This window comes from Netta rufina (genome assembly GCF_964035555.1).
Source record: "Netta rufina genome assembly, chromosome: 12".
In the NCBI taxonomy this organism is placed as follows: Eukaryota; Metazoa; Chordata; class Aves; order Anseriformes; family Anatidae; genus Netta; species Netta rufina.
This window is the reverse complement of record NC_140135.1, coordinates 5,538,799-5,603,800: the sequence shown is the minus strand read 5'-3', so window position 1 is coordinate 5,603,800 and position 65,002 is coordinate 5,538,799. Positions and strand designations below refer to the sequence as shown.

At 44.5% G+C, this 65,002-nt stretch overlaps 3 protein-coding genes across 6 annotated transcripts in view; 2 read left to right on the top strand and 1 right to left on the bottom strand.

The window, feature by feature from the left end:
* CHIC1 (cysteine rich hydrophobic domain 1) overlaps window positions 1-3,148 on the top strand; it is a gene marked incomplete at its 5' end in the record, with an annotated part of 18,859 nt that extends 15,711 nt beyond the window's left edge. The window contains 3 exons of one of the 2 annotated variants that reach the window (XM_084294334.1): window positions 1,499-1,555; window positions 1,787-1,846; window positions 2,603-3,148. In XM_084294334.1, the coding sequence (XP_084150460.1) occupies window positions 1,499-1,555; window positions 1,787-1,846; window positions 2,603-2,653 (168 nt within the window). In that variant the 3' untranslated portion in view covers window positions 2,654-3,148. The remainder of the gene's footprint in view (window positions 1-1,498; window positions 1,556-1,786; window positions 1,847-2,602) is intronic. The other variant, XM_084294335.1, reaches the window with a different exon arrangement.
* Window positions 3,149-9,024: 5,876 nt separating this feature from the next.
* LOC311213902 (uncharacterized protein) lies at window positions 9,025-36,142 on the top strand. Of its 3 annotated transcripts, XM_084294238.1 has the most exons (17): window positions 9,571-9,924; window positions 10,241-10,280; window positions 13,243-13,327; window positions 14,617-14,723; window positions 16,042-16,100; window positions 17,172-17,282; window positions 19,816-19,946; window positions 20,604-20,728; window positions 21,707-21,812; window positions 23,232-23,430; window positions 25,133-25,159; window positions 27,729-27,786; window positions 28,387-28,442; window positions 29,813-30,011; window positions 31,950-32,108; window positions 34,573-34,750; window positions 35,590-36,142. In XM_084294238.1, exons 1-16 carry the CDS (start codon window positions 9,831-9,833, stop codon window positions 34,703-34,705), a joined length of 1,689 nt encoding a protein of 562 aa, XP_084150364.1. In that variant the 5' UTR covers window positions 9,571-9,830; the 3' UTR covers window positions 34,706-34,750; window positions 35,590-36,142. The 3 variants fall into 3 exon arrangements, with proteins under 3 accessions (XP_084150365.1, XP_084150364.1, XP_084150363.1); XM_084294239.1 differs by lacking the exon at window positions 9,571-9,924 and adding an exon at window positions 9,025-9,121 and having other exon boundaries at window positions 34,573-36,142; XM_084294237.1 differs by having other exon boundaries at window positions 34,573-36,142.
* A 3,790-nt stretch (window positions 36,143-39,932) lies between these two features.
* Window positions 39,933-57,227, bottom strand: LOC311214021 (ligand of Numb protein X 2-like; the record flags this gene model as incomplete). Its single annotated transcript, XM_084294396.1, has 9 exons — window positions 56,836-57,227; window positions 54,052-54,278; window positions 52,450-52,646; window positions 50,850-51,218; window positions 48,155-48,334; window positions 46,485-46,659; window positions 46,112-46,322; window positions 41,314-41,472; window positions 39,933-40,068 (listed from the first exon to the last, which is right to left on the bottom strand). Exons 1-9 carry the CDS (start codon window positions 57,222-57,224, stop codon window positions 39,933-39,935), a joined length of 2,043 nt encoding a protein of 680 aa, XP_084150522.1. The 5' UTR covers window positions 57,225-57,227.
* Between the last annotated feature and the right edge of the window lie 7,775 nt (window positions 57,228-65,002).

The window sequence follows — 65,002 nt, the reverse complement described above, 5'->3', positions numbered from 1 at the left end:
TAAGTGAGTAGAGAAACAAAGGGAAGAAAACCCAGAAGATACCAAGGCAAAATCTCTTTTCACCTCCCATTCAGTCAGTCTCTTGGCAATGATGATTCCAGTTTTATTGCTGAGTTACCTGTTACCTGGTGCGGAACAGGTCAGCTCAGGTCAGCTGTTCCAGCCTCTCGCCCACCCCTGCCCTACATGCTGGGCAGGGAGAGGGAGAAAGAGAAGTCCTCAATCTGCAAGCACTGTTCAGCAAGAGCAGAACATATACTGGTGTTATCAACATTGTTTTAGTCAGAGATCTAAAACTCAACACCATACAGGCTGCTGTGAAGAGAATTAACTCCATCGCAGCCAGTCCATGTATACCCATTCAGCAAAATGGAAAAAAAAAAAAGTGAAATTCAAAACAATTGGAACAAGACACAGCATGTACTTCTTAACTCTGAGGATAGCTTCATCACTGGAATAATTTGCAAAGAGGCGGTGGATTCTCCACCGTTATGTCCTTGACTTAGGATTGGATGGGTATCTCTGTATCTCTTTTAAGGAGGTGGTGTGGTTCGCATCCATTGTTAGGTTTATCAGTGAAATCAGTGAATGGAATACTATGCAGGAACTACAGTAGGTTGTCACAGTGATCTTTCTGTGACCTTAAAAATCACTGAAACTCCCCAAACATTCCCTTCTCCCCCAGTAAGTGAAATGCCTTGTTACATCTAGAAATTGGTTGCTCTGCTTGAATGAGGTTCTTAGTGTAGATACAGACTGAGGAAGCAGATATATCTTCTATCCAGGGTTTCCCCTTCATGTGTTGATGGTTGCCATGATCTTATGGACTATTGTAAGTATTGTGGAAGCTCTGAACAGAGGTATAGAAGAAGGCTTACAGTCTTCGTAGCTATAAGCCTCACTGTAAACTGGTTTTAATATTAGAGTCAAGCCTGTAATTGGACCATAGTGTAAGAAAGTTTAAAGAGCAGAACGTGAAGGTTGTATGCACTTCGGTGTCTAGGAATTGGAAAATACAGGCTCTATTATGAGCTGGAGTTCTGTGATGCTGAAATTTTTCAGTATTCAGATAACAATTTCATTAACAAAACCTAGAAACTACGTGTCTGTAAACTGTATTGTCGGTAATTGACCTGCACAGAGTGTGGTATTCGGCCAAGAGAAGATGGGAGATATTGTTTTGTTGGCTATGGTGGACAAAAATATTGCATTCAAAAGGCTCTCTTAATAACTAAAAGTGTTTTGGCAAAGTTGTAGTGCGAAGTTAACGTAAAAAAAAAAAAAATCTTTTTTTCTTTTTTCTGAAGATCATCTGATGTTCTGGAATGGGGACTTGAAGTGAAAGGGCTTCCATTTACAATTTTTCTTTTGCTTGGTTCTGCTTCTATGAAACTAACTTACTTTAAACGATTCTTAAGCCAGAAATACAATAGTAAGATTCTTCTGGATGAGGCTGGCTACTGAACCATTCATAATACAGTTCTGACTTACTTTTTAGACTAGAAGATCAATTCAGAAGTTATTAGAATGGGAAAATAACAGACTATATCATAAGGTAAGAAAAGTTAGAGTGCTTGTTTTCTTCATGTTAAAGTAGAGTATGTTTTTTTCTGCATGATTGACATGTAGGAATTTTACCATCTTATTATAATTCCATACTTCATACCGATCTTGTCAGTGTCTGAAATGTTTCAGATCCTAGTAATTTGATATCGCTAATTTGTGTTACATTATTATGAAAATAATGCTGTGGTATATGTTAATCCTCTAATAATTATTTTCTCAGCTTGGTTTGCACTGGAAGCTGAGTAAAAGGAAATGCGAAACTAGCAATATGATGGAGTATGTAAGTATTATTTCTGTTACTGATTTGGTATTCAATGTTACTTGGATTTTATAGAGAAACTGAAGTTACTAGGCTTTCACCTGAGTGATCTCAGAAAATCTGCAGCTGTTTGACATTTGTGAAGGCCACTTTTAAAGACTAGCCATAGCATAAATGAAGATTAGAAATTGTCACTGCTAACTTTTTCTCTTGATAACAATTCTACCTGCGTGCTGCAGGTACACTTACTTAGATCTGTGGTTTGTAACAAAGGAGACCCACCGGGACTACACACATTGGTATGATTCCCACACCGTTGCATAATTCAGCACCTTTTCTATCACCATTTATGATTACTTTGATTCAGCATTTGGGTGCAGACATGCAGCATTTTTACAGTAGTGTGACTTCTGTCTGGACCATTGTTTTCTTATTTATTTTTTTTCTGGATCTTAGTCTTATAACGGCTTAACCAAGATAGTCCATTTAAGAGAGGAGAATTTCAAATATTTAGTGATCGTTCTATTCCGTCAGCTGCTTTCTTGTGTAACCACGGAGATAGCCTAGCCTAAAGAAAAGGGATGGCTGTCCCCAAAAAGTCAAGCATCTGTAAGCTCTGTATGTCAAAGTGACTGAACCTACAGCTTTGTTACGCTGAGTAATATTCTCTTACAAGTTTAGTTTTATATACTAACTGATGTTGCATGGAAGGTTGTTCTGAAGGTCTGACCTTGTTGATTACTGTTTTGTTCTTGTCTTTTTTTCCTCCTTCAACAGGTAATATTAATAGAATTCTTACCAAAATATCCCATATTTCGACCTGACTGAAGAACGACATTTGGTCTTTCATGTTACCTGTCATTTTCTACCCTTAGTGCCTTGTAGATGGTTTTGGAAAGAAGATGGTCTACTTTGCTGTGATTTAAAAACTGTTCTTCAGTAGAGTATCTTCCTTGCTATGTTACTTTGTTTTGTTTGAGAAAAATTTGCACATTTTTTATGTTAAAAGAGGCTTCTATGTTGCACTCTGAATTTTTAACATTAACAATAACTGATATAGTTGCCACTAGGGATCTAACATCAGTGCTGCTTAAACTTGTTCTGAGCATGCTGCCTTATTAATTTCTATATTGCTGTCCTCAAAAATGCACCCTAATGCCGTGTCATACTATATTTCATTCTAAACATCACAATCCTATAAATCCTCAGTAGAAATGTCCAGGTAAGCGTCTAGTAGTAAAGACTTTAGTATAACTTGCTTGCATAGGACTTGCAATTAACAGCACTGGTTTTGTCCTGCACTTTGCAAAATCATCATTTACATTAGGGGGTTAATTATTTCACCCACTATGGATTTGTAAATATTGACTCTTTGCATAATGTAAAGTGTGGTATGCCAAGGTTTACAGAATGTAATATAGCTCTTACTATTCTATTGCCAACTGTTTGACAGAGTTTTATTCATTACATTTCTCATCCCTCTGATTGTACAGACCCATTTGCGTGCTGTTTTTATGGTAAAGCCATAATGAGTTTGTACATACTATCAGATGTGTAGGGCTCAGTTGCACTTTGTTTAGTAAACAGATGAAAAATGCATAGCATTTCTGTTCTGACTTTTTTTTTGGAAAGCATTTCAGGTGTTATTTGTAGCATCTGAAATTAGAACCTTAAATACTGTTTATCTTTAAAAAAAAGTTGCATTTGTGAGGTAGATGGCGGCTGCTAATAGCAAAATATCCTAAAGCCTGTTCTTAAATTCAGAATACCTGGAATCCATCAATTCTCGTGAGTTTTTTTATTTTTTTCAAAGCAGGGAAAAGAATGTTTCATAATTGGAGATGGTCGTTACTGTGGAGAAAAAATTTGGAACAGCCAAATTGAAGATGAAGTGACACTGGTTATTTTTGTAGTGTGATAGTCCTTTCAGTGTTTTAAGGTTTAAATGATATGGCATCCTTTCTAGTGGAAATAAATTTTATCTAAATCAGAGTAGTGCTTCAAAATGTGCTGATGAGAGGAAGTGGATCAGTTGAACGGGTTCACGCATATTGCATTCAAGCACGGTCTGAAGAGCCACAAATGACTTCACGAGGATTTTTGGACTCTTCCCTGTTTGTCTGATCTCAGGAAAGGACGTAATCATAGAAAAACTTCCTGTAATGCCTGGCCTAAGCATGACCATTTGTTAACAGCAAAGGAAAATGCAATATCACCCCTTTCCTAGATAGAAATGAGAAATAAGAGGAAAAGCAACTGTTTATCTGCAAGCTGCGACAAATATCATAAATGTCCACGCATTTCTTTGCAGCAACTTGATTCCTTGCAACATCATCCCAGGTTTCTTTTTAGTTTCAGGCTGACTTAGGATTTCCTCTGAATGTATTTGCATCTCTTTAGTATGCAATATTGTATTAAAATATAGTATTTGTAAAACCATCACATTCTAATACCTGTAGTAGGACAGAGTCCTAGTACACAGTGTTTACAAAAGGCCAGTTTTATACGAGTTGCTACTTCAAATCAAATTTCTTGCTATTCTTACTGTACAGCCAGGGAGTATCACACTCCAGTGCTTGCAGTAGTTTCCAGTTGCAGGCTGATGCTTCAGACTCTGTAATCTGTATACTTAGTGCAGAGGTTTCATTGGACTGGTAGATTGATGACAAACTGTTTAATTGCATTTGTAATATAATTTAATGAATAAACTACTGTGTTGTGTGAATTTAACTCAAGCTGCACCTTGCAACTCAGATTTCTATCACAAAACCATACGAAGTATTCTCTCTACTTTATTTTTTTAGAATGAGTGTTAACTGGAAGTATAGAAAATATTTAATGCCAGAAAACAGTATTGTAACACACCCGATTCTACATGCATTTCCCTTGCTAACGAGTTTTTGTTCAGTAAATGAAGGGAGCTTAGCTTGATGGAACAATGGAAGTTGCTTACTGTTATACCAGAACTTTATTAATTTCCTTTTTATGTAAGAAACTCAAGAAATCACAGCAGGTCCTTAATTTTTTCTTTTATGTGACTATATTTTTCAAAATGCTCTTTTCCAACTGAGAGAAGAGGCAAGCCAAATGAGAGTTCTAGTAATTGCCAGCGGTGAATGCTGAGCAGCCTTCAGAAATCCTCTTTAGAGTCTGTGCTGACTTCATCATATTCAGTTCAAAATTTCTCAAACTGATTTGTCTCATTTCAGTGAAATGCTGTGCCAAGTGGAGAGAATACTGTGAGTTTTCCCACTTAAGCGCGTAATACTAATTTTTAAAGTTTACATTTCAAGTACATTAATTCTGTACACGTTTCTTTGTCCTGAACTGTTAATTATATAATCTTCAAACCATGAAAGGGTCTTTTCCTTTTGTGTTTTAATAGACATTTAAATATGTGGCCATAGAGCAACTAGTAAAGGGGTGTGAGAGCCAAAACAGCAAATAACACAAGCTCCATGTTTTAATAAGATAAATTTGCATTAAAATGCAAAAACAGCACGCAGTATTATATTTGCATCTGAAAGACACAGGTTCAATAGCTCATTTAAAGATGAAGGCAGCTGTAAATACTGCTGTGAACTCTGTGCACTTCTGTTCTGCCTACAGGTTCTTTTTTCCTAGGCTGTCCTTTGCTTTAATATAAAAACATTCAGCAGGTAATTATATTTCATAAGACTGAAAAACTCATTTTTGACAATAAGAAGTCAGCATTTTTTGGTAGATGTATGTATGGAGGACCAATGTTAATTGGAGAAAGAACGCTTAGCAATATGAGATTGATGTTAGCAAAGTGTAATGGAAATGGTAAAGAAAGTGTCTTTACTTGTTTTTAAAAAAGGGAAAATATTGTGCAGTGAAAAAGGAGAAAGGGAACTGGTAACAGTATAGAGTGCGAGTTTGCAGCAAATTTTTAGAAGTCATTACAGAAATACTGTCTACCTAATCAGTGTTCAATTTTTCATATCAACATGTTGACACTTGCTTTTCTTTCTAGCTTGTATGTAGGAAGCACTTGGTTTTGTATCTAAGAAGTTTTTGTATGTAAGGAGTATTAAAGAATACTGATAAAGAATCAAAGTTCTTACCTATGATTCCCCACCTGCATCTGTGAAGTTGTTTTACCACAGGAGGAGGAAAGATGTGTTTTAAGACATGCACAGACATGTCTAGGAAGCGTGGACTCAGTTGTAGATGCATAACTTTAAAATAGAAAACATCTTCGCCAAAATCTTGTGTGTTCTTGATAAATTAGGAAAAAAAAAAAAAAAAGACCCTATGCTTTTCTTGATAGGTACAAAACTCTGTATGCAAAAACATAGATATATGCATATTAGTGTCCCACTATGACAATTTACTACATTTACTTGTCAACACACTACCCTCAGAGCAATAAAAATGTTAAGCTATTCTCACTGAAAATAAGTTATCATTTTAAGTAACGTTATGTGATTCCTCCGCCTTTTCTTGTTTTCTGCTCTTGCTGTTCTTACGATGTTGCAACATTACTTGTATTGCTTTAGGAAAGTGGTTTTGTTTAAGCTGTATGAAACTTTTTTAATTGTTCTTAACATTTTTATTCTGTTTACAAGTGAACAGCCACTTTTTTAATAGGACTTCACACCTTGAGACTTTCTTCTTTTTTTTTTTTTTTTTTTTTTTTTTAATAAAATTCTGAACTATATTTCTACATTTTACTGCATTGGCTTGTGCCATTAAAAGAAGCTGGAAGTCAGACATGCTTAATCACTTTGAAACATTTTTCTGTAATTAAATTTAAAGATGAAAACCTCTGAGTAGTGCAATGTGTTTATGGAAACAAAATCTTTCGCGTCTCTCCCTGTAGGAGTATGCTGATCGGGTGTGAGCGGAATGGCAGGTGGTGGGTTTTGTTTAAATGAGGTGTTTCTGACTTGGCCAGATTGAGTGCTTGCACTGGGGCTCCCGGTATGGTTTGGCTGGTTTAAATGACAAGACTCGGAAAACTTATGAAGGCTTTCCCAAAAATAAAACAGTAGAATGATCATGACATTTAGTCTTCCACGTGGTCTGTAAGCCAACTGAACAAACTCTCTGTTGTAAAGATTTCTTGCAGGAGTCTCTTACTGCCGCCTTCCTTTGATATCCAGAGCATCCGTGATATACTGCTGCAGTGTGGTGATGCTGAGCTCAGAGAACTGAGAAGAGCACAGGTTTTTGCTATTGCAGTAGCACTGCAAAGGGAGCCTAACCTGAGCATGGGTAGTGTGTTCAGGAAACAAATCACTGGTTTATGGAGAGGATCGTGAATGCAGGACAATGCAGCCTTTTGTGTGTGTTAACAGGCGAACTTTGTCGCTGTGAAAGCAGGACTTAAAATTAAAGCCCTAGGTTCATCCCTGAGGGGAAATGTTGCATTCCCAAAATAGGCACGTGCAACACTTGATGTTGAAAATTGGTGTCCTCAGCTGTTTTGGACAAATACAGGAGCACCTGGGTTTACATGCTGTTTAGGCATGTAACTGTTATTGAATATTATTTGAGAAATTTGGAGAACGTTCCTTTGTTGCTGTGCCAAATATAGGAACGTTTGGCTGAGCCATGGAGTTGATCCAATTAGGACTTAGGAGCTGTGCTTGCTTAGACTACTGCAAAGGTCCATCTTAAGAACATTTGGGATTTGGCTCCCACTTCTACTATTGGAAGGTAGTTTCAGTCCTTTTCAGTAATGAAGCTTATTATAATGTCCATGCCAATTCATTTAGAATGTTATGCGTCCTTCCTATCAGTATTGGTCATCACAAACTGTTGAAATGTTCCAGCTGAGTTCATTTTTCTAGTTAAGCTTTATAGAGACCCTTAAATCTTCTTAGTCCTCACTTGCTAGACAAAATGCTAATCTGCTTTCAAAAGCAAAATTCTGTTTCTGATCATCCTGCTTTCTTTCCATTTGCTTGCATTTATTCCAGTTCAAATTAATTTTCTTTCAATATGGGTGACTAAAAAGGATCTGGTGTTCCAGATAATGGCTAATGTCTATAGCATGGCTAATGGCACCAGGTATAGTAATGTAATAGTTTTCTCTTCTGTGAGAATAATGTGACTCATTAAACTTAAAGGATCACATTTGTTTCCTTAATGGCTCTATTGTATTTCTGATTTATAACCAGTCTGATAAATTTGGGAGTTTCTCTCTTCAGTCAATTCCAGTTAGGAGCTCCCAACAGACACTCTTGTCACTAGTCCCATCATTTCAGACTCATCGTGTGATATTTCTGTACTGTTGAATTTTGTGATGATGCTTGTTTTACACCAGCCCTCGCAGTCTGGTGGGAGCTTTTGTTGTGGCACTAGGATGCCCAGCGGTTGTGTTGAATGCCCAATTTGAGATGCTTTGAAGCCATTCCACTTGCAGAATATAGGCTATTAGGACTTTCTGCAAACAATAGCCTTTTTAACATTCCTAAAATTGAGTGCATAAAGTGGCTGAGAGAACTCAAATCACATATGGGCACAGCTCAGAGAGACTGCAGCGATGTGGGACACTTCAGCAGGGCAGCTCATGAGCTTAATTCCATGCTGGTCTACATAGCTGAACGCTTCATCCTTTGTCAAAGACAAATTTAGCTTGACCCTAAGATGACTGCCATTGGACCGTGAAATCAGTAGCCACAGAGTGTCATTCCAAATCTTAATCTGAGCAAGTTTATGAAGTGCAAAGGTGTAAATTGGAAACTGAGGAGTCAGCTGCTCTTTCCATCAAAGTATAAATTAGTTCTTTTCAAATCGAATTTAATTTCTATTGAGTTTTATTTTTTAGCTCAAGTGCTGTTTTGGGACTGTCTGGGGGGAAAAAAATACCCTAAACTCTGTTAATAGGCAACAAGAGTTGTTGCTCACACAGGCTCTTTGTGTGAGCAGCAATTTTCCGCCAGAACATTTTTCATTACCGCTGGCCGTGTATCACCAAGGGGCCTCGGGGCTGCTCTCAGGCTCCGTGTTTTCCTGTGGAACTGTTGCCTGATTTCCAGCCCCATTGCTGTGGTGAGCGTACAGCAGTGTTTCTTTCTGCCCGTAGCAGAAAATGGAGCAAGGAGGAAAGAAGGGCTGGTTAGCCTCGCTCAGACCGCTAGGAGAAGAGATGCTCCTCAGGTACTTTTTTGATGTAATATTTTGTTGTTTTTCAGTGCATGGAAAAGGCAACTTTATCAGTCTTGGATTATGATGAAAGGATAAAGGCAACTTTATCACTCTTGGAATATCATTCGAGTATGGTTGGTTTTGGTAGCATCGGTTAACGCTGGAAATCTCATCGCTGTAAGTTTCTGTGTAGCTGTGGTGGAATTAAGAGCTCTGAGGGCGGCTGATGTGCAGCCTACACCTGAACTGCGTGATTCTGTCAGAAGCTACCCCAGAGCTCAGGGCTGCAGAAGAGCAATTTTGGGGATCTGTGGCTTGAGCCCATAACGCACTGTCCTCGGCTGTGAGGTGTGAAGCCAAAAACCGGGGCACGTGAATCCCAGCACCACACAGGGAGATGCTCCACAGCCTCCGGTTGGCTTCATGGACACCCCACAACCCCACCACGACCCCCCCACAGCCCCCGTGCGCTGCCCCCTCAGCGCCATCCCCGGCCCGCCCGTGCCTGAGGCGCGGCGACGGGAGGAGGGGAGGGGGGGGGGGCGGGCTGGCGGCTGCCCGCCATCTTCTCTCAGCGCATGCGCCCCCCGCCCCGCGCATGCGTCCCCCCCGTTCCCCTTCCCCTCAGCGCCGGACCCCGCTTTTGTGGCGGCGGGCGGGCGGCGCCAGGGCCGGGGCCCGCCGGCCTCCTCCCGCGGCAGGAGCCATGGCGGCGCCGTAGCCCCGCCGCCCGCGGCCCTCCCCGCCCCGCAGCGGGCGCAGCGGATGCGCGGCCTCGCCTCGGGCCGCGGCGGGAGCGTAGCGGGGCCCGGGGGAGGCCGCTGCTCGCCCTCCTCCTCCTCCTCGTCGTCGTCGTCGTCCCGCTCCCCTCAGCCCCCCGGCGGCCATGGCCACCGAGCTGGAGCCGCCGGCGGCCGGCGCGGTGCAGGGCGCGGCGCCGCTGGAGGCGGAGGAGGACGAGGAGCACTGGCTGTACGGGGGTAGGTACCGCCGGGCTGCGGGCGGCTTCCCCGCTTCATCCCTTTATTTCGGCCCCCCCCGGCGCCTTACAGCTCCCTAAAGACCCGCCTGAAGCTCCTCGGGCGCTGCTTCCCCGTGTTGGTGCCCGGGCCTGGGGTGCGTGCTTCACACGGGAGCCTCCAGCCGGGCTTTGTTTGCTTCTGGCTGAAATTTATCCCGGGGAGAGCCTGGGGGTTACGCCGCCCTGTCACTCCGTGACGCGTTTCGTGCCTCAGCTCAGCCTCCTTCCCTCCGCGCCACTAACTTTGCTTCTCGTTATTGTTGTTGTTTCCGCAGACGACACCACTGGCAAGCAAGAAGATGGACCAATTTCGGGGTAAGTGCAGAGGCTGTTTGCTCATCGTAGCGCTGTGTGTTACACAGAAGGTCGCCTTGTGCTCAGCGTAGCGTGATGAGCGCCTCAGAGCAGAGCCGTTGCCAGAAGCAGCATCCCTTCCCCATCCCACGGGGTCATCCCCAGCTGCCAGCCTTGGCCCGGCGCAGCATTTACACGTCTGGAAGACAATCTGGGTTAGTCCACTGAATTAAGCTAAAACTAACTCTTTCTCCCCCTTTTTTCCCCAAAATTAGGTTTAAATCAGATCTGTTTTCCAGTTTAATTCTCAGGAAAAAGAGGGTGGCTTGGGGGTGGGACTTTGTGCTGGCCTGGTGGTGTTAAAACTGTGGCATGTGCTTTAGCCTGGAAAAGCTAAAAGCTTTGAGCCTTAGGTTAAAATCTTGATGCGATCAAATCAATAAATTATTTGAGGTCTCTGAAGTACGTGGTTTGGGACCAAACCATGAAAAAAAATGAAAGCTCTGGGGATAACTGAACAATTAGCATTGCTTTCTGTGTATGGAACTATTTATTGCCTGCTTTTCTCAACCATGACTCCCCTGTAGTTGTGGCAGTGTGTTCTGCACCAGCAGAGTTTTCTCTCATCAGAGATGCTCTGTTTGCTGTTTTTAAATACAAAGTGGTTTTCAGAGGAGATGTTCACTGAGCTTCTGTGTGCTCAGTACCTTCACAAGTTCAGTGTCACGTTTACTGTCCTTTAAGGTCATTGTAAATCCCATATCTGGAATTTCTGAGATTGTTACAGGTGCTATCCCACTTCTGGAGTAAGAATCCTGTGCCTACGGAATATGACAAATTGTCCAAAAATAAATTTTAGGCAGATACTGTAAATGTTTACCAAAAACATCGAAATGAGCTTCATGAGAAGGAACAACACTTAGTTTAGAAATTTGCTGCTAGCTTGCTTGAAACTATTGTTCCTTGTCCCTTTCTTCTGCATATCATTTTATCTTAAAAACAGGATTTACAATCTGTGTTTCCAGCACCCCCAAGCACTACATCTACAGTAACACCGCAAAACGTGCGAAAGCAAAGAACTGGTGGTCACACCAGCACGCTCTCCCTACCCTGTCGCACAATGCAAATCTTCCTAAACGAAGAGATGTGGGATGCTTTAAGAAAATAACTGTTTTCTGTGCTGCTAGCAGCTATCGTGCACGTCTCTACCCATGAGGCAGAAATTAGTGTAGGGCAGGACCCAGTACCCATGAACAGTCCTTAGTCTAAAAGATGCTCTGAATACCAACAGGCTGTGCAGGATGCTGTTATGTCAGCAGTGCACGGGGTTTGTGTTGGCATCCCAAGGAAATTAAACAGCTTTGGCATTTCATGCAGCTGATGGCTGTGGCCCTGTCAGGTTGTTCATTCCTAGGAAGCAAATAGGTTAGGGAACGACTGTTACTTAGCAAATGTTTATTTGAACTCCGATTCATAAATTTTAATGCACACCCACAGATACTTCATGTGACTTGAAGCTGAAGGTAATACTTGTCACTCTTCCTTAATTCAGTCGTCTTGGATTCTTAACAGAATTCTGGGGTTGAGGTCAATGTTACAAGTCGCTTGGATGTGGCAAACAAAATGCGAAAGTTTTTGGAACCCATCTGTGAAATTTCCTGCAGTGGTACATCTTCTGGTCCTTGTGCAATAGCCTGTATCTTTGAAATACTCTTAGAAGCTGATTTTTCTCTTAGACATCTTTGCTAATTTTTATAACCAAACGTGTCTTCGACTATCACCTCAGGAACATGGCAAAAATGGGACCTGTGTTTCCTTGGTCAGCTGCTGAACCTTCATCCATCGTCTTTGATCTTGGCTTGATTGTTGCAGTTCTCTGTGCATGGGGCTTTTGTGGTTTGGGAGCTTCAGTGACTGCTCACATTGTTCTTGTCTGTTGTCCTTTTTTATGGTCAATAACTGCTGAGTTGTGTTACTGTGATCTTTGGCTTACCTGTTTGGTGTCTCCTTTCCTGCAGCCTCTGAAATGGCTTTAATCTGATCAGTGTTTGGATTCTGTTAGGTGTGACGTGTTTCTTATTGAAGATAACCTTGTGTATCTTTATTATCCAACATGGGCTTTAAAATTAATAGCAAAGTGTTCTTTTCCCCACAAAGCACTGGTGGCAGAACTGAGTTTCCTGGGCTTGGGCTATTGGAATAGGCTCATGAAAAGCCAGAACTATTTTGAAGTTCTGCTGGGTTTTACTGATGACATGAGAGAACGACCACTCTTCATATTCTGGTTTTGTAGCATTTAGCATACTCTTTTCTAGCATGTGTATGCCAGTTTGACTTTCTTGCTTGGCAAATGTGGTAAACAATGTTAGCGTCAGTACCAGCTCTTTAATCGGAGGCAAATCTGAAGCTGGCTGTTGCATTAGGACAAACCTGTAAGGAATGAAGAGGTTGGGTGCAAACTTGTCCATCGTTCCTTCAGTAATGAGTGGTTACAATGCAATGCAAGCAATTTGTTGGAAGGCTAAAACCATTTTCTCTCTAATTTCTACTGGGTAAACGTCCTTATTGCTTACTAGACGCGTATAATTATTAGCAGCCTTAGGACAAGATGAGGTTTTGTTTATGCTGTGGACACTTAGTTATGGTCTCACTCCTCTCAGCTGTGATTGTGCTGAACCAAAACTGAAAGGTATTACAGCTGCCACGTGTATTAGCTGTTGAGTTGTGTTGGGTTAGGCAGGCTTGCTGCCTGTCTGGCGTTCTTTGGAAGCACTAAACTTACTCTTCCCAACAAAAGCAAAGCCAAGCAAGGATGATTAATTTTTTTGTCATGTTTTTTAGCTAACTGCCAGCAGAATAAACACACTACATGAATAAAGCCATTGTATGAAAGTCACTGGGACAAATGCATTAGAAATGTTTGTAGTTAAACCTCTAGATCAGGCTCATGCACTTACTTTTCTGTATCTGTTGCATTTACTAGACACGCAGAATCTTCTCATCCTTTGCAAGATGCTCCTCAGGAGAGCCGGCCTGTCAGCAATGAAGACCGAGAGATGTCACAACATGTAAGTGTTCCACTGCAAACTGGAGACATACTTGTTCTGCTTGTAAATACTCACGGGTGAAAAACTGTGTGTGTGAAGATGCTGCTGCTGCTGCCTGACGCGTGGCAGTTGGAGTGTCCTGGCAGTAGATTCTCACAGGTGACTACAGCAGCAGGCTTCTTGCATACAAGAAGCAATATTGCGCAGCAGTACTTGGCCTAAGTATTGCTTATGCCCCCTGAAGCTGCAAAGGAAGGCTTCTGATGCTGCAGTCTGAAAGGAAAAGCAGAGCATGGTGTTGCCTCCAGCCCAATATTTAATATGACTTTGGGGTGAGTAAAATAGAGAAAACACAGGCATAGAAGGCCCGAAGTCCTGGGATTGCTGGGGTTCTAGACTTTCTTACATTCTTCCTTAGACCTCGGCTCATTGCTGAACGTGTAGGAGGAGGCTTGTTCCTCCACTCCCTTCAGTCTTTTTGGTGGGTTCATTTTCTGCCACTGTGGTGTGTCGAGAGGGCTCGTGGAGAGTTCTGACAACCCTGTGTGCCACGGAAAAGGAGGGAGTGTTGAGAACACCTTTCTCATAACCATTTTGTAGTGGTAAAGTGTTAATTCAGCTCATGAAGCTTACAAAACTGCACTGCTGGGTATCTGGAAGACTTGTGTTGCTCTTGTGCCCCAGAAGTAAGGGTGTTTTCTTGATTGCAGTGGGAGCTGCACTTGAATCAAACCAGCAACTGCAGAGATCTTGTGTAAAGTTAAGGAACTCAACGTGCTGAATAAGCCAAGCAGAGCTCTTCACCGGCTTCCTACTGCAAAGGTTTTAGTGAGGGAATATTTGGTCCAAGGTGCTTAGGAGAAGGCTGGTGAATATATTTTGGTGACTTTGTTTGCAATTTTATGCTTTGACCGTGGACCAGTGAAGGAGGTGTGTCAGGACACTGCTAGCTGTTCTGAAGGAAGTAGGGGAAGGGAACTGTGGGATGTGTTGCAGTTCTTTGAACTGAGGTTAAACTGGTGCCACCTTGAGAAATCTTAATTTGGTTCTCATCGAGGGTCACTTCTTCAAAGGACAGCAGTTTTTTCATGGCCACCTGTCTATTTATATTGAAGGTTGGTTACTTCCATGCTTTTAGTGTCCATCAGCAACTTTAAAAAGCCTTGGAGTGCAATAGGAAACGATGTCTTTATATCAGAATCATTCTTTATAGCATCATCAGATGAGCATTGTAAGATTTGAATTAATGTCCAGGGAAGCTTCTCAGTTTCATATGTTAATAAGTTCCTGTGTGTTTTTATTATTGCAAGGCCCTTCCGAGTGGTGAAGATGATGAAGAAGACAGTGATAGCGACAGCGATGATGATGACGTGAAGGTTACTATTGGCAATATTAAAACGGGAGCACCATCGTACATGTATGTATTGCGATTATCCTGACAATTTTTGATCCAAAGTAGGTCTAGTGCATTGATTGGGATTGAAAGTAGGGATGAGAACTAACCTGTTTTATGGGAGACGTGGGAATAATGGCCAGAATGCAGAACTGGGGTTAGAAGCTGACGGGCAGTTCTGTCCTGGAATTGCTTGTTGGAAAATCAGCCCATAAAATCAGAATGATAACGGCAGAGTTGTTGTTGGAAAACAAGCTAAGTAATTATTATTGCTTGATCAAGCAAAGTCAAAGTTGGAAAGTTACATTTAACTTACCATCTGTGAAAACTTCAAGAAGGAAAGTCTGTGTTGTTAAGACTTTGCAAAAGCTGTGAACTGACTGATTTCAGCTCTCTGGTTTTTCATGATTCAGAAATGGTGAGGCTGAATTTGCAAACCAGGAAATGCTGTCACTGACTTAAAATTATACCTAATTTGCACTCAATAAAAATAATAATACAGCATTTTTGCTTGATGTTAGCAGCCTTATTCTTAAAGAAACAACTTGCACATGCTTTGCAGCACGTTCTATTTTTTTTATTTCATGGATAACTTCCTTCTCTTGTGGTTGAGGTGGTATGAGCCTGGTGGATTACCTGAATAGTAATGCTCCATCCATTCTGGCAGAAGTCCACTAGGTTTTTGCAGAAAGCCTTTCTGAAATCTGATTCGTCTACCTTTCTTTCCTCATTCTGTGATAAAAGGTGCAGCTTCAATTTCCGTGTTGTTCTGTTCCATTTGAATAATTCTAGGCAAGTTCCTGAGCAGAAGGTTAACAACCATTCTGTGAAATACCTTTTCATTCTTAATAAAGAAAACCTGCATGTATTATGATGTTAGTCACTAGGCATGTTGCCTGGGTTTCAAGCGTTAGCATTAGGGAGAACCATGGTAAATCATGGAATCATTTAGGTTGGAAAAGACCTCTAAGATCATCAGGTCCAACTATTAACCTAGCACTGCCAAGTCAACCACTAGACCGTGTCCCTAAGCACTACGTCTACAGTCTTTTGAATACCTCCAGGGGTGGTGACTCAACCGTTTCCCTGTGCAGCCTGTTCCAATGCCTCACAACCCTTTCAGTGAAGAAATGTTTCCTAATATCCAACCTAAACCTCCCCTCGTGCAACTTGGGGCCATTTCCGAAGGTGTTCCAACTTAGTATTAAAAATCTCAGAGAGGCATGAATAAACCCAAGTGAACAAAGTATCTTCTGAAGGACGTCAGGACTTGAATGTATTTTCTGTGAGAACCTCTAAATAATTTGTTTGAATACCAATCTAGTGATTCTTTTCCATATAGGGGAACTCCTATGAATCTAAACTTAAAAACGGGTAGAGGCTATGGAGCATCAGCTTCAGGTATTGCTCATTTTTATCCTACACGTTTTTTTCAGTATTTCACTTCTCTGGCAGTGACAGCTGGAACAGCTGCGAATCTTGTTCTCTGTTCAGAAGGATATGAAATTAGTGAATCTGATGTAAAGTAGGAATAATAAATAGCTTTCCCTAAAGCTAAGGATTCCTGGGGCAGCCTGGGTGTCCAAGGTGCAGTGGATTGATTTGATTAGCGATCGCTGAACCAGCTGACTACAATTCTGTTTAAACTGGAATAATCTACATTGATTACTACTTCTGTTGTCAAAAAACAGAATATTTCTAAGCTGTGTTGTTGCACTGAGGCCAAACGTGCTATGTTGCCTGAAGAAGAACTTTAACTTTATGGTCAACATACCGTGCTGCCCGCAGCATAAGATATTAAAATACAAAAACAGACTCTGGCCTTGAGTGTTACCTGGAACACTCCATGAATGGAGTTTTCCTTACCATTCAGTTTAATTTGTACAGTATATTGGGACCTGGATTCTGTCCTTCCTCGTGTGTAAGACTGTCCTTCTGTGGGCTTCATAAACTTCCTCCCATTAATTTCTTTGTGCAAATGACACATCTGACTGAGGAGACGAGCACAAATTCCCCTTGGAGATTCTGAACCCACTGGGTTATTGCTGACTCCAGTGAATACATTGTCGTCTTAAGACTGATCCTGAAAAAGTCTTTTGTTTTAAGAAAATGTGCATGACTTGGGAGGGAAAAATAAATATTTTGCCTGGGGAGAAGAATAAAGTTATTTCATTCATTCAGAGTAAATAGCATGCATGCTGTAATAATTTATTCCGTTTGTCTGTTGGACCAGTCTGTGTTGAATTTGCCTCTCTGCTGTGCAACTGCAAGTGCAGTCAGTATACCCTGACTGTTTATTTTTAGAGTCACTACAATATTTTTTATTAAAAACCTGATTGCAGTTACCTACGTGTTGTAAAGCCAGCACTGAATTCAGAGTAGTGCTTTTTCTTAACTGGAGTAATTTGTTCAGCAAATTAGTGGATTAAAGGCATTGCATTAAAGGTAGTAACAGTTTTTCTCTCTCCAAAGCCAAGTTGCAGCCCAAAGGTATTGATTTAGATGCCGCAGGGAATATAAATGGATTGCCTGTTATAGAAGTGGATTTAGATTCATTTGAAGACAAACCATGGAGAAAACCAGGTGGGGCGTCACAGTTCTTGTGGTAAATATTTTCCGCAGTTTTAGTTGTCTTTGTAATTGTACATGTAATTCCTGTTCATTTATTGCTGCTAAGGAAGGGGGAAGCCTGAAGAACTTTGCTCAGCCTCTGATGCCTGTCTAGACAACTGGTGTCATTTCCTGATAGATCAGGCCATGCTTTTACCTACAATTGGGTTACATTTACTCTATTAATTTCCGTTCCTAAAGGGAACAATTATTTTTTTTTATTGCTCAATTTCATTAATTCACTAGTTCCAGAAAACATTGTGCTGATACCAGTGCAATAGAATTTGTTGGCCTTAAAGTGGGGTGAAGATTTGACTGTTGGTTATATGTGGTCACCTCTTCGCATGCAGCAGCTTGCTTATTCTGTCATACCATGGCCAAGCTCACAGCCACCCCCATGCAACCTTCTCACTTGGGCCCTGGGGAAAGTACCCCAAGAAGAGGGCAGTGGTGGGAATCGCCACGCAGCCACAGATAATGGGAAGCAGGCTTTTGCTATTGAATTTTCCTGCTCCAGACCGTTAACTGAAGGAGAAGAAAACATTTTCTACTCTGACAAGGCTAGGATTTTTCTTTCAGAAAAGCAGCAGTGCCTAATTCTTTACCCCCAGGTGTATAACTGTTAGCAAGCAGTCACCATGTCTCCTGTCTACAGCATGATCTAGGCAGCATACAGGCCGGTCTCTCACATACACAGTCTCTTTTGTCTTCCTCATTTGTGTTAGGGAGATTTCTCCTCTTGTATGACAGCTGTAAGATACTACAAGTAATCTCTTATAGCAAATTCAGAAGAAAAAAAAATAAACTAAAGAGATCTGAATTTATGCTATGCTAATGTAATAAAATGTTTAACAAAATGTTAGCCAAAGCATAAAATCCACTCGCCTCTGCTCAGAAATAATCCTTCTCCCCACCAGCCCCTCTACATTATTTGTCTTTCAGAAATACAGCTATGGTTAGTAAGTAGTACTTTTATAAAGTTGTCTGTGGTATGTTTTTGATATTTCTTGCCGACCTGAATGAAGGGCATCAGAGCATAGCAGTGCAATTACCTACGTTGATGTGTCACGGTATCAAACCAGCAGTAAGCGCTCTGTGATGAATAGTAGCTAGTACAGACATAATAGAAAACGTAGCCTTTCTTCTGCAGGGGATATCCCATTGATTGTGATGTGAGAAAGAGGGGGCTAGGAAGAAAAGAAGTTAGAAGGAAAACAAGGAAGTGAAGTTCAGAGATAAAGCATGGAAATGGTTGTGATCATGCTGACATCCCTGGACCAAAACGGAGCCAGCTAGCCTTAAAACAGTATTGAAGTGTGAATAGAGGGACGATGTCTGCAGAGGTGTGGCCCGTAAGTTTATTTTAGATGGCAAGTAAGTAGCTTGTTACTCAACAGCCTTTCAGGTTTATATCCTTTACACTGAATTGTTCAGCAGGTTGGGATCTGTACGTGAGGGAGAAGAAGAAACACGGTGTGGAAAAACTGATAGAGGGCTGAAATAAAGGCTGATAAAATAGATATGTAAATGTCACACTGCTGAGTCTGTGGTGGTGAAATTTGCATGTTTGGGTGGCATACCAGGAAGAGTGGCCTACTGAGAAAGATAAACTTAAACCTCACTGGATAGATCCAACCTTTGCTTGCCCAGAGTGTTTTGCTTAGCCCTCTTGGATTGGCTGCTTGTTTTAACATCAGTCTGGCTAGGAGTTTTGCAAGGAGGATGTGTGAAGGACACTCCAACAGGGCTAGGAGGTGCTGCGTAACGCTTCCTGCTGTGAGGGCTGCCTTACAGTCGCAGCTGTGTTTGTCCCTCTACATCTACCTTTTCCTGGCACGCAGTTTGTGGCCACCTCTCTTGCTCAGAAGTGTTGATGCTGAAATGGTCTGTTTTACAGGAGACTGAGTATCAAAGTAAGATAACAATCTTGGAAGGCCATAGTTAGGATTGTGACTGAACTGTAGTTATATGTGTAGTATGAGCTCTATGGATAATAATAATAATAATAAAACTTTAGTCCCGTTTCATCAAATGGCTGAGCCCCGCAGTCTCTGCTCAGATCACCAAGGGCAGTGCTGGCAAAACGTGCTGGCTGAGCTTCACCAAGAAAAGGTTCTGTGGCACCATCCCATGTTCATGGGGGTAGCTGGAATTGTTGTTCCTGTGCTCTCCTAAGACTCAGCTCATTTAGAAATTGCAGGAAACTAGTCTGAAAAAATCCAGTTGATGAATAACTGGTCATAAGCATCTCTTTTAATAGCCCGCATACGTGCTGTATTCTATGTCCCAAATAGTCTCACTGCTGTTTTGGCTGTAGTCCCCCTCACGCCCCAAGATGCAGCAGTCTCAGCTGTGGCACAGCAGCTTTTTGACAGAATGAAATGAAGGGTAAGCTGTAGTCTGTAAATAAAGACGTGTTTTCTTAACTTCATTTGAGATGTTAAAGGACAATTTGGGAATGGGAGCCTGCCAGAATCCCAATATTAACCTGTGCTGCCTTTGTCAGGGGCTGATCTCTCTGATTACTTTAATTACGGATTCAATGAAGAAACATGGAAAGCTTATTGTGAGAAGCAGCGACGGCTTCAGCTTGGGCTGGATCCTGCTCCTCCCATCAGCACTGAAAATAAGATCACGGTAGGTGATGGATGTGTTATTCCTGTGCATGGCTACCATAAAACTGGGCCTGAGTTTTTGTAATCACAGAGGTGAGAGTATAACAACACAAGGCAGTTTAACACTGAACTGTTCACCATTTGTTTCAGCAATGAGAAATACAAAAATATATATTTAAAGATTAGATTTCTAATCTTTAAGGAGAGTAGAATTGATGGAACTATGATTTCAAGGTTGGTCTGAGCGAAGCTGGGTATCCATGGCTGTTTTGCTATTGACTGTTGCAGTTGTACAGATTGTTGCGGTTCTGCATTTCATGTTTGGTGGCTGCCTGGGACACCAGCCTTTGAGTCCACCAGCTGGCCAGAAGTTGTTAATCTGAACTTGAACCAGTGAGCTGAGCAAGTATTAGTATTTTCAGTTCTGACTTGAGGACTATGAGAAACAGAACATGAGATTATTAAACTTCTGGACTTCTAATGGGAAAAAGCGGACAAAAGGTTGTCACAGCCAACTAGCTTACAGAAATGTCTGCCTCTTTGACTGTAGAATAGGTTTCTTGTTTGCAAGAGCCCTGTAGTTGTTTCTCGGTGGAGATCTTCAGTGAGACCACCTCTGATGCTCTGTTGGGTTGAAAGTAAAGGTATTAACCTGTGTGTTATTTCTTTCCTTCCTTAGGTCCAGCAAGGAAGGACAGGAAATGCTGAAAAAGAAGTGGAAAACAATATCATCAAAACAGAATTCAAAACAGACTTCTTGGCTCTGGTGGGAGGACGCATGAAAGCTGGGCCTCCTCCTAATAGGTAAGAGATGATGCAGACATAAAGCCTGGGTGCACTGCGTTCTTCACAGAGTTGCTCCTCCCACCTACGAGTAAAGATACCCGTGTTATCCCCAGTTTGGCGTTATATGGGGAGGGACACCTGTATTCCAGCTGAAGAGGCACATCTCTGGGATAGAAAAAAAAAAAACAAGGCAAATCCATCAGCTTTGAGGGCATACCTTGCTTGCTGCTTGTGCTTAGTTGGCTTATTCTTACTCCCACGATGTTAATCTTTGCCTTTAAGTGGAAGTCAATTTACATGTTTGGCAGCTGATGAGAGGAGCTATTGGTTTCTGAACCTGTGCACTGCACTGCTAGATGCGTGCTAATTTGTCTCTTCCTATAATGAGAAGATTCACAAGGCTGGACAAAGCAAAATGATTGAGTCATTTTGATTGGCAGCCTCTGCAGGGAAAATCACTTCGACCTTGTGAGGTGGTGGTTTTTTGTTCTTCGTTTGTTTTTGTTTTGTTTTGTTTTTTAATCAAAAACTTCAGAAAAACAACCAGGAAGTTGTTTTTATGTGAAACCAGGAAGGCAATGGCTTTGAGGTCTCTGTTTCTGTTGTTTTATTCACGTTATGTCTTTTGCAAACTTACCTTGCAGAAATCAGTCTTGTATCCCAGCTTTTTCCAAATAAAGCTTTGCCTGAGAGACAACCAACTAAATGCTTTGAGTACAAGCTTCAAAGCTTTACTTATTCTGTTTGCATATAAGCACTTAGCTAGCATTTCTGTTGCTGTTCATAGTGTCATCAAATTGGCCAGGTTTTTTTCCAGTTGTTGTGCATCTCTCCTAGACTTTCAAAAATCCACACCGCTGTAAAGAAGCTGATGCTATTCGAACTATACAGCATTTTTGTCCATTTCAACTAGCAGAAAGTACTGACACAAGGTTAGTAGAGCCTTTGGTCTTGTAATGTCTTTGAGCCTAAAAAGATGCATCTGCTTTGTACCAGGAAGCTGGGTGGGACAATTGATGTGATCGGTGGCCAGGCAGGCACAATTAGGAGAGTAGAAGGAAGACGTCGTGATAAGCATGCCTCTGAGGAAAACCCAATTCAGGTAAATGTTTTGAGCTGTCTTGACAAATTTCTGATTTTTACCGCACTTTTGGTGAACCCTGAGCAAATGTCTGTGTATTCCTGGCCTCCCCTGTCACTGTTTCCACCTAGAAAGCAGTAGGTAGTGTATCCCTCTTACCTATAGTATACCCTTATTGCGTGTATTGCTTCGTTCTGCGGGTTGATTTAACTTCTTTGTTAAAAGCTTTACCTTGCTAAGGGCTAGGGTTTGTCCTTTCAAGCACTAGCCTTCCCCCTCGGTAAGGGCCGAGTTCCCTTTCTCATCCTCAAGGTGCGTAGCTGGGAGGCTCTTTTGTGGATTATCCCCTTCCGCTCTGCTGCCCCACCGCTGTTGGGTTGGAATTTCCAGTTCTGCAGTGGAGAACTACATGGGGCTTGCATTTCTTTGTACTTTGAAGTAACATTCAGAGTAAGCATCATGAGACACAGCCCACACTTCAGATGTGGGGTGGGCCAGTGTTACTGGATCTTAAAAGAAATAAAAGCCTGGGGCTTCAGACTGGATCCAATCTTGTATGTCCAGTGTGTGTCCGTCGTGTTCTGGTAGGCTTCTTCAGTAAGAACTTGCCTCTTAACCACCTTTCTCCTACTAACCATCCCTAATTCATTTTCTCTTTATCTCTCAGAACCTTTCCTCTGTCTAGACACAATTCCTGTTCCTGTTTTTACATGTGTTTTTACGGTCAGATTACTTTTAGTGGTCAGTGCTCCAACTTCTACCAACAGTGGCCCAATAAAGAGTTTGTTAAAAGAAAGTTTGCTAGGAAATGGTGGTTGTTGCTCTCACCTATAAGTATTGATACCTGCATGTCCAAGTCATTCTGGTATCTGCATATCGATCATTCCTTCAACCGTAGCTCATGTGTCCCCTACTTTTGTCAGAGATGTGAATCCATGTTTCCTCTCACCTACATGGACACAGTCTTGAGCAGAATGTGGCCTCTTGTTGCCCTTGTGAAAGACAAACTGGATTTACAAAAAGAACAAAAAGATGACCAATAGGGAGCACTACAATGTCACCGTGAAAGCTGCCTGCACTTAAGTTGAAGCCTGGGCAGGGCTGAAGTCCATTTGAGGACTAATTCAGCCACTCAACAGGGGAACAAAAGGTGTTCGTAACACTGAAATGTGCAACCATCTTGCAGTTATGTTATGCATGCAGCTTGAATCTAGTCTTGTTGCTGTTCTGCTTAAGATACTTTTTGAAGCATATTTCTTGCTTTGATCAACCTTCCTTCCTCCCCAGAGGGTGTTACCCCTGGGTCTAGCATAGCCTGACCTTGTTAGGTATCACGATGCCTGTTTTGGTGAAATGCTCCCTTTATGCCAGCACAGTGAGGCCCTAGCTGTGGGAGCAAAGAGATTAAAATGCTGTCTTCTCTTTCCTCTGCCTTCCAAGGTTCTAGGAGATCATGGAAGCAAGCCACAGCCCCCACAGCAGCCCCAGCAGCCATCGCAGCCCCAGCAGCCCCCGCAGCAGCAGCCATTTGCACCACCAGCAGGCCCACCGCCGCCCCCACTCGCCGGGCCACCTCCACCACACTTCCTCCACCCTCCTCCACCAGTTACTTCTGTTCCACCTCCACTGCATCCCCCAGGTACGTGTTCACACAGCAGTTTGCAGCAGTCTGAGGCCGCAGGTTAGGACATCCCAGGCGTGCAGCAAATAAGGGTTTAATCAGTAGATGCTGTGAGGCAGTCAGGTAACAGGTCCTTGGACTTGGCCATTGTTCAGCATCTCCATCTGCCTTTTCAGCTGAACATTTAAATATTTATTATTTTTCAGCCATTGAATATTTAAAAAAAAAAATGACAGCTGTACCTTTAAAAAACTCTAGGCTTAGTTTCTGTGAGGAGCTTTTGGATGCTGTGGATCCTTTAGCTTTATTGATAAAGAAACGGCTTCTTGTTTATCTGTGGAGGAGGCTAAGAAAGCAGGAATTGCTGCCCTGTGCCAGACCAGCAGGCTGTTTAGTACAGGACCCTGTCTGGCTCTGACTGATTCCAAATGCTTCAAGGAAGATGCTGGAGCTGACAGTTCTGCGACAGCATCTCTAACAAAGAATTTTCCTCCTAATCCAGGTCAATTCTTGGTTGGTTTGTGCCTTGAAATACAAAAAAAAAAAAAAAAAAAAAAAAAAAAAAGTATCTTTGTTTCTGTGCATTTTATTGTATCTACAGCTGCTGCATGATGATGCTCCTAGAAGTGTCTCATAAGTGGACACGGTGGTGCTTCATTTAACAGCAAGCTATTAACAATGTAAATGAGGTCTTTACCATGGGTTTTGGCCCAGTGCGTGTGGTCAGTCCTCAGCACTGGCACGTTTGCATGGCCAGATAACCAGATGGGTTTGTGTTAAGCTAAGAGCTTGAGGAGGCACTGAAGGTAAGTCCTGTGTCCCTGCAGTTACAGTCTGAGTGCTAAAACCTGTAGAAATACCTGAGGTAACATTTCTGTGCTTTTTTTTTTTTTTTTTTTTTCCTATTTTCTTGTCTTGAACACCAAGTTATAGAACAGTTTCACTGCTTTTTTTTTCTGTACACGTTAATAACTCAGGTTTGCTTCTGGGTTAAATGGTGCAACAGGGGTGAAGCAGAGACCACGTTCTGGGCTTTCTCTGGTCCTGTAGGCAGCAGCCAGTCTATTGAGAAGTCACCAGGAGCACATCCCACAGTAACTTCTGCATTCTGCACTGCCTCTGCATGCAGAAAATATGGAATACGGCGTAACAGTTAAAGCCTTTAATCTGAGGCTTGGTAGTGCAGTAGGTGCTTGTGGACCTCAGTGGCTTCTCCTGCTGCCTTTCATTAGAATGATTGTTGAAATCAGGAGGTGGATAAATTTCTCACTTGTTCTTTTGGTTGTTCACTGGTGTGTCTGATTTTGCTATGTAGTGATGATTGACGTATAAGAAATGGGTTTTATTTTTTTAAAATATGGCAAAAAGACAAGCACACAAAAAGAAGCAAAAAGACCTGCAGAGTGTTCTCGTCTCTGCTCCTGCGTTTGTTCTGAAGGTCAAATCAATTGTTTGTGTGCTGACATTTAGAAAAAGGAACTCTCCAGTGTATGAAGGCAGCAGCGTTTAAAACTATAACATGAAGGTAAACAGATTGTCATTTGGGAAAATGACAGTTTGTAACCCAGTTACTGCTTAATTGCACCGATTTTTTGGCCGGTCTGTTTGGTCAAATGTGTGAAACTTGTTCAAAAGTGCTTTCAGCTTTAGCATGAGATACACAGGTGACAGGCGTTTCCTGCTGTACTCACTGGCTTTGCTTGCTTGTTTATTTCCACAGGTCTGCCACCACCCGGTCCTATTCCAGGTAGGTGTTAACTTGCTCCAGTAACAGCCCTGATTCTGCATGCACAGATGGCCCTAGCTGAGCAGTTGGATTAAGTAACGTGAAATAGGATGACACCAAGACCCATTTTAGAGCACAATTAATCTAAGGCCAATAAATTCCAATGCAGTACTGAACTCCAACTGCTTATCTTGTCTTCTGGACCTAAATAATAATCTGTAGGGTTTCTTAATCCCTTTTTTTTTTTTTTTTTTTTAACTCAAGACCAATCCAGAAAGTGACATGGAGAACTTTGGGTGGCAAAGACCACCTAATTAGATTTGAAGTAGTTTATTTCTTGTTATGGCATCTTGCACAGCAAAAGTCTGTGATAAATTGATGCTTTGTATAGGAATTTGGACTGTGAAGCTGAGCAGAATGGAAGAATTGCCATTTCTGTCAGAAGCCTTTGCTCCCTGGTGTGCAGTAGAGCTGATGAATAGAGCTAATAGAGAAATGCAACAACCAGTCTCATACATAAATTGGGAACCCTGCTAATTCAAGGCTACCACAAAACTGAGATTCCTCTGATTATAACTACTGTTTTTCTCCTAGAAGTTTTGCCTAGTCCAGGGTAAAAAAAAATGTAGCAACTTGTGTATCAAACTATTTGTACCCGTAGTTCTGACCAGGTGCCAGACAGCTGGGAGTCCCAGGCTGGGGGCCACCACAGGCCACTGCTTCTGTGTTATACTGTACACTTGATTCATTTACTTGCAAAAGGTTTGCACCCAAAGCATTTTTGGACATAATGTTCTTGTCCTCACTGTGTGTCAGACATGTTGGACTCGTTGCACAGCTTCTGTGTTCGTGTTTTTGTGTCCGTGCTCTGCCCAGGGCATCCCAAGTAGAGATCTGGAAAACCTGTAGCAGCTGGGCTATTGCTCAGGCTGAGAAAATTTCTGTTAAAAACAACACTCTTCATGCTCCTCCCAGTGTACAATAGTATTTCTGAGCTGGTTCTCCTCGTAGTACTTAAAGGAACCTGCCTATGGTAAATTTGGATTTAGAAAGCTTTATTGCAGTGAAACTGGATGCAAATCCTGGTCTTGATTCTAGACACTGCAACATCCACTTGCTAGTCAAGTGCATTTAGATTGAAGTTGTTTGGGAGGAGAAAGACAGAAGAAATGACTAGGCTGCTGCAAAGAACTGACAATTCAGGTAACTGGGTTGGAAAGGGAGAAGAGAGAGAGTACCTGCTAATTATTATAATGATGGTGATCCACCACCATTAGAGCCAGCTATTATAACAGTAGCACTTTGAAGTACTTGTGCTTGGTGAGCAAGTGTGATTGAAATGCTTTAGGCATTGTATTTTACTGGAAGATCTTTCTTTAAAAAAGAAAAAAAATAAGTATCTAAGGGCAAGATGAGTCCTTCGGTGTGTTTGCAGCATCCATACCCACTAGATGAATTGGAGACTTCAGGCTGCTTCTGCTGGCAGTGAGACCCTCTTCTAGAGAGGGGTTCTCCTCACCCATTTTAGGGGCTTACAGAAAGACGTGACAAATTGTCCCAAAGTTTCATCAGGTGTGCTGGCTCTGTTGACTTGAAAAGGAGCCTGGAGCTGCTGGCTTTAACTAAAGGGCTGCAGTTAGTCAGATGACTCCTATCTTTTACATCGGTACAGTGTGCTCTTTTGTTGTTGTTGTTTAATGGTAAACAGGAATTTTTATGCAAAATCAGGCCTCTGGGTGGGTTAGCCTACTTCTGTTGGCATTGGTAACTGCCCATGAAAATCATGGTTGCTCACAGTTACGGACAGAAGTTGAAGAAGTTCCCTTAGGAGCACTCAGCATGTCCTTCTCACTTTCAAGTCAGTCTGAAGGATAGGAGTCTGGCTTCTGAGGCTTTATGTCACTTCTGCAAGTGACCTCTGTAGACTTGTGCTTAACTCTCCTTTCTGAAGAAACTGTCTAATGAGTCTGAATTTAAAATCCTCATGTGTTTGAAACTGGGCCCATTTTTAAGTGTCAGACCTTTTAGCCAACGATCTCTGACTTGTTGGTGCTGTCATCTTACGATTTTTAAGTATGTGTGTTCTGAGGAATTTGGCTTTCTTTAAAAACAAAAATGGGTGATTTCTGTGTTACTTTGTCTTTTACAACATTTTGTTCATTTTAATCAATTGAGCAATAAAATTTTGCTGTCGTTGCAACATGTCTGCATCCCCCAAAAACATATTTTTCTGTTTCCAACAGGACTGTAGGGGTTGATTTTATGCCTTAATTAATCTTATGTTTATGATGAATAAGCCAAAATGGAAGGTAGGTTTTTGTCTGTGTTTCGTTTGGTAGCCCTACAGAACGAGCACAGCTGCAGAGCTTTAATTTTGGTAGGAGATATGACCCTGAAGGAAAAATCCTACATTTCAAACAGGGCTTTGTTTGAAGTAAAAAAAAAAAAAAAAAAAAAAAAAAAAAAAAAAAAAAAAAAAAAAAAAAAGTGCTTTAACTGCATTTAAGTGTAAACAGCAATGTAGTTTTGTTCCCTGAAGTAAAGCTGTGAGGGCTCTCTGTGATGACTTACATTTCTGTGCCGTGTCCAGGGCTGTTCCCGCCTCCTCTGGCGCCACCACCAGCTCTCCTCATTCCGACGCTGGATGGGTAAGACCACACCTGGGGTGAGCCATTGGTACAGCACCTCCGTAGTGAGCAGCGATGAGGGGTAGATCTAAACTCCCTGCTGGTAATCCTTAGCCTAGTCTTGGGCTGGGGTAAGAGATGAGAGCGGAGTCTGTGGGGAACCTCTGTGCAAGGTGCTGATGGATTCTGCTAGCTTGCACTGATTTGTCATGGTAAGGACACGGGAAGGAGTCAGTAAAATGTAGGGTGGTGCAGAGGAGTTGGTAACGTGCTATGTTTGCCCAGATGTCTTCTGTAAAAGAGTCTCCAGGTACTTTGTCAGCCCTGGTTATTCCCTGGTTATTCCTTCTGTGCCTTATTACAGAAGGGAGGGGTGAAGCAGCACAAGCAGTTGACTTAAAACAGTTTCAGAAGCTGTGACAAAGCACTGTGCCTGTATGTGTTGCTGAGAATTTACAATGCAAAGTGAAACAGTTTCACTGAGCCATGGGCTCCCCATGAGGATGTTCCACAGGGCTTCACAAAAAATGGGGTGAGCTTGCAGCACAGGCATACCTGCGGGCAGTTTAGCCAAGGGGTTGCTGATGGGAGTAACTTGCATCACTTTCTCTCTCTCCAAAGGCAGCCAGCCAGCTACAACAACAGGCAGCCTCCTCCATTTGGCTACAATTCTGCAGGTGAGCACCCAAGACAATGAAGAGTCACACTGCTTCTCTCTCTGTTTGCTGCTGTTCGGTAGTTGAGGCTTTACTTAATCTCGTGGACATCGTGCTTTTGGTGATGGGAGAACTGCCTGTGCCCCAAACTGTCCCAGTCCCTAGAAAGTCTCAGAGAGTCTGCCTACACCATGAAGTGTTCAGAAAGCTGAGTGTTCGCCTTATTGCAGCCGTGATGAATGCAATTTGTTAGCTGAATGCGAAGCGTAAGCTCACTGCTTTCAGTGCAGGTACCCAGCATCAGAGCAGCTTCCCCACGTGCCTCAGCACCATTTTCTTGTACTTGTTTGCACGCATTCTTGCTCACGCTTACTCATGTTCTCTACCTTTTCCCCCAGCCCTCAGGGACAAGCAGAGCCATCAGCTTTACATCTCCTCCCTGAGCTTTTGAATGCCCTCCTCCTCCACTTTATCTTCTTCCTTGCCTACAGGCACACGCAGGCACCCTGCCTACACACACTAGCAAGCATCTGTCTCCTTTTGTTTTGTAAGGCAGAGGCAGTGCCAGGCTTTGAGCACGTTTCCTTCCCTGTCACAGCCCTGCCAGCAGTGCCCAGCCCTGCCAGCAAAGCCCGTGTCCTCTCCCATTTTCCCATTTTCCCCACCCTGTCTCCCCCGTGATAGGTTTGAAGAGTGGGCAGTGCGAGGGCTTCCTGAGAAACAGCAGCCTCGAGTGTGTCACGGGCTCGGCTTTTTGTCAGCCAGTGCTGCTTTGGGCTGTCACCTCCCTGTTGCAGCCGAGCAGGCCAGCGTGTGGATGGGGACGTGCTGGTGGCTCTGGGCTCATCAGGTGGCATCGTTCATCCACAGCTGCTGTCCCCAGCCTTGGCCCTAGATAGCTGCTGAGAAGCAGGACCTTGGAAGGGTGGCCAGGAGCCTCAGGCCAACTGAACTCAGCTGCTCGCCTGCAGGAGAGGGATGCCCAGCACTGCAGGCACCTTTGTCCTCCAAGCCAGGGTGTCTGGGAGGGGCGGCCTGGGGTTTTTCTTGGTGGAGACCCCATGGCATGCCCTATACAGCAGGGCCTGCAGAGAGCGAGAGATGGGGATGCATAGGCCCCGAGTTCATGCGCTGTGTGAGGGACGGGAGGTTTTACAGCAACATCTCTAAATACCTGGTCTTGCTTCCTCAGGCTTTCACGTGTTCTTAGCAAACCGGTGAAGGTAAAAAAGGAGACGTGAGAGCTGGAGGGAGCTGGGCTGTTGCTGTCTCCAAGAAGGGGGCATCGCTTGGGTTCAGCTCTACATCCAGGGGGCCTCTGCGGAGAGGGAGGCATGGGGAGGGCGCTGTTAATGCTTCAGGCAAACAAGGATTCTGCTCTCTCGCTGCAGATTCAGGTTTCATCAGCTACCCGCCCATCTCCACGTCCCACACGCCCTGGGTGACGACGGTGGACAAAGGCACGAGCAGCTCCAGCAGCAGCCACTGGGAGTACTCGGGCTCCAGGCGCGAGAGAGAGAGGGAACGCGAGCGGGAGAGGGAACGGGAGAGAGACAGAGACCGCACGCCGACCACTAGTGAATACAACAAGTGAGTGCTGGCTTTCAGCAGCCCTCTGCTCACAGCGGCCCCGTGGGGAGCTCTGGCCTTGCACTGCAGCACAAGGCAGTGTTTGATCAAGAAATAGGACTGTATGCTCAATTTTCTGAGTCGTCTGGCAAAGAGATGCTTCGGATCAATAACTCGAGGCCAGAACTAGGAACCGGTGTCTGTCTGATCTCCTGTCGGTTGTTGTTGTTTAACCCAGCAGAACCAGTTGTGCTCGCTCTCCCTCCTGTAATGTGAGTGCAGTGAATGAAATAGCCCCTCTCTGTTTACTCGGTATTTCACAGCTCGGTGTGAAACATCGGCCATAGAAGCTGCTGCTTCTTGTCTCCTAACTATAACTGTCAGATCAAAGGGGAAAGCAGCCATGCTTTGCTTGGCTCTCCTGTGGAGGCTTTCAGGGCAAGGAGTGCCGTTCACCAGGAGTCAGCCACAAAACGTAAATCCTTCAGGAGACCAGGCACTTCTGAGCAGAGCGCAGGAGACAGCCTTCTTGCTGGGCTCCCAGGCGGCAGCAGCGCTGCAAGCGCTTGGGAGTGGAGGCTTTCAGCCTCCTGGTGTTGATCTAGAGAGCTAATGTGAAGGCTGGACTGCGAGGACACTTCCTAAACCCCTCACTTTGTGTGCTCTGCCCCGGGCTGCTCGTGGTAGCTCTGTCACAAGCAGCGTCGGTGCTTTGCAGGCTCGGGGCTCAGAAATGCCAATAGTCATTCAAAACACGATCAGAATGTGCATTCCTGGCAAAAGGGCGCTGCCTGCTCAGGGAACTCCCAGGCCCCTGGGGTGAGCAAACAGGGCAACGTTTTCCTAACTTTTTCCTTTCTTTTAAGCTGGTGGGCACTGTGGGAGGAAGCAGGGAGGAACAGAGCTGAAGACAAACTTAGGGCAGTTGGAGGAGCTCAGACTCCTACACTTCCTGAGTGGGTTCCTGCTGCAGCCAAGCCCTGCGATCAGCACTCCTGAGCGCATTGTTAGCATTGCTGGCTGCTTTCGAGCACGCTGACCTCCGAGATCACGCCTGCCAAGCAGGCCAAGTAGCTGTGCTCAGTAGAGTCATTTGGATTCTCAGATGATTGTAGTGGACATTTATTTGCCTGGCTTGTTTCCACGAGTCTGAGAATGATGCTTCAGACTTCCTTTCCCTCGGAGTCTGAATATTATTTCGCAGAGTGGGACCTGTTAACAATTCAGATTTCAGCTTTCAAAATTTGAATAGGGAAAAGGGGCAGTGAATTGTAGGGGAAAAGGGAGCGTGGGATGTATCTGAATTTGGGCTGCATCATGCCCACCAGTGATTGAATGAGGTGCCTTGAGTAGAAAGGTGTAGGCAGAAAGACCGTGTTGGTGACATTCACAATTGCAGTATGTGCAATTTGAGCTTTTAAACTCATGGGGGGGGACAAAAGAATAGTCTCCTAACATGTAATTCATTTGTGTGAGTTAGACTATCCAGAACAATAGTGCTGTGAGGTAAAATCCAGCACCAGGGGAGGCAGAATGATAAGAGGAACATGTTCCTGTTGGTTTTGAATGAGGTAGCTGGCTGCCTTGGACATATTCCAGCAGGATTGCTAGGGCAAAATCCCCGAGACGTTGGCCACGTGCCTGCTGCTGAGGTACTCCCTTGGCAAATCCAGAGAGCACACTTTGTAAACTGTCAGCCTTCAGAGGCTAGAAGAAATCCACGCCACGCGGGTGTTTGGGCATATGGGCTGTGTAACAGGCAAGCAGAGCACACTGAGCCACGTTGCTTTACCAAGGCTGGGTTTAGCTCGGGATCGATAAGCAGCAGAGGGTTAGCACTGCGGCTTTGTTCAGGAGCATCACAAACACCTCTGCCTGTTGATAGACTAAGAAGTGACAGATGCTGTCGGGGAGGGTTCTGCTTGTTCCCCTGCCTCACTTCTCCCTCTTCTCCTGAAGTGACGACGAACGATACCGCTACTACAGCCGGGAGCGCAGCTACGACTTTGAGCGCGACTACCGCCGGAGTCGAGATCGCAGCCGGGAGCGGGAGGATCGGCACCGGGAGCGCAGGCACAGGGACAAAGAGGAGAGCAGCAAGCATAAGTCTTCGAGGCGGTAAGAGCCACCTCGGGAGAACCGGGCCATTAATGGGAGCACACGTGGGCTGCAGACAAGCAGCTTGATGTGCTTGGAGTGAACTGCGACCTGATAAAGCCCTGAGACGTGGTGCCCAGGCAGAGGTGCTGCTCTCGGGCGTGTACCTGAGCAGAAAGCAGAGCTGCCCAGCGTAGGGAGAGGATCTCTTGGTGTTTCCAGTAAGGCAGCTGGCAGGATGTCAAATCACTGCCAACAAAAGTGCAGCAGTGTGTCACAAAGGAGAAGTTAGTCTGTGCTAGACATCACATCAACTGCTTCATTCTTCCCAGTGTTAAGAACATGTATATAAAGTGAAGTGCAAAACCCCAGCAAAAGCATCAGATTTTGGTATTACATGCTCTTTTGCTGAAGAGAAGAGGTCTGGGCTCCAGTCTGAGGCGATGCTCTATTGCTATATCAGTTTATGTCCTGGTAGCGACTTGAGCAGACTTGCTCATTTTTTTTGGTGCTTCAACTTTCTTCTTCTAGAAGAAATTTATGTCAGCTCTGTAAGTAATTACCTTTTTTCAAAATGAATATCAGAAAAACTCCTACACAGTGACTGGAGGCAAAAGGCTGTTGTCATCCTTAAGGAGATGCATAGGTTTTCAAGAAGAGACAGATTGCTAAAAAGTTGGAAACGGCGATGGAAAGAAAGGCCAGGAGTATAATTAAAATTAAACAGAAAACAAATGGAAGCTGAGCTGATACCAGCCGAACAGGGCAATAGCTTTAAGGGTAATTTCTCAGCTTCCTGTACTCAGAATTAAAATCTGGTGTTATCTGACTGCATAAGCAGAATGGAATTCACCAAAGTGGTGTCAGAATCTGAGAGTTTGATTTGTAGAACTGGGCTGCTGCACTAAATTGGAAATGGGGTGACTTTTCCTTTGCTTCTTAAACACGTGCAGTCACTTTCTGTCTTGTTCAAAGTGGTAGGATGAAAAATGTTTGTTTGCCAAAGCAAATGGAGGAATACTTTTTGCTTAAGCCCACTCCTAGTGCATGTCAGAGTCCCTGTTTGAGACACTCCAAGGTGATTTGAGTCTGTTTAAGACGTTTGCAGGTGGATGGAAGGGTTTCAGTCTAGTTCCCAGCTTACTGCAGATTGAAGAGTCTGAAGGAAACCACTGACGCTTGTTTACATATTAAAGGACAGTCACATTGTTTGAGCATAAACCACTGCCACATTGCTCTCCGCGAGGTGGCTGAAGATGTGTTGGAGAAGGGGCAACAGCCTCTTGTTTTTTTAATGACTATAAAACCACTTATTGAACAAGTCAGAAAATCACTTGCAGCCAGAAGCTTTTCAGCCAGAGCTTCAGTGGTTCAGCCAGTTAGGTGTCTCTGCTACTGACCTGGTATCCCAGCCTCTGCACTTGGCTCTGTCCCCACTCATGGAGCTGTGTCCATACTCTATGACAGTCTGTCTTCCCAGGACGAATTTAATTTGCTTTTTCTTGTACTCTGTCCTCTGTTTTAATTCTGCAACCCTCATACCAACTCTGGAGAGCTCACTTGGTTTTCAACCTGTGAGCAGAAATTGTTGCATGCTTGCAAAACAGCAGCAATCCCAGCAGGAGCTCCCACCTGTCCAGTTCCAGGGGTCTCCCACTGGTCTGTGCACGTGTGGATTGTGTCGGGCGTGCTGTGCCTACGGAGCACCTGGCCGTGGTCACTGGGCCGAGGCTCACAGGCACATATGGCCGAGTCAGAGTAGCTTCTGGCTGGGATTTCTCCCAGAAATCCTGTGTAAATATCTGTAGTTACCCAGCAAACAGTGCTGGTTGAGGAGTTTTAAAGTGTCACGGTAGTGAAGTGCAAGGTCATTTATGAGTAAGCAGAAGTGGAAGCAGGATCTGCCCCCCCGTTAGGATATCCACGTGTCTCCAGCCGCACTGATCCACTTCTTGCTTCTGGTCCAGGGATTTCCCCCGGACGCTCAGAGTGAAAGCTTCCAAACACCTCTCAGGCCTAGGACTCTTCCTTCTCGGAGCAGCGTCAGTGCTTTATAGTGAAGCTTGTGATGTGGCCAGGTTATTAGAGCTCCCTTAGGATTGGGAAGGGCACCGAGATGTTCTTTATGTTAAATAAATAAATAAACACTCCCCAGAAATGATACTGACAGCAGTCTGTCCAGTGCGCTGCCTGCCTGCATCGTGTGCTGATGCAGCATGTGGTGGAAAGCAGCCACCTCAAGCACTTTGCATTCCCTGCCCTCGGTTCAGCTGCACGCGGTATCAGATCGCCCCAGAGAAACCAGAAAGCCTTTCCCTGGCACCGCGGTGCCCTCAGCCTTTCTGATGCTGATGTTTCTTCTAGATCAAAGCCCTCTGTCCGTGTCCGTGCTGTGGAGTCAGTGTGCTCAGGTCTGTTCTGCGGCGGAGCAGTGCTGATGCAGGCTCTGACAGCTCTTTCCTCTCCCCTTTCCTCCCCACCACAGCAAGCAACATGAGAGCGAGGAGGGGGAGAGTCACCGGCGTCACAAGCACAAAAAGAACAAGCGTAGCAAGGAGGAGAAGGAGGCCAGCGAAGACGGTGCCCAGGAGGGAGAGGAGCAGGATGCCAAGGAGTAACAGCCCTCGGGAGGGATTTGCTCCTTTTGAACCAGCGTGGCATTGGTGATTTTGGTTCTGTTTTTTTTTTTTTTTTTGGTTCCTTTTTTTTTTCCAAGGGAAGAGAGGCTGACTCTGGGTGAGCAGTGAAGCATGTCACAGTGGTTTGAGAGTTGAAGCTGCATGTGCAGTTAAACTTAAACTTACATTGTGTTTTTTTTTTTAATTTTTTTTTGTGTTTTTTTGATACAAGACAAAATACAGCAGTACTAGTATATAAAGCACTGAGCTACTCTACTCATAAACATCCTTAGGGAGAACTTTGTTGTATCAGATCCTATGGTTTCTGATGGAAGATGGCTTCAGCTGAAACTAACGCATTTAGGTAATAGGTTGTTGTTGTTTTTTTGTTTTGTTTTTGTTTCTTTTGTGACCATCATTCCTTTTTTTTTTTGAAAAAATAGGACAGTAACTGCAACTTGAAATTTATTGTCCAAAGAAAAACGTGAGTTAGATCCTGAGAGCCAGCTTAGAGCCTGGTTCCTAGTAGTGAAAAGTCTCATCCCCAAATACATTTCTTTAGAGTTACAAAAATATCTTCTCATTTCTCCATGGCCAGGTGGGCAGCATGTGAGAAAACTGCTTTTACTGGTGGGTCACGAGATCTTGCTTTGGCCTGATGGCTTTGAGAAGCTGTTAGGTGTGTTTACACCGGCTACATAAAGACTGAACCTAGGGTGGTTTTTTTTGTTTTTGTTTTAATCTGTTACAAATGTAGTTCTGCCATGTGTTACACTCCTAAGTGGAAAATCAATGGAGGACCCATAGTAAGAGCACGAGTTTCTCTTTAATTAGTTCTGACTAACTTTTCTGTTTGTTTGTTTTGTTTTTCTTTCCCAACTAAGGGTTGAGCTGAATAACCTAGCACACTAGAGAACGTGAAGTTCCATCTAGCATTTTGCCCTGATGGGGTTGGCTTATTTCTATTTGGATGTCACCAACACTCCTGTGCAATGCATTCCTTCCCCCATAGATCTCTGAATAAATTCAGTCAAATTCCAGAGTTTGCTTGGACTTAGTATTGGTTGAGCAGGGTGGAAGCAGGTATTTTTGGGTGGGAAGAACAAAATAATTTTGAGGGGTTTTGGCATGTCTAGTACTTAAACAGAATGCTGCAGACTACAGAATACTGTTTTTGTGAGTCCACAAGTGTCCCGTTTTAAGTATCTTCCACTATTTTGACTTGATATTTCAAACTGTCTTAAATCCTTGCCCTAAAACAACGTGGTTCTGAAACTTTACATATTTTTTGTATTGTAACCTTGCAAGTCTGAGTATCACGTGAAGCTTAAAATTGTAGAGACTTGAGCTGGTACAGCACTATGATAACAGTTAATATGCTATGACGGTGCGTTTGGTGGGTCATTAACTGCAAAACCTATGGGGAGAAGAATAAAGTGTGGGGTTGTTTTTTTTTCTGTTTCTTTTGTTTATTTTTAATGTAGTTTTTTTTTTTTTAATATGCTTTGAGGTCCTGGGAAATGCACGTGCGGTGGGGAGGTGTGTGCAGTGAACCAGAATTAAAGGGCAGGGCCCACAAACAGGCTTCAAAGCATTCAGCCCTCCGCAGCCAGGTCAGCAGTCTGGCAGAGCACCGTGAGTTAGGAATTGCAGCGTCTCCAGGCACTGCAGGAGGTTTGCTGAGAGCGTGCCCCCACCCCTTTGCACTGCTGGGGACTGTCAGGAGGGAAAGGGACCAGGAATCCTTCCCTTGCCTCCGTGTATTCTGTAATTATGACATTTGATTATTTTTTTTTCCAGAACACGATCTCTGAGATCGCTAGGGCAGCTAGCAGCAAAGGAAGTGCCAGGCAGTGACCCCCAGCCCAGTCTGAGCTGTTTTTTTGCCTGTCTTGAATCAGGGGAAAATGCTTGTCAGTAGAATTTGATGCTAAGGTAAGTGTAGGGTTTGGCCCCCCAGCCACTTGAGGTCTGTGTGGTGCCTCTCCAGGGGTGGATAGAGCCACCCTGCATCCAGTCCCCTTCTCTCTTGGGGTGTGTGTGGAGGGGACAGAAGCTACTCATCCCCTAAATAAGCATAATTAATAAAGTCACCACATCCAGCCTGCAGCCCTCTGCATGAGAGAGGGGACAGGATCTCGACTGAAGAGTCACTGCTTCGAGTTCCTTCCATCTGTTTGGGAATGGTTTTCCAGAACTGGACACAAGCCTTTCACTGATGTTAGCAGGGCTGTAAAGTTAAGGGAAATAGCCTTATTCTGATGAAATAAACGGCTGAAATGATTGCCTTTGGGGTGCTAGAGATGTATAAAGGTGGGGCTCTGGAAATCTTCAGTTAGATCAGGTAATTATTGCAGGCTTCATGATGGTGTTTCCCAGGGATACTGAGAAGTGACTCCAGTAATTTTCACAAATGAGGCCAGTTCTTGGGCTGGTGACATCAGAATTTGGGAGGGACCAAATAGTGAGATGGAAAACAGGCCTCTGCCGTACCGCGTGCAGAAGGTACATTGCTGAGAAGGTAAACTTGGGTCAGAGAGGGACACTTGCATGAGCCTTGTCACCCCAAGCCTCAGCCAGCTTAACGTGGTGAGAAGGCAGCTCAGGGAACGCCAGTGAGGTGTTCAGCTCCTGGCAGTGCGCAGTGGGCACAACATTAAGGAGGAGAGAGGGCAATCTCAGTTCTGTTGTACAGCTCCTCCTTTCCTTATGGCACTGGCATCTTTCTGCCCTTCGAATCAGGGATGTTTTGCACTGCAGCAGTGGAAATCATGACAAAGCTAACCCCTGGCCCAGGCACACAGCCCTTCCAGGAGCACCAGCAGCAGCCCCGTAGCTGCTAAGCTGTGCAGCAAGCTGGATCAGGGAGTTAAGCCTCATTAAATAAAGCTTTATTTATTCCATGGGTTAGCTTTTCAGTCCAGGCGATTCTGAGCCCCGCAGGCAGCAGTGACATAGCTGAGGGAAATGGGTATGTGGGAGTTAGTTTTGTTCTTTTTTGTTGTTTTGTTTTTCTCTAGTCACAGCATATTTCTGGATAGTCGAGCTCCTGTCCTGGGAGAAGCAGAAGACAATTGCACTGCTTCCTGCCTGGCAAGGTCAGTTTCTTGAGGCCTCTTGCTGAAGTGACCTATTCTGGGACATTAGCTGATAAGAAAAAAAGTTTAAAAAAAAAAACCACAACACACACACACACATAATCCACTGTTGGTTTTCAGTAATATTAGAATAATTTATAAAGGCATTAAAACAAATCCAACATTTATTAACAAATTGATCTTGGAAACAGTACTTAATTACTAGGACATTTTGGTGAAGTTGAAGGCACCTTGAAACGAGATGGAATAATAGTAAAAATCATGCTGCCTCCCGCAGCATCCCCTTCATTTACACTGTCTGACCACCTTCCGCGGGGCTTTTTCCTACTGTACTTTATACAAATGACATCTGATACTACTCAGTAGGAACGGCCCTCTTTTCTATCTACATATTTACTGTTCCCTACCAGGCACAGATTTTGTACCATGGTAGGAAAGAGACAAAACCTGCTTCGTGTTCCCTTGTGTCAGACGCAGGTCGAGTGACCGGTTTTCCACAGGCGCATTTCTGACTTCTGAATTATTTCACTCTCACCATTCACTAGGAACAACAGGAAAAAAGACCCCAGAGCCCAGCTGGCCACACACTGTTTCTGCTGTCAAAGTCCATAGCAGTATTTGTCAACCAAACAAAGAGGCCACACTGTGTGCCAGGGAAGCCTTTGTAACAATTGGATTCTAAGCTATTTCTGTATAATAGGCCCTGATAACAGGCCCTGCTATATACTGCCTTCAGCCAACAGCCAGAGGAAGCGAAGTCACTCTGAATGTAAACAGCTAAATCATCTAGCAAGGAACAGCTCTACTCTGCTGTAATAGCTAATTACGAAGTTGCCAGCCCTACAAAAAGCACTGCTTAAGACAATGATGGGCACGTATCCGCAGTCAATTCACTACAAGAAGGAATTATTCATTCTAGATAGCATCTTAGAGGGGGGAGAAGCTCCTTTGATTCTTACAATCTGAGCTGGCCCCATAAAAGGTACAGCAGAAAGAGCATCCGAGGAAAGATCTCTCTTAATTCAACCTGATTTGAGAAAGATCTGCTGATTAACAACCTTCTTAAAAAAATAAAGGGAATTGCTTCATGTACAGTTTCCAGGTAGGAAGTTAGCAACATGGCTTCGTTTCTCGCATTCTAAATTTTAACTATACAGTGCATTTAAGCTGAAGCCAAACTGGGCACACTGTCCTGGAGGTAGCTTATTTCATACAGTTGGTACAATGAGGCTGAGGCAGCCTCTGCCCCGCTGCCTCAACTCTGCCTCTGACCACTGGGAAACTCTGATTATAATAAATCGCTTCCTGGGACAGAGGTTTCTCACAAGCAGACCTGTTTACTTAGTCACCTGCTTTCTGTGAGAAAAGCTGGTCGTTTTATCAGGTCTTAAAACCAGGGAAGCCAAGCTGAGAAAGGGGATGAAAATCAAATTCCTCATCTCTGATACCTGGTGATAGGACCTTCATACAAGTCAACACAGCTCTACTGTGCTAATTTGGCAGCTCTTCAGCTACCAGCTGAGTTATGATTTTTTTTTGATGAATAAAAACGTCCATTACATTCCAGTAACATAACACCATTAGGACTGGGGGCAGTAGGATCAGCTTATTTGGTCTGCATCCTTAAAACTTTATTAGTGGCTTTTAAAAACTTCTGAAATCTATGTCCAATAGGGCAGTTAGGGAGAGAGAGACCAGTAGTTAAAGTGTATTCTTAAACTAGCAAGGGAAATAGGACAGTCACATCTGTTTCAACCTGTTCAAAACATTAAATAAAAAGCAGGTCGCTACAACTGAAGAAAATGCCTCAAAGTAAAGATGGCTACTTTGTAGAGAAACACCGAAAAAACGTCTCTCTCTGCAGCACTAGTACTGAGAGGCTTTAACAAGTCCAGGAAGCTACAACTGTTCTGATTTACCGTAACTTTGAATCTAACGCTCAGAGTTGGTGGTAACCTCAGCACAGTAAAGAAATGTTTTCTCCAATAATGAAGTGAAGTCTCCCCTGACAATACATAGTATAGCAAGAGTTCCGCATTCCCTCCCTGTGTCACGTTGAGTTTAGCATGATGGTCAACAAATATCTGGTACCAAAGATGATCTTTGAAGCTGCTGCATGGTTTGAGCTTTCACACAAGGCTTCCTGGCCAGGATACCACAGTAAGCGTAACTTTATTCCTTTGCTCCTTCAGCATTGGGATTAGTTCCGAGTTGCTCATTCCAATTGCTGGTACTCCATTTACTGCCACTATTTCATCTCCACACCTAATCAGAAGACAGGAAATACGCTTGTCAAGACTTAATAAATTAACATTACACCCCGGGACCCCAAGATCATCTGTCCTACCTTGTACCAAGATCATAAACTTGAAGTGACTTCTTAATTATAAAGATAAAAGGTTAGGGGCAGGAAGAGAACAGATACAAGCACAGTGAGCAGCTGCAGACAGAGGGCAAGAGAAAAGGAGGACAGTGCTGGTACTTGTGTGGCACAGCACTGAAGGGCGTCAGGAGCACAACTGGCTGGCCTGGCAGCAGAGGGAAAAGTTAAAACAGAAATTTGTGTTGATAAACGCATTGACCACCAGGGTCTCTTCCAGCTACCTGACCAGCCTGTGCTAAGGTGAAGTGCTGACAAGGCCAAGGCATTGTCACGCTCCAGCTCAATACAGGAGAGGCTTCCAAGTCTGCCTGCTTTGCCCAGCTCTGCAGCACACCCAGCTATCTCCCACCGGCTTGTGCAGTTCAGCTGCAAGGACGTGAGGTGCCAAAGCTAGCCTGGTACCTTCAAGTGTCAGAGGGAAAGAGCCTTGCTCCCCTAGCACTCAAACAGCACACCCAGTCCTCCACCAAGGCTCTGAGCCAGCTCTGTTCTTCCATACTCCTCAGGGGAGAAAAGCCTGACTCACTACCCTGAAGCTCTGACCCCTAAAAGAGCCTCTTTTTTTAATTGTACTTTATTTACTTATTTAACAGTATGGCGTTTGCTGCATGCTTACAGAGGAGCTGGTTCCTGGAGATAATGCTGCAGTCAAGTTCTCTGGGGGCCTCCAGCTCTGCTACTCACAGCTCCGCTCACTGTGATCACTAACAGGTCAGCAAGGCTAGTTTTAATTTTCTCTACACTTGGAGGGCTTTTGGATCATATCTTCATAGCCCAAACGATTTTATACTCAGAAGCCTCCAACATTAAGCTTGAACATCCCCCTTCTAGCTTTATTTAATTACTCAGTTAAAACCTTTACAGTCCTTTAAAATACAAGTTAATTCCTTTTAGTTGGTAGTTGCACTTTTATAGAAAAACCCAAATGCTCATTAAAACAGGACTCTGTTACAACTCTGGTGACAGAATTAACTGCACAAGTGAATGTCTAAGAGCTTGAGGTCATTAACTTTTAGTTCAGCTAGCTGAAAGGGTAAAAGCCCCTCAGGAAAACAGTGCATGCTGCCATAAGCACCAGAGCGTTTCTGACTTAAACACCAGAGACCCCGAGGATGGCCCATACGTACTTCAGTCTCCTGTCTCGGAAGGCAGGAGTCCCAGGCACTATGGTTTTGATGAAGAATGGCTGGTTTCCTTTGCTCTCCTCAAAGCCTCCAACAATGCTGAAGCCCCAGCTTTCCAGGTTACCTTTGCTAAGGACAATATCTTGACAGCAGTGAAGGTAGCTGCAAAGATAAGAACGGTCAAAACCAGAGATAGATCGTGTGTGTTTCAGAGAAAGCAGGCTTGTGTTTTCCCTTGCACAAGGTGCAGCTAAGGAACAGCCTCATCTTTTTTTTTTTTTTTTTTGTTTTATGGACTACAGGCAACCCCTCTGCAAAGTGCTTTATGGGGTAACTCTCAAATCTGAAGATGCCAATCTTTTAGAGGTCTTTTCTCAGTCCTGCCAGTGCTAGTTCAAGAGTTAACAGAAAACAGCAATGCTCTCAAAGGGTTTGTGACCTGAAAAATTCATGAATTCACTTTAGAATAACATCATGAACATCATTTTTCATGAACATGAACAGAATCAGACAAAAGCAAATGAACTGTAAACAGCACTGCTAGACCCCATTCAGTTGATGGGAATTGAGCTTTTTATTCTGCATGTATGCTGCGCGCCTGGTACAACAAAGGCAGTCAGCAGCCATATATCACTGATGGAAAGCAAACAAAACGGGGTGAGGCAGCCTTTCTGCTACTGCCTTCCAATCAGAATATGAAAGGTCTTTCCTGCAGGACTCCTGTGTACAGTACCAGGCTCCTTGGGGAGCAACTGCAGATCACTGTATGCTAACCCCAGCCCCGACCTCTGTCTTCTCAGTGAGCCTGGAGTAGGCTGCAGTGCTGAGACCGCCTTGCAGGATGCATTGAATAAGCGCTAACAGCACTCATTCCCCGAGTTTGCAGCACAAACGCACACAAAGCCTTCATGAGGCGCCTGAAAAGGTGTGTCAGGAGCACAGGCAAACAGCTCCGGTGCTCTGGCTCGCAGTCAGGTTAAGTTCTGGCACCAACGTGCTGCCACACTGTGTGAAACTGCTGTGGATCACCCCACTGAGGTATTCCAGCAGCTAAACTTTTCCTAATAAACGTTTTTGCCTCAAGGGTTTTGCTTGAGCAGTTTGCAGGTGAGTTTCAGATTTCAAAAGCCTTCTCACAGTTAACTTCTCACTGAGAGAAAGATCCAATTATCTACTTTCAAACTGTAATTTACTTTTGTACAAGTTCTTCACACACAAACACGGGACGACCCAGCTGCAGCGTACTGCTACCTCCAGTTTTCTTCTACTGGTATTGTACAACTGTAGTATTGTACAGCTATGACAAATACACATGGCATCTAGTGCAAATAAATAGCCCAGAGAATAAAAGCGCTACTTCAGCATGAAACATAAATGAACATTGGATACATTCACCAAGAGCTGAACAAGGCTTTGCTCAAAATCCACTTTCCATATGAAAAAGGGCTTTTAAGATGAAAAACATTAATTCACCATAGTGGAAAATGACTGTGGGAAAAAAATTTTAGACTTTACAGAAAGTAAAGGTGCAGATTTTATCCTGGCAAGCTCCCTGCTGGATCTGCATCCCTTCCCGAGCTTGCGGAATGCGCTGCTCCAGCGGGGCCACAGCAGCGAGCACCTGAAGGTCATTACAGGGAGAGCTGAGGCTTTGGGGAGACTGGCTTCAGATAAACCTCGAGGGAGAGGGAGAGGGGAATACTGCTTTTCCACCCCCTTGGGAATTAAGCCATGCCCAGTGGTTGTGGCTGTTTCAAGAGCCAAAGCTTTTACCGAGAGCGGACAACTCAGCCTTCAGGATTCAGTGTGCAGTGAGTTATGCCACCACCCCCCAAACAGTGCTTTGAGATGGTATTTTATGCAGTGAGTATGTGGTGTTTAACGTAACACCATGAAGAAATCGAGTAAAGTCCCTACGCTGTCTTCTGTGACACATACAGTGCTCATGATAAACATTCCACAGCAATAATTAGTAGTGTGTAATTAACTTGAAACGCTCACCACCACCAATTACAAACAAAGCAAAGAATGGAGAAAGAGTAAAAGTTTATAGGGACAGTTGGGCTGCCCACAGTTGTAATACAAGAGAAAAAAAGCCAGAAACACACCAGCCACCTGATTTGGTAGAGCCAGTACTTGTTGCCTGGGGCTAGCGGGAGAATTACCACACTGCCCTCTTACAGCAGGGGATGTTTGTATCTTCCCCAGGTGTGCGGCCATGGGCAGAGATGGAAGCTTACACACCAAATGCTCTGGTATTGAAGAGTTTTTCCTTTAGGAGCAGCGTGACCAAAATACTTGTGTATTCCCTGTTACTCAGGGTCCCAAGAAGGGTGCAGGACCAGGGCTGTAATCTCTCCTAAATCCCTTTGGCACCAGCAGTCTGTCACGTAAGCCAGGTTCTGCAGAACAGGCTACAGGGGCTCTGCAGCTCAGTGACAGCACGTCCCCTGGTGAGCTGGCATCACAGACAGCATTTGATGCAAACAAAACCCAACCACCCAGATCCAAGAATCAAGGCTAGGATTCAGCACCATAGGCTCAAGCGTTGCAACAACCAAACACATTTCTCTAGCCTTGAGCGCCAACTTTGACTCCAGCCTTTCAGCATAAGAGCTTCCTCTAAGGAGGATGAAAGGATTTTTCTGCTGGATCAGAGCAGCAGCTGCAAAAAAAAAAAAATGCTGAACGAAAAACAAAATCCCACATGCCATCAGCAACAAGCTTTAAGCTTTCACACTGTTTTAGCAAAATGTTTTAGCACACTGAGGCCATGTCTCCTTTAGCAGGGCAGCCCAGCGTGGACAGATCTGAGTGAAACAACTGGTGCATTTCAAGGTCCACTTTTGTAACACTTGAGGGGATTTTGTGTAATCTAGTGTTAATGTGGTACACAAGGTAAAGGCTCTGTTAGTGCCAGAGTGCCAGGCACCAACAGAGGAATAGGAATTCCTCTGAAGCTCTTCTGGTTTAGTCCCATCCAAAAGAAACCCAGTTTGAGTGGGTTGAGACCTGGGCCAACCTAAAATGCTAGCGCAGGGGCACCCCAAACATTTCCAGCTGGCAAACAAGGGTGCCACTTCAGTTCCAGCATTCTCAAGTAACAATTCAAAAACAACAAAAAAAAATGATTTTGCCAGTCACATGATGTCAAATGGTATCAGTAATTTGCTTAGATTAAAAAAACAGTTCATTTGTAGGGGCTTTTATAAATCATTCTATGGAGGACCAGCTAGTTGCTACCAGGTCTTATAAGAACATGGGAAAATGAGTGAGGAAACACAAGAAAAAGTTACAGCCACTTCTATTACTGGAAACAAGAAGGAAAATTTTGTCAGATCCTAAAGGTCAGAACAAGAAAGGAAGACTGAAGAGCAGAAACGGCATCTGAAATCATTGCTCCTTGCTTCAGTAGTGAGACATAGTGACAGGCAAAGGAAGGGAAGTCAGCGTTGATACCAGCAGCAAAAATTGCTCAGGCAAGGTATTTAATGGCAGGTAACATCAGCCTTGAGACGAAGGCAGGCTACCAACAAGCAAAGAGTGGACTCCAGTCCCTGCAGCAGAAAATGTGATGAAGCTGTGAGCCAGCAGACATCCAAATACATTGGAGAAGAAATAAGGGAGAAAGTGCAGCCAGTTTTTGCCTCTCTGTACTTCACTGCACAAGCACCCGTGAGGCACAAACATCAGCCAGCATCTGAGGACTTGTACACGGGTTTGGGCTACGCAGGCACAGCTCAAACTAGTTCCTGCTAGGCCTGCACAGAGCAGATCCCTGGGACAGCGGAGGAAGCTGCGAGGATGGTGCTGAGTACGAGCCAAGCTACAAGTGCTTGAGACAGAAAGCTACCTTCCTTGGGCTGTTTTGTTTAGCATTTACAGGCTGCTAAGTAACACAAGGGTAACGTAACTAGAGGCTTTGTCTTTAGAAGAAGGTTAGTCTTTCTTCTTCCAGGTGCCTTAAGAAACAAGGTTGTAAATAACCTGAGCTTCCCACAAAAGGGTTTGGCTTTGCCATTCATCTCCTGCGTGATCCTTCTCCAGTCAGCTGACATGACAACAGATCTTATCTTTTGTGGATGAATGTACTTTCATGAAACTGCAAAAGCGAGCAAATTAGAGGTTCACTTCTCCAGAAAGGAGATAGAAATCCAGGCTTCTAATGCCCCAGCCCTGTCACATGGAATATACCATATTGCTGCTAAAATCTGTGCTAAGTCCACGGTCCAAAGCTTTGTGCAGGAGAACTCAGCCATTCAGAATTGTTTGTGCTTCACGCTAAAGATCACACGATTACAACAGCCAAAAAGAATTAGACTGAAAGAATGCCCCTAAATGAGATGACCAGATTAGAGGCTATAAAGCAGCACAGATATCTGCTGGCCTCTAATGCAATCCAGAAAGAGCCACAGTGATTTCAGTTAATGGTATTTTAGCAGGGATTGTTTCTAGGATGACTGTTTCAATCAGTGCCTCAAATGCCAAAATGTGTTTCATTTTTTGTGTCAATTCTCTTAGGGGGAGAGAGGGAAAAAAAAAGTATTCAGGAACCTCTGAAAACTGTACTGCGCAAGAGAAGTGGAAGAACAACGGGTCACACTGGAAAAAACAGTTGAACTTCCTTGTGCATTCATTATATTGTGATCTCACTGACGAATGAGGCTTTCCTCTGCCTCAGAGTGAACAAGAATACTGGTAATGCTTCCAAGTCAACCCACAAAGCAATTAATTTCTAGTGTTTGAGTTCAAAGTCAGCTCTGTGATTGAATAACTCTCTACAGTCACCAAACAAACGTACCTAGGCAATCCAAGCCACGTGATCCAGAGGGGAGACCAGCTGAATCCTCGTTCCTTGATGTCCAGAGAGGGATCTGTTGAGTCTGATGCAAGGATTTCCAAGGCTTTCAGTACAACCGAGTGGGAAGCTGCATTAGATTTCAGTGCCGAGACAGCTTCGTAGTAGTTAAGATGAGTCAAATCAATGCCATTTATGCTCAGAAGTATATCTCCTGTTGGGTAAATAAGACAGGATTATTGCAAACCTTTTGCTACGAAGCCCATTTCTACCTTAAGGTCTCATGTGTAACCCTGCTTCCACCTTCACTTTAGGGTGTAAGTCCAACTTTCACTTAAAAACAGGTCCTGAAGTATAAAGATCTGAGTCTCCTTACCTCGCTTGATTTTGCCATCCCTGAAGAGGCACCCAATGGGCTGCACGCTCGTTACGTATATAGGGAGCTTGTTTTTGTTATCCCTTCCACCTCCGATTGTTATTCCTAAAGACTCCTTTGGTTCCTTTTTTATTGCAACTGTCTTCTCATGAGTTACATATCCCTGAGGTAAATCCTACAGAAGAACGACAGTACAATATACAGATTCGTTAATGCAATTAACATGAGAAGCCCAGATCCAGAACAATGACAGAACATCCTGCCTCTTTAATCCAGAGCATTTCAGCAATGTTGCCAGATGGCAAAGGCAGCTTCTCTTGTACTTGCTCTGGGTGGAAACACTGCCCTGTATTCCCAAAGTGCTACCAGCAAGACTGAGGCACCACTGTCTGGGAAACGAAGCTGCTCCCAGCAGTCCCACATCTGTTTGCTGTAAGGAGGCACTCGATGAGGGGTGGCCTCTCAAGGCCATGTGTATCAAGCCATCAGCCCCTCGCTGGCTACTACTAGATTGGGATCAGTAACTTGTATTATCCACTCTGAGTCACTTTGTTTCTCGTGCACGACTTAAAAGGTTCACGTAAACTCAAGTTTACAGTGTTTACATTAGAATAACCACATACCCTGATTTCTGCTCATCAAGCCAGCATGACACAGATGGATAAAACAGACAAGGAGGAGATATTTTCCAGATCCAGTATACAAAACAGAAATCAAAACTTGAAGATGCTGATGAAGATGGCCAGCATCCTTAGAGAGAACGTCTAGTGATTATAATGGTATTATTTAAAGTTTAAATACCAGGATTTATTGTTTCCCTGTTAGTTTGCACATAGTTGCAGATGCAAATTGGAGGTAAAATTAGGTTTTTCAGGACAAACAAATCAATATTTTTCAGGACACGCGTTTTTGGACGACACTAGCATCTTTGTTTTTCAGGTTGTAGTGAAAGCACACTCCAGCAGGTGCTGTAGATACAATATGTAAATGGCAGACCGCTGTTTACACCAAGGCACCACACTCCAGCCATCTGTGGCAGCTGCTCACTAACCTCCAGAGGCGTTTAATCACATAAGTCTGGGCAGTTTCAGAACGTTTTCTCACTGAAGTGGTAGCTCTAGACATGGGGCAAACCTCCACGGGGACAACAGACTGGCAACTCTCCCCCTGTGGGGTGTTCTTATAACGTGTAAATGGATGGCAGATGCACCACTGAAGTCACACATGCATGTATTACACTGTAGTGCTCCTGTATTTTTTACTTCTATTGCATAGAGCTGTCTAGCTCCTAACCAGAAGCATAACTCAGTATCATTGTGCAGTACTCCAAATGTGTCGTGCTTTATGAATTTCAAGAAGCCCAGTGCTGGCACTGTTAAGTGTCTCACGGATGGTAAATTTCCCGTGGCCCTTTCCAGCAAGGAGGGTTTAAACACTGTTTCTGCATCAACATTAGAGACTTCAGAGGAAATGCTGACATGTTTTTCTTAGTAGATGACAAATACTCAGTTTTCCAGTACTGATAGCCAAAAACCTGCTGCTTTTCAACAGCCCAAGAAGAAAAGGAGCTACTGGTCGGTCTTACGTGACAAATAACTATCACAGAGCTAAAACAACAGACCTACAGTCCAAGAGTAACCAGTGCTTTTGCTGTTATTTACAAAGCTTACTTTCTGGTAGGTAGACTTTCGCCTGTAGTGATTCTGGTCTAGTCTCCTCCGATGGTGCACTGGGCTTCCTCCATTGCTGCTGCTGCTGCTGTTGTTCGACGTGCTGCCATCTTCCCCTGGGTCCAGCAGCTGCACACCTGGCTGCCTCAGGACCACGAAGTTCACTCTTGATTCACTGGTCTGCCAGGAGAAGCAAAGAGAGGGTCTGAAACCATGAGATGGCAAGGTCCCCTCACGGTTTGTGGAGCACCTTGGTTTTGTGACTGTTGGTTTTGAAAACCGTCCACTCTGTGAAAAAGTAAACACCACGTGTCCACACGTATCCATAAACGGAGCTACTTAAAAAAGTGATGCTGGTGATTAAGTTTAACTAACAAACGCAGATGAAGGCAAAACTCAAGTTCAAAATAAATCAGAAACGAGGGGAGAGCCCCTGTCATTTTCTTGGGAAAAGAGAAGGAGAGGCATTGTTTTCTACAGAGGGTCTGAAACAGATCTATGCAATGTGATGCATAGAAAACTGGGAAGAGCTGCAGAATTCTACCGTGAAAAGAATAAAGGAATTAGAAAATGTTAGAAGGAAAAGGAGCAGTCAGGCTTCATTCCTGCCTCTGTTCCCCACAGATGCCAAACAAAAGGAGGCAGAAAGGGACCATCACTTCTTCCACTTCAGTACAAGTAGCCAGAATGGCGCATTGCAATGCAAAATGAACAGAGCCACAACACTGACTGATCCACACAATGGGCGACCATGATAAAAGTCCTGGATGCTTTTTCTTTTACTGTAAAGAAACTTGTTAAAGCTCTTCCCCTCCCAGCTTATTCGCGATGCCTATTGTTCAACATCTCCCACCCATTTTTCCCCAGAGTACCTGAAGACATTACCTTTTGTCTAAGACTGCTGCCAATTAAACACTAAAGCAGCTGTACGCCTGGCCTTGGCAGAACCACAGGGAAAGCATTCACTATTGTTACTGCTCCTCTGTCTGAAGGAACGAACTAAATTAATCTGACAAAACCTTATTGTGAAGGACTCCATTGGGGTAAAGCCTATGTGCTCGCTTGGGACGTTTCCTGCAGCAGATGAGTGGAGTGGAGTTGCTGCTCCCACTTTTCCACACGGGATCCTGCTCCCCTGGTGCCACAGCACCACGCAACAGTGAATTCCCTGGCCTGGGAAGAGGCACTGGATCAGCTGCTCTGGTTTTGTTGTTGTTTTGGATGGTTGGGGTGTTTGTAGAGTAAAGATGAGCGTTTTTTGAAATGAAGTTTTAAAGAGTCTCTCCAAAATCATTTCAGGGTGCAATTTCTTCCAGACAAGTTGGCACACATCTGTGTCTCCGTGAAAGATACTGTAAATATTGCATCCTGAGCTGGGGATGTGCCCTCCCCTTCACCTCAGAGTACCAGACTATGTACAGTGCATATTATATATATTAGAGATGCAAATAGTATTTTACAATATGGGTGGAAGGACTCTTTTCTCCAAATGGTTTGCAATCAAAATTAAAAAGAAGTTTAACCCATACTTTTAATTAGCTCTCAGAAGAACAGATGTTTGGAAGACTCGCAGTTTTACAGAACGTCACTTCAAAAGGAATTCAGCCCCCAAGCCCACTGAAGCCAGTTGTGGGACTTTTGTTACTAATTTCAGTGGGATCAGAAGAGGGTCCCTCATGCAGGAGTTATGCTTGCACACTACTACAGAAATACAGCAGCACTTGGGATGCAAGCAAAATTCTCATGGGCCATTGTATGGAATCATATCAATAACATAAAAAAGGATCTCAGAACTGGAACCCTGCTGTTTCTCTTCTATTCTCCCACTCCACTGTGCTCTCCTTTGCTGACTACCAGGAAGAGAACTGGCTCTCCCTTACTCAGCTGACCTCAGATCCTTCCCGGGACATAAACAGTGTGGGATCAGATGTATTGTGTCAGGATCTCCAGATAAAAACAAACGAGGTCACCGCCTAGGAAGAGAAAGAATTTAAAAACTGACCTACTTGACATTGGCTGCACACGTAGCAGTCCCTATTCCTGAACCAAAATTCCTTGCCAGCTCTGTTCACCGAAACATTTGGCATGCTGCAATAACAACAAACTCCTGTTGTGCAGGAAAAGACCACCTCTCTGCCACCATTTTAAGTACTGTAGGAGGTTTTTAGTCTGTGATGCCCCATGTTGTTTTCTAGACTCCCTTCCCAAATACAGGTAAAATGGGGAATCCTACAGAGAATTTTAAATCAATCAAAATGGTCCTGCCCTGTGTGGGCAGCCTGTCACATTCCCCAGCAGACGTCTTCAGTTGGATTGCTAGAAGGACAAGAGGCTATCCTGATCTTTGCTGGTCCCTACAGATGATGTACACGGCCATTCTGCAAGAAGGGCTCCACGCCACCACCCCACAGGGGCGATCCCATTGCCTCAGCTGAACTGAAGTGCCACAAGCAGCCGCCTCGCTTCAGACTCATCAGAGGTGACTCACGGTGTGTTCCTACTCTTCATGTTTATCCCATTTGGAAGCAGTGCTTCCCACACATCTGCAGGGAAGCCGCTTTCCCAGAGGGATCTCAGGGAAGGCAGGTCGCTCCCGCCTGTTCTGTTAGCCCTTGGGTCAGAGCAGGAGCCCTGCCATCAGTGCAGGCAGCTGCAGTGTCATTAGCCACACAACTTCAGCCGCGTTATCAATTACCTGGATTATCTGTGCTGCAGTCTCCGGCGTTCCTTGCCTCAAATCCTGGCCATTTATAGACAGGACTCTGTCATTCCGACTCAGCTTTCCATTTTTGGCTGCCAAACCTCCCTCTAACAAATCTAGAATAAAAATCCCTGCCTCATCCGTCTTCCTGATCAGTTTGATTCCCAAGGGTTCGGACCGGTCTCTCTTGACCAAGGTGACGTGGATCACTTCCCGGTTGGTAGCAGAAGTGGAATCCTGCTGTGCAGTCTTATTGGAAAAACCCTTCTCCTGCAGGACCATGAGGTGGAGAACAGGACCTGGGTGGCGCAGGAAGGAGACAGCCTGGCAGTGAGTCACACTGCTGATGTTGACACCATTCACCTAGAAAGACAAACAAAACAGAGTCCCTCATCAGAAGCTCCATAATTTAGGCACTCTGCAGCACAGAACAGTGCAGAGCTGGAGGCAGGATGTACAACTCCCTGTGCGGTGCCGCAACTGAAGCATCTGCTGCGAGCACACATTAGAGAGCAGAGCTTTCTAAAACAGAATGCAGAAGAAAGCAGATGAAATAAGGCCATCGGTGACGGCAAACAGCTGAGTAGTGGTGAGACCAGACAACACAGCTAACAAATCTGAAACTGCACAATATGAAGTGATGGCATCTATGAACTGCTTTCCGCTAACTTCCAGCATTCAGTGCACACTTGGAGGAGAAAAGCCAAATGGGAGACTGCCCATCCTCACTCAAAGAGTGGCCCACCATCTGCACAACAGCTGGAATCATCACCCTTACCACGCTGTTACCAAGGTAACCCTGAGAAGCTAATGTTCACTTTGTTGTCACATGAGACTCTGTAGGGTCCCTTTAGGATATTGGTCAGGCTGCCAAGTGTGCGGAGCTGCCCTGTGTACAGCCCAGTCAGGATGGAGAGGTGTGCAGGTAGACTGGCCAACGTGCAAGGTACGCTGCTGGGCTGAGACAGGAACCAGCTGGGAGATCGCATCGGCCACTCGTGCGTGAGGCTGCCAGTCATTACTGATGCCCGCGGTCCAGCAGGGTAATTAGGTCTTTATGGCTCGCCAAATGATTGGGCAGCCGCAGCCGGGAGGCACTAACAGTTTTCACTGCTTGTAGCCAAGCTGCTGCAGCCTCAGTTAGCACGCTACAACACAGCACAACGCAGTCTGGTTAATCTCAGTGGGGCAGCAGGGTACAGGGCTGGTGCTCCTCATTATCCACCTTCTATACGTGATGCTGACTTCAAGTTATTAAGCAAATGCAGCTTAAGCAACATAGCAGAGCAAGTAGCTAAGACTTCCTAGCTAGAGCACAGTCCACTGGAGAAAAATGGTGCTACTGGGTGAAGTTTATCAGGTAAAGATCTTTTTCCTTGATCCAAAATTGTTTGAATTCCAAAAACTCAAGGGAACAGAAGGACCCGCAAATCTACTTCTGAGCCCCAGGAGAAACACAATGCTACCAATAATGTCTGATCAGTGCTTTAAAAACCCTATCTGTAGAGATTTCCCAATTTTTCTAGGCAACTCTGCCTGCTGACCCCTTATCTCAAGTCAAGAGAAGCAATGGGACGATCGGGGGGTTGCGTACCTCCAGAATGTGGTCCCCAGGCGCTATCCTTCCATCTGCAGCAATGAGAGAATCCCGCAAGACTTCCTGAACAACGATGTTTCCTAGCGGGGTGTCCTTACCCCCAACTATCCTCATGCCCAGCTCTTCCTCTGGGTCTTCTCGGTGAATCTCAATTGTGCTCGTTTCAGCCACGAGACTCGCTCTCTGAGGAAGGTCTGGTTGGGGAAATTGCAGGGAAAAAACAACACATGAGCAGGGTCTTACCCACATACCACAAGATCTGTAATACTGGCAGGTTGTGTTCAAAAGTAGCATCTGGATGGAAAGGAAGAGCAAGCAGCTATCAGGAGAGGACAGGCTAGGTCAGACAGAGCTAAAAAGCTCCTATTTTTCTGGTTTCTCCAGAGTGTTTCTCCTCTTCTAGCTTATGGCAAAGTTAGACTGACTGCTATTTCTTGCATTTTATTAAAGGGCATTCAGAGCGTTTCACTTAGCATTCAGACATTTATTTTTCCTGCTGTGACAGCTGGACTACACACAACTAATCCCCAATTCCACCACACCCATTGGGAAGGGGCACTGCTGAGCTGTAATTACCAGCCTGCCATCGCGGTGACTCTACCACAGGCAGCTCACTGCCATTTCCCTCCTCTAATTTCCTTTCCTCCTTTTTTTTTTCCCATCCTCCCATACACCAGGAGTCATGTTTACCTATTTCACAGCCTCCTGCAGCCTAAGCAATGCTTCTCAGACACTTTGAAGATGAAAGTTGTCAGCAAGTCATTTTAAATCTACCAGCGCCACAGCATTTAGGCAGGCCCAACGCTGAAGGAGCCAAGTAGACTGTGAGGGTGAGCCGCTGCTGTCACACAGGAGGTGCAAAACCTGCCCCAGTGTATTTGGGGAAAAGGCCAACGGAGAACTAAACTGACCTCTGCGTTAGCACAGCAGCAGACAAGTTCTCAGCTCCAGCCTCTGCACGCTTGGAAACAGCAAACTTTGAGACAAGGCACCCCGACTTCACGCTCCTGCCTTCTAACAGGGACTGAGACAAAGGGTCAATAGTGAAAGGGAGGTGGTTCCCTTTATCTGCAGGGCTTTTCATAGCCAACTGCTGATCCAAAACCAGGCTAGGTTATAAAAACACCTTTGCTTTGTACTGTTAAGAGAGGTACTGACCACTCCAGGATATCAACTGTATGTTTAACTTTCTTACCAAGATTAAGAAGCTGGAGCATTTCCTAATGGCTAATTATTTGGCTTCTACAAATGCTTTAAGTGCTGCATGTTGCCACTGAGCAGGACTGCATTTGTTTTGCAAAGAATCCTGGAAATAGGATTCAGACTCACGGCATTCTGAGATTCTCTGAATTGTTTCGCACCGATGGGTTTTGTGCTTGTGAGCAGAGCTTTCCGCGCCTGACACGCACGAATGCACCTCCCTTCTCCTCAAGGACACGCGCGGGAACGAGATTATTCCTACAGCTACTGGCGGCTGAACAGCAGTGAGGATAGCTAAGGATGTTGGGGATCTTCGAAATTGAAGTGTCCGAAGTAGCTACCTCATTTTTATATTGTAGAAGGTAATTACATAATTACACTTCTTTATCAAACTCTCACCTTCTTCGGTCTCCTCAAAAGCTGGATTAACCAGCCCAGGCTCTGCAGTCCCTAGTGACACCACAGCAGCTGCAGAGCTTTCTGCTACCAGCGATGATCCTGCGCTTGGTACCTCTGGATCCTTGGGCGTGTTCGTCTCCACCTTGACAGGGGGATCCTCCTTCCCTTTGAAAACGGGATTCTTTTTCCGTTGCAGTTCAGATTTGTATTTCTTGAAGCCAGGACACCTGGAGAGAGATTGTCAGTGACTCTGAGTGGCTCATCTCTGCCTGCACGGCTAACCCAGCACACACAGGCTCTGACCGGCAAAGAACTACATTCATGAGCTCGTCACCTGCAGAGCTTCTATCGCAGACACTAAAAGTCATTCTCATTTTACTTTCAGCTTCTACTTGTGTAGAAGAGTGGGCTTCTTATTCCCTTACTTTCAAAATTATTAAGCGTTATATTTTAAGAAGGAGAATGCAATGGGAACTGGACTTTCCCTTGCTAAATATTTACCTGGCAAACTCTCCGTGAAGACAACAATACCTCTTTTAAAATGTAAGCAAATACTTCACTCTGCACTTCTAGAGATGACTACAAACTGTATCTGTATGCAAAGGAAGCGTCTCAAGTTTCAAGCTCAGCCCTGAATTAGGCTTTGTTTTTAATGAGTTGGTAACATGGGAGAGCAGCGAGCAAGGCTTGCTTGCTTCTTTTTCTCTGAATGAGACCTGGTCAGACAGCTCTGCACCTCCAGCCTGGCAGGTGACAGCTCCGCTTGAAGGATTCAGAGCAGTTTGTGCTCCCGCCGACCACTCCCCAGACGGAGGCTTGAGGAGTAATTCTGCATTCAAGAAAATGTGCTCTGTATGCATCCACAGCACAGCTAGCCTGCCTCAGCAAAAACGGGTGAGGAAAAACAAGCTTTTATCAAGGGTACTTATAAAAAGGTAGCAGGTAAGGAGGGTGATGAATTCAAAAGCATCACTTTCAGAGACATGAGTAGTACTGGGTGTTTACCAGAGTCACTTTCCAAATTAAACTCGACTATTTACATTCTGGCTAAACAAGTCTCATCCTGGTATTACTTCCTCTGGTTGTTCCTGGTCATTTATTCCCCAAGCAAGAAGATGACCCTAAAACTTAAAGACAGAAGCTGGTTGATCCACTTGTGCGTGTCCCTCTTAAGATGCTGAGAAATAAATTTACTTTGCAGAGGGCAGAGGAATTCACCCAAAAAACAAGTTGCTAGATGCTTCTTACCCCTTAAATCTCCTACTATCAGTTAATTAAAAAAAAAAAAAAAAAAAAGAACACCCAAATCCCAGTGTAATTTTTTTCCTTTTTTTCCCTCATTTTTCAATCTAGCCATGCTCACAGCGCATATCCTTGATCTCTTCAGAGTACTCCATCCCTACAGGAGATGCTGAGAACTCTGAAAGGCATACAGGAATGATACAGTTTCCAGCCAGGTCTTTAACGTAAACATTTAAGGGCGCCTCCCTCTTCCATGTTTAACTCGTGCGTCAGAGGGATTAGCAAGTGGCACAAGTTTTCTGATACCCGGACAGATTTATGGAGTGGAGGGGAAGGCTCTGACCCTGCTTGTTTCTGTAGCCCAGCCCAGTTCTGGGCCATGCCCTGCACGACAGCGGCTGCCAGGCAGCCCCATCCCCACAGCCTAAGCATTCGGCCCTGCTGGGCAATGAGAAAGCTCAATTAGAAAAAAAATAAAAGCTCATTACTGCAAGGACACCGGGAGCTTGCAGGAATGGAGCATCTTCCGTCACATTCCCTGGCTCTAACACCGCCTCTCAGCTCGTGGGTACCACAGATGGGCAGCCGCAAGGGTACGTGCTTGGCCCGAACCGTGACGTGTCCCACGTGCTAACGTTCCCCGTGCGCTCGGTGACCTGTTTATAAAACACAGCGCTGCCACAAAAAGCTACAGCACAGCTGAAGGGAAGCAAGCCAGTTGCGTTTCCAGTGCCCACTGAGAGAATGCACCTTGCCAACGAAGGTCTGCTTCCGCCTGCACTACAGCTTGCACTTAGCTCCCTTTCCTGCAATCATTAACTAGGAACAAATGTTCTTCCAGCGCCGTGGCAAGAGCTCTTTGTCACCAGCCCTTCTTTTAAAGCTACAAAATTCTGCCTGCCACCAGCTCAGCCGGCAGTGGAACCACCAAAACACGTCTGCTGAGAAGCAGAGGAAAAAAAAGCCTTCCTCTGCACAAGGGAAAAAAATAAATGTATTTTTCATTTGCGTCTCTTTCTCAGTAAAAGAAAGAGAGAAGGTAATGGAATTCTAAGTAGGTGATTCAGCAACTGCATAATGTGCAGCTTGGAGGGACTTACATTATTTGGATCAAAGACATATTGCGCATCTTAATTGGACCAATTAAACTGGCAACACTGCATGATCCCTTGCCTCCACAGTGTTGACTTCGTGCCTGTTTTTCTCCTCTGCTCAGTAAAAGAAGGAATAACCGTGTTTGTTCTAATTGCCAGAGCCAGCTGCCCCAGCTCAGGACACAGAAATTTATGCACGTTTAATAGGATATGGGTCTGCAGACAGCTCGCCTGCAAGGTAAGGCCCTCAGCCTTCCCGGCACGCGGGAGCTGCCCTCCCTACCCCACAATTACGCCGTCTTCACCCACCCACCTCTCCAGCCTCACCCTCTGCCATCTCTGCTGTCCCACCTTGTCCCAGTTTAGGGACTGTTCTGAGCACGGATCTCTCAGGTCAGAAGCACGAGAGGCAGACGGCATTACACAAACACTGCAAGTGGGTATGCACCTGTTCTGCAGGTGAGCCTCCAGTTCGCAGCGCTGCATCGTCTGCTGGCACTCCGCCTTGAAAGGACAGCTGACAACCAGCTTATCCAGCAGGTTTCGTACCAGGAGGCTGGACTTGTGGCACTGCTGGAAAGAGAGTTTTTTCCGATCCATGGGACAAAAGTTGTACTCCTGCATGAAGTTTTCGAGGCACTTGAAACAGTACGTGTGGCCGCAGGGGGTGTCCATGGGCTGCAGCAGGGGCTGAAGGCAGATGTGGCAAATGAGTTCGTCGTCCACCTCGTCCTGGAAGTTGTAGAGGTGATTGTCCGGCAAGAGGTGGAACTGGCCGCACTCACAGCAGAGCTCGCCAGCCTGGTAGCCCTGCTCTTCTGCTGCGGGGTCAGCCATGATAGCCAGGATGCCGCTCTCCCAGGCCAGCAGGAAGGAAACTTGTCACGCAGCAGCCGTCTGACAGAGTTCCTCTGATGAAAAGAAAAGAAAGAGAGATTTGCAGCCACCGGCAGCTCTCCACATAGTCAACTGAAAATTAAATAGCACTCCTGCCTTGAACTCCCCCTGGTATCTTCACAGCCACCTCTTAGGGTTCTTCCTTCCAGAGTGACCCTGTGAATGATCAACCCTGGGATCAGAGAATACAGGGACCTGACTCAGCAAAATGCTTAAGTTTCAATTACTTTGCATGCAACAGTGACACAGGATAGGTAAAACATTGCTAACCCCAGGAACTGGAAAAGCTGAGACAAACGCTGCCTGTTCTTGAGGGAGAACACCACAGAGAGAGGAAAGGGAAAGAGAATGACGGACTGCTGTTTAAACTGACAAATTTTCTGTAGAGCTTCCCAGATGACACTGAGTATTATTAATTTAAAAGATATGTATGGCAAAATATCCCTTCAGGCACTTCTGGTTGTCTGGTTTTATGGTCTGGGTTTTTTGGGGGGTTGGGGATGAGGAAAAAGAAGAGGAAGAAATTTCAAAAGAAAAAAAAATCTACCCGTTTCCTTCCTCTCAAGCCCACTCCCTCCAAAAATGTTAGCGTTAACAAAGACTGCATTGTTCCCTACTCATCCATGCCTGTGTGCGCACTGAAACATATTTCCTATGGAAAGAGGCAAGCTTTCTACAGGGGAAAAGCAAAACAGACAGCCCATGTCATAGCTAGTCATGACATGACCCAAAGGCTTGAGCTTCAGCTTCCTACAGGTGGGAAGAACCAAGTCAGGGACAAACTGAGTTCTTTGCAGCTGCTGCGTTACTGATTTTAAGAATGGTATCTCCAGTCACATTCATTGCCAATCTTGCCTATTGTAATTACATTTTTTTTAATATAAAATTCACCTGAGTTTGCTAGCAGATTACCTACAGGCAGAGACACTGCAGGAAGGATTCCTGCTAACCTAGCTGTGACTTTAATAAAAGAGGCAGTGTGCAGCTAGATGAAGCTAACACTCACTGTTATGCTGCTGTTGTTTTTTTTGTGGTCGTGATGGCGATTATTTTGTTTAAGTTCATTAAAAATCCCACAGCCAAACCCAAAAATAAATCAATAAATAAGTAGGACTGTGATGAAATGGAAAAAAAAAATGAAAGACATGGAAAATATCTGAAAAGAGTTGCTTTTTCTGGAACAGGTAACAGCTGAAGCAAGAGCCAACAGCAAGCGCTGGTCTGCACCGGTGCCTGGAGGACACGGCTGGCGTGCAGCAGGAGCTTTGGAGGAGGGTAGGCAAGAACAATAAGATAGCAAGAAGGGCAAGAAAAAATTAGTCATGGGTTTCTAATAAAAACCATACATCATTCCGCTTCAATTAACTGTCAAGCGTAAACCAGGTAGTTAATTACAAGGATAACACATCACCAGCAGAATCAAGCCACTTTACGGGCAAATTTTCCTCGCCATAGAAAGCTGTTCGGTTTGGAAGATGACAACATTACTGTCACGGCTCCAGGTGGGCACAGCGCATGTGCTGTGTGCTTCTCCTGTGGCCGCAGGGCCAGGAAGCATCTTCCCCTGGAGGAAGGCACTTACACTGCCCAGTCCGAGCTCTTCTCTTTGCAGTTACTCCTTAACCCTTGCACGCACAAAGCAGACGTGCCCTGCCCCTTCAGAAACACCTCTGCTCTTGGGTACTCACCTCCGTCTGACACAGTCAGATCCCTCTCCTCTTTTCCTTCCAGTAAGTCTCCATCTGATCCTAAATTATCTCACGAGCGAAAAGGAAACGTTCCCGAGAGCAGACAATCACTTCCCATCACCTACCAATTGTAATCAATCAGCTCAGCACCAGCAGTTAAGCGCCAGGCTTCCAAGGCAAACCCCTACCAATACGAAATACCTGCGCTTCGGGTTGTCGCATTTGCATAAAATTTTGGCAGGTGATGAAACAAATCTGCTCTCTCGGCGAAAACAAGCTCCTTGGTAATTTTGCTGATAAACTACTTCTGAATGGGGGGGCTTTCCACATTATTTACCAAATTCATTCTCTGCTTTCTGTGTTTGTTATAGCTTATATGCGATGAATCCCATTTATGAGTCACTTCAAAACCTGGGGAAGATAAAAGCATCACCACAACCTTGCAGCGTTTTTCTTCCCCATAACTGTTCTGCCCTCTCCGTTCCCCTCAAAAAAAAGGCGTGAAGATTTCACTCGAAAGCACCAGAGCAATTTCTTCTTTCACACTGCTGTCCTTTCAGCGAAGAGGACACTCCTGCAGACACCAGGGAACCAAAGCCTGACACCTCAGTGCCGAAACCCATCCCACAGCCTTCGGCAAGGCAGGAGTCAGTGAGCAGCACGGGGAGGACAGCAGGCTCAAACAAGCCTGCCGCTTGTTCGGTGATTCAGTCAGAAAGCAGATGTTCTGTAAGAGGAAAATTGCTAACATCTTATTCAGCAAAGATGACTACTTCGGCGCAACAAGGCAGGTTTGAAGCGTCTGGAAACTGCGCTGTTTGGGCACAACAGGCACAGCTGCTGTCTGCTCAGACATACCCAGCTCCACGGGCCCGTCTCGCGCTGTGCCGCAGCCAGGCCCCAGGATTCTAGCTCTGGAGGTGAAGTCTGAGGTTCACCCCACCTTTGGCAGTTTCCATCAAGTTTTAGCTACTCACTGCAGCCTCTGAAGGCTGGACCGTGCCCAGCAATCCCCTTTGGTGCAGCTTGCTGGTACGCCGCTCCCCCCTTCTCTAGTACTCGTGCCTCTCCCCAGGTACACTAAGTCCAGGAGAGGTGCATTTGAGCTTGCACACAGTGTACGTAATAAGAGGGGGTCACAAAATAAGGACCTAACTTGGTCCCAAGTCGCTACTTACTGACCACGTGAAGCCCGACATATGTTTATGCTGCTGCTCTGGCGGGCTCCGCAGTTTTAGAAGCGAAACACTACAAATACATCCCAAGACAAAGTTATCAAAAAAGTTACGCAGCCCACTCCTACACCTGATAAAGAACTGAGGACAATAAGCCTACACAAATTTCTCTACATTTCCCCCTTTTTGCCACATGTAGATGGAGAAAAGATTTCTTTGAGATCATTTTTACCACACAACAAGAACAAAAGCAGTGTTTTTTAAAGGAGGATTTCTTGTACTGTAACCCTAACTCAAAGAATAGCTTTTTTTTTTTAAAAAGGATGACTTATCAGCTTGTCTAATCTATCTCCCTGCCAAGCAAGACTATTCCTGACAATAGCAGCACGTTGCCTTTTCTTGTTTTAGCCCTGCCGGGGCACAGCCCCCTCTGCACATCTGCATGGCAGGGAGCACGCAGCACCCAGCCGCTCGGCACCACTCCTGCTGGGTGGACAAACCCTGTCCAGAACTGGCCTCCCCTGCACCCAACCCTGGCAACAGAGCTGGTGAATTAGTTCTGCAGATGTTCAAAGAGGCCTCTTTTTAAAAAAAAAAAAAAGCAAAGTACCCTACAAAAATCGTTCCAATGTTGTGGCTCTGCTTGCACTAGAATGGCTGAAAAGGAAGGGCGGCTGTCGCAGCTGGCTGCCCCGTGAGCAGCATCCCTGCTTCCAACCTGGTCGCTTTAAGGGCTCAGCATTTACAAACGCAGCCCTCACTCCTTTGTCAGGCATTTCACTCTGCCACTGGTTAGTGGGGAGCACAAACAGGCACCGTTCAGCCCAGGCCTGTCTCTTCATACAGCTCCAGCATGAGTTGCTTTCAGGCACGGAGATGTTTACCTTCCTGACGTCTTTCTGAGGTATGATCTTGCTGCTATTCCAATTTATGAGCTTGCATCACGAGAGGCTACATTAAGACCCACAGAACCACAACACGTGGGAATTGAACGCTGTTATGTGATCCTGCATCTGATTCTAAGTACTTACCTCACCTCACGGAGGGACCTCCTAGGAAAGCAATGCACACCGAACCCGCACATCCAAAACAATATTCCATCCCTCCCCCCAAAAAGACTGCTTCTGTTAACTAATTGATTTATAAAACCACAAGTATGGCAAATGACCCAGAGCACATTCCATGCTGCAAAATAAGGAAGCGTGCAGCCAGTCTGCTGCAAGGCGAGGACGTGGAACAGAAGCGTAAAGATTCTTCCAGCAGACCAGGATCACTACAGGAACGCCTCGTACTGACAGAGTTAAAAAAAAAATAATAATAATTAGACATTTAAAAGGCATCTGTCAGGTAGCTCATTCTCAATAAATTATTTGTGCCATGGAAAGCATCTTGGGATTACAAGAGCTTTCCGCGTTAACACTTACACACTGCTATGGACGGATGGTACTGAAAACCCAGCTATAAACGCTGGCGTTGAGGCTACAGGGCGCATGCCCCACGTATACTGCTATGTAATACTTTACTGCGATAATTATGCTAGTTATTATATTTATGACTACATTTCCCTGGGAGACTGGAAATGCAACATTCCAAGTAAAGGCTCCACAATTAATTTTTTTTTGGGGTGGACAAAACAAAGCCAGCACATTCTGGATTAAGATGACTGAGGGCACTAACCCCAAAACAATCTGCTTACATAAAAACAAAGCAACAAGTTCAAGATGGATCCTAACATAGCAAACCCAGTGCTCTAACAATGAACCATGAGAAAAATTGACCAAAAAAAAAAAAAAAAAAGAAAAACTTTCTTCAAATAGTTTTCCCTTAGTTCAGAAGCCTTCTGTTTCACTGAATGGGATTTTTTTTTTTAAATGAGAGAGAAAGATTGCGAAAGTGTGCTGTAACAGGTTTTTTTGCTGAATTTCAGCTCTATGTTGAAGGAGGATTTCTCACACGTGAAAAGGGACAGGTTTTGTACGAAACACACCAGTGTCCTGCCTGAACACTTCTCCAGTGTGCTGCTGCAGTCTTTCACAACCATGACTGAACTGTCCTTAGTTTACAGTAGTGGCACAGAAACTAGTGTCGAAACATCGTATTTTTATAAGCAATGCTTACAGCAGGTCAGTTTTTCCAAAAACCACAACACTGAGCTCCAAAATACCTTCAGGTGGCGGTACAATTCGGTACCCTATTGCCTTTCTTTTTCCCTTCTGATATTGCTAAAGATTAGGCCACTGGATGTTTGAGTGTGAAGTCAAAGCTTCTGTAGATGGTACGTTTGTTTGTGCAGCGCTATAAGAAGTAGCCCTTTCAAGGATTAACTTTGCCTTCAAGCCAAAGAGTTTCTAATAAGCCACCTCGGGGGGTCACCGCTCAGTGTCTATTGCAATGCTTCGATTGAGAAACTTGACATCCGAGCTGCTTTACTGTGCTCAGTCTAAACAGAGACTGCTAACTTAGATCTTGCTGTCCCCCTTCGTTTTTGACCATTCTTTAACCACAAACTTGAAGACGAGTTTTATTCTAAAGCCCTCGCATTTTTGTGCTCATTGGACAATTTTGTATTTAATTGGCTTGAGCTTCTGGGCAAGTATCTGTTTTCTCAACCACAAAAACAGAAAGCCAATTGTATTTTCATGAATTTGAACCAGAATCATTATCATCTTAGACTAGAAAAGATGTATTATCCCAGGAAACCTTATGTGCTACAAGGCTTGGTTGAGAAGATCAAGACTACTCCAAGGAATATTCTCCTCAGCAACTTTTGCAGTATCAGTTCTGAGCATGGTACGTGGATTTCCCTTTTTTTTTTTTTTTAATTTATTGGAAGATTCAACAAAAACATCTTAGCTTTATATTGCTTAATTTTTTCAATCTTACTAGAAATCGGCAGCACTAATTATAGAATCATAGAATATCCTGAGTTGGAAGGGACCCTTAATGATCATCAAGTCCAACTCTTGACACCGCACAGGTCTACCCAAAAGTTCAGACCATGTGACTAAGTGCACAGTCCAATCTCTTCAAATTGCAAACTTGCACCTTATTTTATGAGAAAGAGAAGCTCCACAAAAAAACTCAGAACTTGGTCCTTCTGGTCCCCTCCTGGCACCACCCTGTGTGCCGTGCGTTTGGTTCTCAGCCCACTGCACAACTGCAGCGGTCTCACCAGGGACCCTGCGGGCTCTGAACCAGCAGGACTGCACAGATGTAATTCAGACTCTTCCTACAGAGCAGGAGAGGCTGCTGTTATCGTTCAGTTAACATTATCTGGGTAACAACACCAGTAAGTTTCCCGTCTCTTCCCTTTTCTATTAAGGTATTAAACTGGGGTGTAAAATGTTTTCCACCTCCACTTTTCTTCCAAGGGGATTAGACAGTGACTATTTAAATACACTGCTCTGAAAAACTGATAAATTTAATCCCAGCAAATAAAAGAGAAGACAAGTGCTGCAAGAGAAGCTGTTGTATTTATTTCTTTGTGCTTTCTCACCTTTGCTAGACGTTTCCACTTCATTTCACCTTCCTTTCTATACCCTTTCTTCCCCACAAATGTACATGATGTTGCCTGTTTTATGGTCACAGAAACACAAAGCTTATGCAGAGTCTTCTGCTTTACTAATTAAATCAATTTGCTTCTTTGCAGAAGGTGATCTGGACTCATATGGAAGTATCACAGCCAGCAGCACGTGTATGTATACATTTTCTTTGTGTGTTCTTTATTTTTTTCTATTGCAACTAATGATACCTGTCTCAGAAGTTAAATACCCCTACCTCCACCCCCGGCTCACTTTGACATGTGCAATCACCTGCAACTCCATCCCTAAAAATCAGTCTGACAGTTGTGAATGAGGTTTCCTGCAAAGAAAGGAGGAATCCAATACTATAATTTAAGGATAAATGGCCTAATCTGTAATTAATAACCAAAAATTTCTCCTGCAATTGAAGCAAAAAGTCCCAAACCAAAGCAACGAGGGATAAGGAGACGACGTTAAGATTTAGGATTATCTAGATAGCTGGTAGAACAGACACTTTCCTAAACGCTGGGTTTTGAGGACAGGAGGTAAAAATCACATGTCTATTGGCTCTATCTGAATACCAGACACACTTACCACATCACTGTGTCTACCTGTAAATTCCTTGTTTATGGAAAGAAAATAGCACCATGGTTTACAGCAGATGAAATAAGCATGTAATGTGCAGGAGCTTGTCTCTGGTGCTGTTATTCTTGCAGCAGCCTGATAAAACCCCATACCTTGTTAGCCACTTGTGATCTGGGTGTCATATTTAACACACAGGTCAGAAAAGAGTGGACATCTGCTACCAAATTTCCAAGTTCCATAAGGGAAGAAGAAGCAGCCTGTGCATTATCCAACTGCAAGTTTTTAAAAATTCATGTTTAAATATCCTCACCAGGGCAATCACTACCGTATGTGATTAACAGTAATGCGAGGGGGCAGGGAGAGAGTGACTGGTGCTCTGGGTATAGACACACAGCATTTGGTATTTCTGTAGTCCTAGGCCTTGCCTGTCTCGTGAGAAAGTCCCACACAGCATTCATCTCTATCACACTTGCAGTTGTTGCCATCAGAAACACCCGGGTTTTATTGCAGGATAAAGTATCAGAGCTTTCAGTCACCCACAACAAGTCAAATCTTGGGCTCAGGTACCTAGCACTGATTTTTTTTTTTTTTTTTTTATGATACTTTTAAAAGCTTGGAGCAGTCTATGAAAGAATCCCTTTATATCATCAGGCATTTGGAATCTAACTCCACCAAATAACGCAGGTTATCAGTGACAAACAGGCAGCACACATGAGGTGGTTGTTCTGGAAGGGAGATCAAACTTCCCG

Coding starts and splice junctions, on each gene's coding strand:
- LOC311213902 (XM_084294238.1), top strand. CDS start 9,831: ATGGCCACCGAGCTGGAGCCGCCGGCGGCCGGCGCGGTGCAGGGCGCG. Junction 16,101..17,171: donor CTATGGAGCATCAGCTTCAG/GTATTGCTCATT, acceptor CTCTCTCCAAAG/CCAAGTTGCAGCCCAAAGGT. Junction 20,729..21,706: donor GCTGGGCCTCCTCCTAATAG/GTAAGAGATGAT, acceptor GCTTTGTACCAG/GAAGCTGGGTGGGACAATTG.